Source organism: Oncorhynchus nerka, linkage group LG28, assembly GCF_034236695.1.
Source record: "Oncorhynchus nerka isolate Pitt River linkage group LG28, Oner_Uvic_2.0, whole genome shotgun sequence".
Lineage (NCBI taxonomy): Eukaryota > Metazoa > Chordata > Actinopteri > Salmoniformes > Salmonidae > Oncorhynchus > Oncorhynchus nerka.
In genome coordinates this window covers 45,799,190-45,871,041 of record NC_088423.1, presented here as the reverse complement: position 1 = coordinate 45,871,041, position 71,852 = coordinate 45,799,190, and the positions used below count along the sequence as shown (strand labels likewise).

General features: G+C 42.6%; 2 protein-coding genes across 4 annotated transcripts; one reads left to right on the top strand and one right to left on the bottom strand.

Annotated features, from left to right (window-relative positions):
- Window positions 1-1,524: 1,524 nt before the first annotated feature.
- LOC115113296 (ectonucleoside triphosphate diphosphohydrolase 6-like) lies at window positions 1,525-12,770 on the top strand. The gene is made up of 14 exons (XM_029640807.2): window positions 1,525-1,712; window positions 2,109-2,436; window positions 3,216-3,292; window positions 3,423-3,566; window positions 5,897-5,972; window positions 7,737-7,772; window positions 8,268-8,356; window positions 8,934-9,013; window positions 10,659-10,723; window positions 11,290-11,394; window positions 11,534-11,674; window positions 11,788-11,844; window positions 12,068-12,180; window positions 12,316-12,770. Exons 2-14 carry the CDS (start codon window positions 2,169-2,171, stop codon window positions 12,397-12,399), a joined length of 1,335 nt encoding a protein of 444 aa, XP_029496667.1. The 5' UTR covers window positions 1,525-1,712; window positions 2,109-2,168; the 3' UTR covers window positions 12,400-12,770.
- A 14,756-nt stretch (window positions 12,771-27,526) lies between these two features.
- LOC115113294 (ninein-like protein) lies at window positions 27,527-69,916 on the bottom strand. Of its 3 annotated transcripts, XM_029640805.2 has the most exons (28): window positions 69,588-69,916; window positions 59,184-59,392; window positions 53,812-53,908; window positions 49,033-49,232; window positions 45,597-45,663; window positions 45,219-45,409; window positions 44,765-44,920; window positions 43,365-43,532; window positions 42,600-42,736; window positions 40,974-41,114; window positions 40,617-40,791; window positions 39,991-40,101; window positions 39,777-39,866; window positions 39,032-39,176; window positions 38,179-38,247; window positions 37,954-38,078; window positions 37,360-37,727; window positions 35,653-37,092; window positions 34,563-34,667; window positions 34,363-34,432; window positions 33,904-34,188; window positions 32,613-32,726; window positions 32,356-32,502; window positions 32,072-32,221; window positions 30,446-30,559; window positions 29,922-30,131; window positions 29,733-29,846; window positions 27,527-29,639 (listed from the first exon to the last, which is right to left on the bottom strand). In XM_029640805.2, the coding sequence occupies exons 2-28, from the start codon at window positions 59,364-59,366 to the stop codon at window positions 29,448-29,450; spliced, it is 5,364 nt and encodes a 1,787-aa protein (XP_029496665.2). In that variant the 5' UTR covers window positions 59,367-59,392; window positions 69,588-69,916; the 3' UTR covers window positions 27,527-29,447. The 3 variants fall into 3 exon arrangements, with proteins under 3 accessions (XP_029496665.2, XP_029496666.2, XP_064868925.1); XM_029640806.2 differs by lacking the exon at window positions 35,653-37,092 and having other exon boundaries at window positions 69,588-69,902; XM_065012853.1 differs by lacking the exons at window positions 53,812-53,908; window positions 59,184-59,392; window positions 69,588-69,916 and adding an exon at window positions 49,553-49,616.
- Window positions 69,917-71,852: the final 1,936 nt, after the last annotated feature.

Below are 71,852 nucleotides of genomic sequence, written 5' to 3'. Positions count from 1 at the left end.
ATTGTTGCATGTTGCATTTATATTTTTGTTCAGCATACTTATATGCATGAGTGTGTGTGGTTGTGTTGGGGGGTATGTTCAGAGTGTTACATGTGTGCATAAGAAAGCACACCAAAAGATTGGCCCATACATCAATGTCTAATGATTGATTATTGAGGTAATGAATAGAGTAGCAAGGGGGGCCTATTGCCACAAACTGGTAAACTTTAACAAAACGATTAATTGTTGGAGAGCGAGGTGAAGTGCTTTTGACACAAGCTGGTCCCTGGTTCAAGCCCGGGTATGGGCGAGGGGATGGACTAAAGTTATACTGTTACATTGGTGCCGTAACCCGGATCAATGGTTGCTGCGGAAAAGGAGGAGGTCAAAAGGGGGGTGAGTGTAACCGATGTGAAATGGCTAGCTAGTTAGCGGTGGTGTGCGCTAATAGCGTTTCAATCGGTGATGTCACTCGCTTTGAGGCCTTGAAGTAGTGGTTCCCCTTGCTCTGGTTCCCCTTGCTTTTGTGGAGCGATGGGTAACGATGCTTCGTGGGTGTCAGTTGTTGATGTGTGCAGAGGGACCCTGGTTCGAGCCCGGGTATGGGCGAGGGGACGGACTAAAGTTATACTGTTACACTAGGTTAGGGGTTAAGGTTAGGGTTCAGGTTAAGGTTGGGGATAGGAGAAGGGTTGGCTAATATGCTAATTAGTTGCAAAGTAGCTAAAAAGTACTAAATAGTTGCAAAGTTGTTAATTGCTAAAAATGCTAAATGATTCACTTTGGGATATGGGTAACAGTGAATGAGATAGAGATCAAATTGAAAGAGAGCATGTGAATCTGCTAAAATCAACAAAATAGAAATCAAACAGTGGATTACACAACCAAATCATATAAACTCTCTTCTGAACTAAAATATTATTTTGAATTGTACAGGTAGAATGAGAGGTCACATCAAACGTGTAACTGTACATCATCCTAGTGCAGTTATAGCACCCCTATACTTTGATATAAGAAATTCCAACCTTTCAAAAAACAAAAAATGAGTTGTGATGCAATGTTGTGCAGTCATAGGATATATTTGTCTGATTATTGTTTGTCATACTGTTTAATCGATTCTAACAATGGATAAGAGTTGTTTTTGTTTTCTCACATACAAATTATTTACTTTCCATAATAAATTTGCCTACTTCTGAAGTTGTGTGGCTTCACTAGGTAGGTAGGTAGGTAGTTTAACAAAATCTGGACTAAATAATTGTCAGAATTATGGTCACAGTGTATTTGGGTAGTGCCAACCTTCAGTACTGGAAATAATCTTGACACTTTTAATTTGCCAGATAATGTACAAACCACTTTTGAGCCTATATAGAAGCTATTTGGTATTTTGCCGGGTTAATCTGCTAGTCGGAACAAGGAAACTCGAAAATGTCAGACTTGTTAAATGGATGCAGTTATACACTTACCGCGTTCAACCAGTCAGCAAGTCGGACATTTTTTAGTTTTCTAATTCCGACTAGTTTGTGAACGCGGCATTTTCTTCACACGTCATCACTAAAACACACTGATGTAATCAAACAGAGACTTGGATTGGATAGAGGTCCGCGCACCAAGCTAATTAATTATTGGACATGAGTTTTCAAACTATCGTCCCAGATAGGAACACCGAAAATGCGAATGGAATCAGAATAAGTAGCTAGCTAGCTATTTATGCTACACGCATAGGATTTGCTCTCGTAAGTTGTCTTCAATATAAGCAAGCCAGGAACAAAGCCAGTTAGCTATTTGCTACACTAGCTAACGTTAGTAAATGTTGTTTGTCTCTTACTGTACTACAATACAGTGACATCTAGCCTGCCAGTATTTACACTATCCTACATAAGATTTCATGCTAGCAATTCAAAAGGGAGAACATTACAGTACATAGTAGTGTACGTTAGTTAGTCACTAAAGCAATTAGCTAGCTTATTTAGCTAGTACTAAAACGATGTTTATAGCTAGTAGCGCTGGTGTTGAAAAGCTTGAAATGATGTATACAAGTAGCTAGCTAAACTTTGGTGACCCCCCGTGATGTCACCTTTCTAACAGCCCTCTATCAGATCGCTAACTGCTGTATGTGTTTCATTTTTTAGGACGGACGGCCTTCAGTTCTGTATGGAACTGCAGAATGTGCCTTACACACACCAGTCACCATGAGATTACCAAAGTTGGCCAGTGTTTTTGTCTTCTTGGGCTGCCTGGCAGCTTACCTGATGTTTGTTAAGCGCCACTATGATGGTGTAAGGCCAGCCATCTCCAAAATACCACCTCACTTCCCACACAGATTGGGCTTGTCGGGCAGTCCCAACAGACCAACATCCTCAGAAGTGGTCAGCGGACGTTTCCAGTATGGCGTTATGTTTGATGCTGGGAGCACAGGGACAAGGATCCATGTCTTCAAGTTTCAACTGGAGGACAACGGTACAGTACATGTGTGCATTGTTGAAAACAAATATATTACACTGGGAGAGATAGAAATGTTACCTCCATACCTCTGAACCCAAAATTAAAACGTTGTCTCTCTCTTCCATCCATTAATGGACTTGTTTTGGTGAATGGTATTATGAATAGCATCTGCATATGTAGTTGACCAAAATGGATCAATTAAATGTAGCTCTCTGCATTGCTTTTAGAATTTGTAATCTATGTGCGGCAGCAAAAGTATTAATTACAGATTTGAATCCATGTGAGACATGTAAGGCTTTCAGGCTTAATTTGTATTATGTGCCTCATATTAGGCTTACGCTACCCCATACCAGGAATCTACCCCAAAAGTTACTGTAAAGCATCGCCAAATGGCTTAGTTACCGAATTATTTCAACATTAAGCTAAATAATTTAAGTGCTGTTTTGGCTTTATTATTAAACCAATGATTGTTATATTCTGATGGCTACCAAGCACCTGTTATTTATGTTGAAACAGCCCTCATTGTTTTTCACAAACACGCAACACGTCAAGTAGAGGTTCACAGAAACAATGTAGAAATTCTGAGAAGATAGAACATGTCAATTTTTATGGCAGTGTTATATAGGCTACTTTATAATATCACACCGCTTGCCATGGGTTTTCTGCTTTGGTGGTAACTATTAGCATTACTCAAATCTACATTAGCACCCTACAATTCTTTCAATTGTGAATTAAATGTCAACTGTATTTCACTGTAATGGGCTTCATGCTATTTGTTATGTCTTTTTCTACAGAGGCTCCTAAATTGGCACATGAAACATTCAGAGCAATAAAACCAGGTCTATCTGCATATGCCGATGACCCAGAAAAGGTTACCAACTTCATATATCTATTTGAAAAGAACAGTCAAGATACTCCTAAACGTAGACCATCTCTTGTTATTGCACTGATGTTATCTTTGGAAATCTAATCTCTTGGTTCCACTGTGGTTTGTTTCTTAGTGTAAAGAAGGGATCCTGGAGCTGTTGGCTGTGGCCCAAGGCAGCATTCCCTCCTCCGTATGGAGCAGCACTCCTCTGGTCCTCAAGGCCACTGCAGGCCTCCGTCTTTTGCCTGGGGAGAAGGCCACACACTTACTGGACAGGGTGAGCCTTTCACCACTGGCCAATGTCTGTGGACTCACTACGTAGATAGATTGCCATACCACAAACACTGCACAGTTCCCACTCTCTCACCTTGTGGGGTTAGCATTTCCGTTAGCTGTTTTGTTACATTTCACCCCGATTTCAGATTTTCCATAGGAAAAAGACAAGAGTTGTGCTGGGAAAAGCATGGAGGTTGGCAGCGGTCAAATAAAGAGTTGCCCACTTACAAATGAGCTAGGCTATGTAATTGCATAACTTGTCTAAATTTACCCCATGCTGTTGGTGGTCCTCCTGGTACAGTAATACCATCAGCTGAAAGCAATTAATGACATGAATGAATTGCATAAGTGACCTCTTTGTTTGATCACCTGTCAGTGTTCCAGGTCCTCCACGCCTTTCACAGATCCTCCTCTGCGCCTCTTTTTTTTTTTCTCTCTCTCTCTCCATTTAATAGCCTATGACAGCTTCACCTAAGGACTACACACCCTAAACCTGTTTAGTTTGTAGTTGAACTATTACGTGGCCAAGTGTTAACACACCCAACTCCTTTTTACAACAATGAGGGGTGTGAATTGACTGCACGTCATCCTTGTTCTAAAGATGCATAAATGTGCTATCTATACAGCTCGTGAATAGTAGTATTTATATATTGCAAAGTTGATTTCATGTAGATAATACCTTATAGAAAGAATTGTGTCATGTACAGTTGAAGTTGGAAGTTTACATACACCTTAGCGAAATACATTTAAACTCAGTTTTTTACCATTTCTGACATTTAATCCTAGTGAAAATGACCAGTCTTAGGTCAGTTAGGATCACCACTTAATTTTAAGAATGTGAAATGTCAGAATAATAGTTGAGAGTGATTTATTTCAGCTTTTATTTCTTTCATCACTCAATTTGTATTTGGTAACATTGCCTTTAAATTGTTTAACTTGGGTCAAACGTTTTGGGTAGCCTTCCACAAGCTTCCCACAATAAGTTGGGTGAATTTTGGCCCATTCCTTCTGACAGAGCTGGTGTAACTGTGTCAGGTTTGTAGCCCTCCGTGCTCGCACAAGCTTTTTCAGTTCTGCCCACAAATGTTCTACAGGATTGAGGTCAGGGCTTTGTAATGGCCACTCCAATAACTTGACTTTGTTGTCCTTAAGCCAATTTGCCACAACTTTGGAAGAATGCTTGGGGTCATTATCCATTTGGAAGACCCATTTGCCACCAAGTTTTAAATTCCTGACTCATGTCTTGAGATGCTGCTTCAATATATCCAAATAAATTTTCCTTCCCCATGAAGCCATCTATTTTGTGAAGTGCACCAGTCCCTCCTGCAGCAAAGCAACCCCACAACATGATGCTGCCATCCCAGTGCTTCACGGTTGGGATGGTGTTCTTTGGCTGCAAACCTCCCCTTTTTCCTCCAAACATAACGATAGTCATTATGACCAAACAGTTCTATTTTTATTTCATCAGACCAGAGGACATTTCTCCAAAAAGTACGATCTTTGTCCCCATGTGCAGTTGCAAACCGTAGTCTGGTTTTTCTATGCCGATTTTGCAGCAGTGGCTTCTTCCTGGCTGAGCGGCCTTTCAGGTTATGTCGATATCGGACTCGTTTTACTGTGGCTATAGATACTTTTGTACCTGTTTCCTCCAGCATCTTCACAAGGTCCTTTGTTGTTCTGGGATCGATTTGCACTTTTCGCACCAAAATACGTTCATCTCTAGGAGACAGAATGCGTCTCCTTCCTGGGTGATATGACAGCTGCGTGGTCCCATGGTGTTTATACTTGTGTACTATTGTTCGTACAGATGAACGTGATACTTTCAGGCTTTTGGAAATTGCTCCCAAGGATGAACCAGACTTGTGGAGGTCTACACTTTTTTTTTTTCCCATTTCCCATGATGTCAAGCAAAGAGGCACTGAGTTTGAAGGTAGGCCTTGAACTACATCCACAAATACACCTCCAATTGACTCAAATTATGTCAATTAGCCTATCAGAAGCTTCTAAAGCCATGACATCAATTTCTGGACTTTTCCAAGCTGTTTAAAGTCACAGTCAACTTAGTGTATGTGAACTTCCTACCCACTGGAATTATAAGTGAAATAATCTGTCTAAACAATTGTTGGAAAAATGACTTGTGTCATGCACAAAGTAGATGTCCTAACCGACTTACCAAAACCATAGTTTGTTAACAAGAGATTTGTGGAGTGGTTGAAAAACGAGTTTGAATGTCTCCAACCAAAGTGGATGTAAACTTCCAACTTCAACTGTATGTGGAAAACAGCTTCCAAACAGGGTTGAGGAAGAACTGACCTTAAGCTTTCTATCTAGGTGAGGGAGGTGTTTGGGGAGTCTCCATTCTTGTCCAGGGGGGACAGTGTGTCCATAATGGATGGCACTGATGAAGGTATGTCTGGCCCTCACCCACTTGTAGTTTCACAAAACACGTCATACCCTTGCAGGTGTTTCTAGTGTCATGTACTGTGGGACTCACATTTTTGTATACAATAAAACCTTTACTTTTTAAATGTTTTTGTTATAGATGCAAGATTCCCCCTTAATCCAATTAGAATTCAATGTTTTTACACTGCACCCGTTTGGGTCTTAGTGAAGCAATATTTCCATGGCCTTGCCAATTTATGGACATTTCCTTTTTTTAAATCCTGTGTACATCCTGTAACAACAGTATGACTTTTTGATGTAGAACATTTTTTTCTCATTTGATAGTTCTTCTAATTCATAACCATTTCTAGATGTTCTTTCGTCTTGCATGATGAATTGGAGGTAACAGAAGTTATCACAGGACTGGATCCTTGGGATCACTGATTAGGATGTTTCTGCACAGTGTTGCATTGATTCTGAGAGAGGTCACTCAGTTTGACCCTGCCCTGAATTACCCAATGCATACAGAGGCACTTAACGGGTTATGGGGGGGAAAAAAGCTAGTTAAATGTGTCAATATCCGCTTTAACCTCCATGACTAATTACAGCAAAACTTTTGACAGGAATGCAGAATTAATACAATTTGTAAATAATTGAGTTGGCACTGGACTGGAGCCCTCTGTGTCCAGTGGAGCGGCCTAGATGGTAGAGGCCCACTCTGGTCCATTACTGGCTTGTTTGAGCAACATCAAGCCTGTCACCAAACAGCTATGTTTCTGTGGCTACTAGGTTCTGGTCCTTTGGCCTGGTATTGACCATTCAATTCTCTGCAATTATTGTGGGCATTAACGCTTTAATAGGATTGTTATATTGCAATAAGATATACATTGGTGTTTTGTGTTGAAAGCCATGTTTGATATAGGCACAAAAGCAGTACATAAAATATTTTAAATCCAATCCTTTTTAAAGTAGTTTATACAAGCAATTATGGGCATGTAGGATAATGTTTTGTTTAATCTCTGCAAACCGAATATCCTCCATTTGATTTCTGAGGCTGAAAATGATGTCGTCTTACCCAAGTCTATCAGCTTGTTACAGTGGAGGTGACCTGACCCTTGGAAAATACCTTTTATGATTACTGAATTAACTTTGAAGTTCACGTTTTTGTGCCTAATGGACAAATTCCTCTGGCGTCATTGCTGAGCTGTAATGCTAAACTCTCACTCGATCCATAACCGGATTTCACTGCCTTATTATCAGTTCGATTTTTGCCGCTCTTGCCCCAGACGCTAATCCTAGTGGAGATTACACATGCTTCTCTGAATCGAACAGACTTATAAAAAAATATAAGTGGTATTTGAGGGAGGACGGAGGGATAAAGTGGGCAAAGTGTATGGTATCTAAGCGACAGTGTTTTGGTCATAATGACTACTAGCAGCACTCTTTTTAAAGTTGTTTGTTTGTAAATGTCAGTTGCTTCTTGACATCTTACTGTAAGAGTTTTATCCTAAAGCTCCTATGATATAGTTCTGAGTCCATAAACTAGGAAAGGGTTGTTAAAGGCACTAATGCACACAATGGTGTCCTACTCACTGAGTGCAAATGTATATAGCATAATCTCCTCATTTGACCTAAATAGTTGACCCCTAAGCACTGTTGCATGACTAACTGTTAAAGGTTAGACATTTCTATTTTTTGTTTTTTTTTGTTTAAAGGATTTCGGTACAAACTATGTAAGAGGGATGAGGTAATCACCATCTCTTTTTTTTCTTTTTTCTTTCCCTCACAGGGATCTCTGCTTGGATCACTGTCAACTTCCTCATAGGTGAGATGCTTTCAAACTTTGTTTACTGTCAGTTGCTAATGGCATAGATAGCATTGGTAAGGATCGATATGGAGTTAACTCCGAGATTAAAGGTGTACTAGATGTAATAGATAATATATTCCAGTGGGAATGTGACCATCTACTAGGGATGTGCATCTTTCCCTTTCAAGACGATTTGATACGTATCTAGATGCATGGGATACGATACTGGAGCGATATGTTTTAGTTTGGAACGATTCGGTGAACTAAAGGCCAAGACGTCCTGTACTGACCCCACCACCCTCAGGGGCCCTGGCCCCAAGCTCAATGTTCAGAACAGGCTTTATTCTGGTACATAAACAGAACACCAGCTAAATAGATTAATCTGGACAAGAAATGTTGATTACCTGTTATTGGATTAGCCTAGCGCTGCATCCCCAGTTCCTCCTTGGTGACCACACTGGCACGCCCCCCCCCCCCCCCGCTCTTTCTCCCCTTCTCTCGCTCTCTCTGCAGGGGGTCTCCACGGCTCTGACACACCCACTGTGGGGATGCTGGATCTGGGAGGGGGGTCCACCCAGATCACCTTCTCCCCCCAGGATGAGGTACAATAAGGCGACTACTGTGTTTGATAGGGGATGTGCATGCCCGTACACACACACACACACAGTAGATAATGAAACCAGATCTCTTCTCTAAAGCAACACAAACTACCGGGATGTCCTCTCATCTTAGGGCTTAATCAGCAAATGCCACGCTAATCCGAAAGGGCTGGTAAATAAACGTTGTTGGACATTAGGTTGGAGGGGGATTTCTTGTTCCTTAACTAGGTCAGGCCTTGTACGCGAGGGATTGAGGACCAATTTACCATGTCATTACACTGCTTTTCAAAGAGTTTAAACTCTCCCGGCAAGCCGTTCACGCCGTAGGGGTGAAATTGGTTTTGCAGATTGCAGCAGGTTTTTTTTTCTCTCTCTTCTTATTTAGTAGATCCTCCTTGTCTGTCTGATGTCAAACAGCACAGTGTGATGTTTGTTGTATAAGCTCTAGCTGGTCACCCAGGAATTGGGGTTCATATAAGAAAGCATGTACCATTCTGATGTTTTTAAATGTAGAAATGTTTTGTTTGCAAATGTATAAAGCCACACAATTTTATGTGTTGCATCTTCTCTTTCTCTCCAGAAAACCATCCAGACCTCACCCATCAACTACATTACATCATTTCAGATGTTCAACAGCACCCACACACTCTACTCACACAGGTACTATCGTGCACTATGTTTCGACAGATAATTGGGCTTTTTGGAAAGCCCTCCTCCCTCTTCATGTTAAACCTACGGTGTGGTGCATCCAGCTGCAAACGGCTATATTATTGCAGCTGTCAATATATATTTTTATTGAAATGATGCCTACCATTTTATTTTTTGTTTGCATGGAGTTTTAAGAGGGAATCTGTAGCACAAATGTATATGGCTGTGTGTGTACACTCTAGCTTAATAATATCTTATACAAAGGCTAAGTGCTAAAGCAGCTTTGGTGGGACATTTACAGTGGGTATCATAAGTATTAACCCTCCTCGGATTTTTTTCATATTTTTGTGTGTGTGTGTTTGGGATCATGGCTTGACAGCAATTTTTGTCATAGATTTTCAAATGGATTTATGTCAAAACTGTGACTTGCCGTTATTGTCCTGCTGAAAGGTGAATTCCTCTCCCAGTGTCTGGTGTAAAGCAGGTTTTCTAGGATTTTGCCTGTGCTTAGCTCTGTCCCGTTTATTTTTATCCTGAAGAACTCTTTGCCGATTATCAAGCACACCCATATCATGCAGCCACCACCATGCTTGAAAAGGAGACAGTTACTCAGTGACGTGTTGTTGGATTTGCCCCAGAAGGTTTTGCATTTTGGCCAGAACGTGTATGCCTTTGCTGTGTTCTTTTTTATTCAGTATTACTTTAGTGCCTTGTTGCATACATATGCATGTTTTGGAATATTTGTGTTCTTTTTACACTCATTTAAGTCATTATTGTGGAGTCTCTCTACAATGTTGATCCATCCTCCGTTTTCTCCCATCACAGCCATTGAACTCCGTAGCTGTTTTAAAATCACCAATGACCTCACGGTGACATCCCTGAGCAGTGTCCTTTCTGTCCTGCAGTTCAGAAGGACGACTGTCTTTGATGTCTGGTTGGTTTATTACAACATCCACAGCGTAATTAACTTGACCGTGCTTCAAGAGATATTCGATGTCTGATGTGTTATTGTTACCAATCACTGCCCTTCTTTAAGGCTTTTGAAAAGCTCCCTGGTCTTTGTAGTTGAATCTGTAGTTGAATTTCAATACTTGACCGAGGGATGTTATGGGTGTTATATGTATGGGAGACGAAGGAAGGGCTAGTCATAAAGTTATGTCAACTCATATTATTTCAGAGTGAGTCCATGTAACTTGTGTTTCTTTTTATACCATATTTGACTCCTTAACTCATTTAGACTTGTCTAAACAAAGGGGTGAATACTTACACAACGACTATTTTTATTCATTTGTAGAATTTTTTTTTTTTCTTACTTTGACAGTAATAGAGTTGTGTAGATCAATCACAATGAAATCTATTTCAATCCCAACAACAAAATGTGAGAAACTCCAATGGGGTAAATAGTTATGGTACATACTGTAGTTTAATATTATGGCACTGTGGAGGGCTCTACCTGCTTTCCTGAAATGCAGCCCTCTCTGTGCTGTTGTTCAGAGAGTGAAACACGTGTATTCTTTCTGTCCTCAGGTTAGTGTATGACCCTGCTACGTTTTTTGGCATGTTGCACAAACTGTATGACTACACACAATTCTGACACCTCTCTCACGCTCTTATTTCTGTGTATCACAGACTGAATCTGCTTCTCTTTTTTTCACAGCTACCTTGGTCTAGGCTTGATGTCGGCAAGACTAGCCATCTTGGGAGGAATCGAGGGACAGCCTTGTATGTGGTTTTTCAATTTGCTTTCATCGTTGACTTTTAAAGACTCTCCCCGTCCCGATAAATAAGCCATTATCTAATCTTTTAATAACATGGACCAAGATTAATTCCTTGCATGCCAGCTGTTGCTGTGATGTAGTTGATGCCTGGCTTTAAGAACTGCCATCAGTCGAATGCCCCGGATGCAGTTCTCCATGGGGATTTTCATTTTATACACTTGAATTTTAATCAGATTTCTTTGATACATTTGTTTGTTGTATAATCTATTTATTCTCAATGTTCCCTCAATTTATTTTTGGTTATAGGGTTGCTTTAGTGTGCCACCAGATGTCGGCCAATAGTCATAAAACCTGTTGGAGCACAGCAATTTCAGATGCTCTGTCCCCTTACGGCTTTATACTTATTGTGGAAATTGTTGGCCGAACTACAACACCACGTTAGTTCGATGTTTATTTTTGTAAAATGTAGCCTTCTCCAGCCATAGCTTTCATATATATCCCGCCTGTGTACCAAAACATGACTTATGCTGGTCAGGTCAAAATTCAATGTGCATTCTCTCTGTTCAACAGTAGAGGGCAGCAGCACAGAGCTAGTAAGCCCCTGCTTGGCCCCGGAATACTCTGGCCAATGGGAACATGCAGAAGTTCTGTATACTGTGAAGGGCCAGAAGGCAGGTACGGTAAAAAGAGATTAATAACGAACTTAAAATTAAGTACCAATTGTTACGCCAGTTAATGAACAATTAATTGCCTGTCGGATCGTGACTGATCTGACCCATTTTCGTGTGTATAAACAGTTTTGATTCTGTTTCAGGAGAGCCCATGTATGAGTCATGCCTTAGGAAAGTGGAGAAGATGCTGTATAGAAAGGTGAAGAAGGCAGGGGAAGCCAAAGATATGGAATTCTATGCCTTTTCCTACTACTATGACAGAGCTGTGGATCTGGGTGCTATTGGTAGGAACCCTACCTGCCTTTTGCCACAAATGAATATGCTGCCCAGTTTTCTATAATGATATCTTGATTTAGTAACTGAATGTAGTTCTATTCTAATCACCCCACTAACTCAGATGAGAAAACAGGAGGGACTATAAAAGTCAGCGACTACATTGATGCTGCCAAGAGAGGTAAGACGGCGCCCTCATGCGGCAGTTTTGTGTACTGTATATGGTTCACTGCTACCAAACTGAATTTTGAGTAGAAACATGACTTATCCCTTATTCATCAACGTTTGAGCATTCACACATTTTTAATAAATAAGTAATCCAAGTTCTATTGGAATTGAGTGAATACTTGCAAGAAATCAGCATCTAGTGTGCTAATTTACAAGCATGTCTTGCTTTCTCGCAGTGTGCAACGGAATGGCGGTTACTTCAGGAGAGAATCCTTTCCTTTGTCTGGATCTAACCTACATCTCTGGGATGCTGCAAGAGCTTGGTTTCCCCAAAGATAAAGTATTTAAGGTAAGAACCAAATGCAAATAAAAGCCATTTATCATTCATTCGAAATCAACTGTCATGGTGTCGCACTGAGGCTGTGCATTTCCATGGGTCTGCATCGGACGGCCAAAGAGAACTGTGATTGGTGTGTGTTTTCAGCTGGCGAGGAAGATTGACGAAGTGGAGACTAGCTGGGCTCTGGGGGCTACTTTCCACTACATTGAGTCCCTCCGCAGTCAGTGAGCTGCCAGTCTCTCCCCTCACTTGTCACTGCCATGACGTGCCAGTGATTCTGTGCTGCAAAGTATGGTCTGGGAAAATGATGATTGTACCTGTTAAGTTTTATCAAAATGTGAGTTTATATTACCAGTCGCCTTTGGATGTTGGACTTATCTTTTGGCAGGTGTGATTGTTTTGTACTTATAAAGGAATGTTAGTTGTATAGTAATCAAGCACATGGTGTATTTTGAAGGAGCATGACCTATTACATATTTGGTATTTTTAAATATAAAGTTGCTAAAATTTTAATGTCTGTACAATTGTATACGGTTCAGAATCATGAACAAAAATATTGAAGGCATATGTATTTTGAATGATAAAACAATTTGAAACAATTTACAGATTCAACACCTTTATTAGCATATTCTGCTCAGACAAGCCATAGCCTATACCACTGACATATTTTCACTATAAAACAGAATTGATTTTCAACATGACATTGGGGAGCAGCATATCCCCAGTCTCATAGGAATGCATCACACCACTCGTTCAGGCACTGGGAGCAGGATGCAGCATTCCTGATGTTGGCTCCACTAGTGACCTTCAGCCACTCCGTGAACAGCTCCGTGAACAGCTCCTCGTCCTTCCACAGCAGCAGGAACTGACCCAGGACCACAAAATAAGAGATTCAGCAGTTATCCTAAAGGAGGAAATATTACTTTGTTGCAGTGGGCCTGTTCTGACTGCAGGTCAGCGATGTGGGGCTACTGTCCATGGTGGAAGATCAAAACAATCCTGGTCCTGGGCACTCAGTGGTGCTCTTCTTTTTGTTCTTGCCCAGCACTAATACCTGATTAGCAAATTAGGGGCTTGATTAGTTGAATCAGGTGTGTTGGTGCTACAGGGATAGAACAAACATGTGCATGTAGGATCAGGATTGAGACACCCAAAAATCCATAAACTGAAAACACTTACCCTTTTACAATGGGGCCTAAAAGTCCCCATTTGCCAAGGCAAACTCAATGCGAACTTCAGAGAGCTGCCCATTTCTGAAAAAACAAAATTTGGCAAATGTAGCCATCTAGTCTTGAATGTATGGGATGTGAAGTGCTGGGTCATCCACAGTATGCTAGTAAAAAGGAACAAATTTACTCACTTTGTCAAAACCTTGATCCTCCAGTATCTTTCAGAAAACTTCTCCAATTCCCGACAGGGAGTCAGTGCAGTTTATCACCCATCGGTTCAGCAACAAAGTCCCCTGAGAAGCGGTCAACATTTCACAAAAGAGACAGCTGTGCAATGATAGACTAGTAGTCAAACAACTAGGTTGTCTACCCTCACTCACCCTAGTAACAGATCTAGTTGTGTCTATGAGCCATAGGCCTAAATCTTGCACTTAATATTCCAGTAGGTCTTAACATGTTGAAATAACTAGCAGAGATGTTCACAAGTCTTTTAGGGCCAAGTCTAAGTCGAGTTTCAAGTCCCTTTTGGCAATGGCTTTCTGCCTGCTGTTGGTTAGGTCTATAAACCTTGTAAATTATTTGAAGACTCCCTTTTTGGCAGGTGGTGGTGGTTGTTCTTCTCCCACTACTGCTCTCTGTAACGGTGATGCATTGTATCTACCAATCACACTCTCCTTCAATTCAGCTTGATCTTCATATGGTATGAGGAGGGCATCATGATCAAGCCAGAACAGGCAGAAAGAAAGGTCCAGCAGTGCAGCCATTATGTATACATTGTCACCAAATGGAAGTTTTGTTGCCTGTTCATCCGAGTGCTCCATTCTGACATTCACAAACAACCCCTGGAATCGGCGTTTGAGTGACTGCTGCAGTGCTTTTACTAGACTGACTAGGTGACAACTTGTGCTCAGTATACTTTGCAGATGATAGTTGAAGGGCAGCACTGAGTCACCACTTTCTCCCCCTGAGTAAGGGTGGTGGCCTGGACAAAAGGGTCCAAAATGTCCACTAGCTCCAATAGCTGGCTCCATTCCCCTGGTGATAAGCAGAGCTCAGCTTCAAAATGCTTCTTTCAGACCACAGGTAGTATGTAGTATGCTGCAAAGTTTAGTTACTGTTGGAGGATGATAGGGCGGCAGGTAGCCTAGGTGTTGGAGCATTGGGCCAGTAACCAAAAGCTTGCCAGCTGACAAGGTAAAAATGTGTCGTTCTGAACAAGGCAGTTAACCCACTGTTCCTAGGACGTCATTTTAAATAAGAATTTGTTCTTTAACTGACTTGTTGTCCTTTTAGTGGTCTGTGAGGTGCCGTCGATCCTCAACTTCAACCTGGGCAAACGTCCCACCATAAAGAATGAAGTTACAAGGAAAGAGCTGGAAATCAGAATTGAGGGCCCTGAAAAGTTCTTGAAATGCTGTCCAGCATACACAGAACAGAAATATAAATGCAACATGTAAAGTGTTGGTCCCATGTTTCATGAGCTAAAATAAAAGATCCCTGAAATTTTCCATACACAAAGAAGCTTATTTCTCTCAAATGTTGTGCACAAATGTGTTTATATCCCTGTCAGTGAGCGTTTCTCCTTTACCAAGATAATACATCCACTGTCCAGGTGTGGTATATCAAGAAGCTGATTAAACAGCATGATCATTATACAGGTGCACTTTGTGCTGGGGACAATAAAAGGCCACTCTAAAATGTGCAGTTTTGTCACAAAACACAATGCCACAGATGTCTGAAGTTTTCTTTTTACCCCTTTTTGTGATATCCAATTGGTAGTTAGTCTTGTTCCATCCCTATGGACTCGGGAGAGGTGAAGGTTGAGAGCCATGCACCCTCCAAAACACGACCCTGCAAGCAGCACTGCTTCTTGACACACAGGTCGCTTAACCCAGAAGCCAGCCGCACCAACGTGTCGGAGGAAACACCGTCCAGCTGGCGACCGGGGGCAGCTTGCAGGCGCCCGGCCCGCCATAAGGAGTCACTAGAGCGCGATGGGACAAGGAAGTCCCGGCTGGCCAAACCCTCCCCTAACTGCGATGCAGTGCCTTAGACCGCTGCTCCACTTGGGAGGCCCGATGTCTCAAGTTGAGGGAGTATGCAATTGGCATGCTGACTGCAGTAATGTCCACCAGAGCGGTTACCAGCGGTTACCAGAGATGTGAATGTTCATAAGCCAACGTCATTTTAAAGAATTTGGCAGTATGTTCAACCAGCCTCACAACCGCAGACCACGTGTAACCACGCCAGCCCAGGACCTCCACATCCGACTTCTTCACCTGCGGGTTCGTCTGAGACCAGCCTCACAACCGCAGACCACGTGTAACCATGCCAGCCCAGGACCTCCACATCCGACTTCTTCACCTGCGGGTTCGTCTGAGACCAGCCTCCCGGACTGCTGATGAAACTGAGGAATATTTCTGTCTGTAATAAAGCTCTTTTGTGGGATGAGCGGGTGTTAAGTGTGGCTTGTCCTATGAGGAACAAACAAAAATATTCCTCACAGTATGGAAATCACCCACCCCCCTTGCTTCTGTAGAAATGACTAACACCATTCATTTGGATTTGGATTTTTTTCAGGACTAACTCCTCCAGCAGATTTCTCAAGATTTGGGGTCCGTTTCTGGCAGTGTTGTAAAAATACTTTAAAGTACTACTTAAGTCATTTTTTGGGGTATCTGTCCTCTACTATTTATGTTTTTGACTACTTTTACTTTACTACATTCCTTAAGAAAATATTGTACTTTTTGTTCCATACATTTTCCTTGACACCCAAAAGTACTCATTACAATTTGAATGCTTAGCAGGACAGGAAAATAGTCCAATTCAAGCACTTATCAACTGAACATCCCTGGTCATCCCTACTGCCTCTGATCTGGCAGACTCACTAAACACACATGCTTCGTTTGTAAATTATGTCAATGTTGGAGTGTGCCCTGTGGCTTTCCGTAAATTAAAAAAAGGAAAATGGTGCCATCTGGTTTGCTTAATATAAGGAATTTTAAATGATTTATACTTTTACTACTTAAGTATATTTTAAACCAAATCGTTTTAGACATTTACTCTAGTAGAATTTTACTGGGGGACTTACTTGAGTCACCCAGTAAAGGTATTTTTTTACTTTTACTCAAGTATGGCAGTTGGGTACTTTTTCCACCACTGGTTTCTGGACAATCTGGACAGAGACTGACTGTGAACACGGACTAGGAACGCTTATTGTTGTAGCTGTCATTGTTGCACTTTTCTTGTCCCATGTCTTGCTTAAGCAATACTTAATTTCATGTCTGGCAGCTGTGTTTTTTTGGTATTTTTTTGTGTGCTTTTGTTCTGTACTAAATTGCAAAAGAAAATCCTTTAAAATAAAATGTTTTTTGTTTTTTTAAAGAAGCGTGGCTTGGCGGGTCATGTTTCGGAGGATGCATGACTCAACCTTCACCAACTCGCCCGTTAGGGAGTTGCAGCGATGAGACAAGATCGTATCACGAAATTGGGGAGAAAAAGGTGGTCAAAATTACACACAAAAAAAGCCATTTTGGGGAAAAAGCATTCTGATTGGCTAGTTATGGGCATTCTGCCTGCCCAGTTATGTGAAATCCATAGATTTGGGCCTAATGAATGTATTTCAATTTACTGATTTCCTTCTGAACTGTAACTCAGTAAAATCATTGAAATTATTGCAGAAATGGTTCATATTTTTGATCAGTATACATGTAGGGTTGCATTCCATTACAATGAGCTCTCAAAACCTGCCCCAAAGGCCTGAAAACTAGCCCAAATGTATTTTTCACAGCAAGAGTGGAGTTACCATATTTATACACTAAACCTTTTATTTCCAATCTAATGCATTCATACAACTGATCGGCAATTGTGATAGAGCTGAGCGAATTTATGTAATGCGTTAATGCGCCCAAAGTCGTTTTCCAGGGCGTTGTCTGCATTATTTCTTGATGTGCATCAGTTCTAGCGTATTAATATGTTTTACAAAAAAGGGGTTGGAAATAGGCGTCTCCATAATGACAATCTACAGTTTAATTTGGAAGTTTACATACACTTAGGTTGGAGTCATTAAAACTCGTTTTTCAACCACTCCACAAATTTCTTGTTAACTATAGTTTTGGCAAGTCGGTTAGGACATCTACTTTGTGCATGACAAAAGTAATTTTTCCAACAATTGTTTACAGACAGATTATTTCACTGTATCACAATTCCAGTGGGTCAGAGGTTTTGATTTGATTGGATTTGGATCTCTTTTAGTCCCCATTTGGACTAATCTTCCAAGAGTCCTTAAACATTAAAATACAATTTATAATACAAACACACTTTCACATATAACACACTATTACAAACATACATAATATACTAGCATAATGACCCAATAAATACTCAATCTAAAAAATATAGATTCTTCATCTACTATAGTCTCACAACATTTCTATATACTATATTTAAATTGTTTTAAAATCATATTTAAATGTATATATTGAAAGGTTTCTAGTTTGCGCAGTTAATTTATTCCATTTCTTTATTGCTCTAAATCGAAATGTTCTTTTGCCTATTTCTCTTTTCTGTCTGGATAACGCATAGATGGTGGACAATCTATTCCTAGTATTTACAGAATGTCTATCTCTTACCAACTGAATACCGTTGTGAATAGAACTTGGCCGTTTTAAATTATGTATATTATAAAATAAGCATGTTTTTTTCAATTATCTTGTCAATTGATGACCAACCAAGAACATTGAGCATGACTGCAACAGAAGAACCATATCTCCACCTTAAAACAGTCCTTGCAGCTTTATTCTGTGCATTCTGCAGCCTCCTAACTTTACTTGATGATGCATTTCCCCAGACCACCGAACAGTAGTTCACCTGACTCTCAATTAATGGTTGTGTTATTTGCTGAATAATTTTTCCTGGTAAATATTTAGCTATCCTTCTGATTATGCATGCTGTTTAAATATATATATTTTTTTACATAGATTAGTTATTTGAGACGACCATGATAAGCAGTTGTCTAGCTGCACTCCCAATAGTTTGGTTTCTGCCACTTCTTCAATTTGTACTCCTCCCATACTTAATTGTATCCCATGCTGTTTTGGCCTTTTCCTAGTTGAACAGACCAACATAACTTTGGTTTTCTTGGTGTTTAAAACAAGTTTGTTTTGGCAAACCCACTTCCTGATATTCTCCAAATCTCCTTGTAAAGCCTGCTGTACCTGTTGAACTGATTGTCTTGCTGCATACATTGTAGTATCATCTGCAAATATAGTAGCTTGAGTTTCAACCAAGGCATAGGGAAGGTCGTTGGTATATATTAAGTAAAGAAGTGGCCCAAGGCAGCTGCCCTGCGGTATTCCACAGTTTTACACATTAAGGGAAGAAAATGAACCATTGATATAGGTGGAATGTTTCCTGTCAGTTAGATATGACTGTACCCAATTCAATGCTACCTCCTTAAAATCAGAATTATTTCATTATCCACTAAATCAAATGCTGCACTGAAATCTAAAAATAGTACACCTACAAATGTGCCATTATCCATAGCATTGAGCCACTGGTCAGTCATGTCAAACAATGCAGTGGTAGTGGAATGGTTTACATACACTAAGTTGACTCTGCCTTTAAACAATTCCAGAAATTGATGTTATGGCTTTAGAATCTTCTGAGGCTAATTGACATAATTTGAGTCAATTGGAGGTGTACATGTGGATGTATTTCAAAGCCTACCTTCAAACTCAGTGCCTATTTGCTTGACATCATGGGAAAATCTTTAAAAAATCAGCCAAAACCTCAGAGAAAAAATTGTAGACCTCCACAAGTTGTTCATCCATGGGTGCAATTTCCAAATGCCTGAAGGTACCATGTCCATCTGTACAAACAATAGTACACAAGTATAAACACCATGGGACCACGTCGCCGTCATACCGCTCAGGAAGGAGATGTGTTCTTTTTCCTAGAGATGAACGTACTTTGGGTCTTCTAAATGGACAATGAGCCCAAGCATACAATAAAAGTTGTGGTTTAAGGACAACAAAGCCAAGGTATTGGAGTGGCCATCACAAAGCCCTGACCTCAATCCTATAGAAATTTGTAGGCAGAACTGAAAAAGCATGTGCGAACAAGGAGGCCTTGCCTGGTCCACAGAATCATAATGGACTCAGCCCCCAGGTACCTATCCACCTATTTTTCATTTGTTAGATTAGTCTGAGACTCTAATATACACTGTTTTAAATATGAGTCGAAGAAATTGTTTTTATATACCGGCGCTGTTGAGTGGAACCATCTACCAGAGCAACTCATAACAACCACAACCACTTTTTAGAAGATTGTATCTGAATCTCTGTAATGTGTCTGTATCTACAGTGCATTCGGAAAGTATTAAGACCGCTTGATTTTTTCAACATGTTACGTTACAGCCTTATTCCCGAAATTACATTATTTTACACAATACCCCATGATGAAAAAGCGAAAACAGGTTTTTAGAAATGTTTGCAAATGTATAAAAAAAACAGAAATACCTTATTTACGTATTCAGGCCCTTTGCTATGAGACTCGACATTGAGCTCAGCTGCATCCTGTTGCCATTGATCATCCTTGAAGTGTTTCTACAACTTGGAGTCCACCTGTGGTAAATTCATGTGATTGGACATGATTTGGAAAGGCACACTCGTGTCTATATATGGTCCCACAGTTGACAGTGCATGTCAGAGCAAAAACCAAGCCATGAGGTCAAAGGAATTGTCCGTAGAGCTCCGAGGCAGGATTGTGTCGAGGCACAGATCTGGGGAAGGGTACCACAAATGTCTGCAGCATTGAAGGTCCCAAAGAACACAGTGGCCTCCATCATTCTTAAATGGAAGAAGTTTGGACCCACCAAGACTCTTCCTAGAGCCTGCAGCCAAACTGAACAATCGGAGGAGAAGGGCCTTCTGAGTTCTGACGGAACTTCCTCTATGGAGATGGGAGAACCTTCCAGAAGGACAACCATCTCTGCAGCACTCCACCAAATCAGGCCTTTATGGTAGAGTGGCCAGACGGAAGCCACTCCTTAGTAAAAGGCACATGACAGCCCGTTTGGAGTTGCCAAAAGGCACCTAAAGACTCAGACCATGAGAAACAAGATTCTCTGGTCTGATGAAACCAAGATTGAACTCTTTGACCTGAATGCCAAGCGTCACGTCTGGAGGAAACCTTGCACCATCCCTATGCTGAATCATGGTGGTGGCAGCATCATGCTGTGAGGATGTTTTTCGGGGGCAGGGACTGGGAGACAAATCAGGATCGAGGGAAAGATGAACAGAGCAAAGAACAGAGAGATCCTTGATGAAAACCTGCTCCAGAGCGCTCAGCTCTCCAGAAATGTTCAATCTGTTTCAGGTCCAGGCGCTGGCTTGGCCTCTCAAGGACATTCAGGGACTTGTCCCGAAGCCACTCCTGCGTTGTCTTGGCTGCGTGCTTAGGGTCATTGTCCTGTTGGAAGGTAAAACCTTCGCACCAGTCTGAGGTCAGACCTGAAAATAGCTGTGCAGCAATGTTCCCGATCCAACCTGACAAAGCTTGAGAGGATCTGCAGAGAAGAATGGGAGAAACTCCCCAAATACAGGTGTGCCAAGCTTATAGGAAAGCAAATGTAATTCCGCTACCCAAAAATAGTAAAGCCCCCTTTACTGGCTCAAATAGCCGACCAATCAGCCTGTTAACAACACTTAGTAAACTTTTGGAACAAATTGCATTGGGCCATAGACAATGCTATTTTACAGTAAATAAATTGACAGACTTTCAGCACTATTTTAGGGAAGGACATTCAACAAGCACAGCACTTACCCAAATGACTGATGATTGGGCTGAGAGAAATTGATGATAAAAAGATTGTGGGAGCTGTTTTGTTAGTCTTCAGTGCGGCTTTTGACATTATCGATCATCGTCTGCTGATGGAAAAACTTATGCGTCATGGTTTTACACCCCCTGCTATATTGTGGATAAATAGTTACCTGTCTAACAGAACACAGAGGGTGTTCTTTAAAGGAACTCTCTCCAACATAATCTAGGTAGAATCAGGAATTCCCCAGGGCAGCTGTCTAGGCTCCTTACTTTTTTCAATCTTTACTTCTGACATTCCACTGGCCTTGAGTAAAGCCAGTGTGGCTATGTATGCGGACGAATCAACACTACACACGTCAGCTCTAGAGCTCCGTCAGAGTGAACATCAGGTTCTTAGTTACCTCCCTGTCCAAGGCCCTTCTCCCCCGATTGCTCAGTTTGGCCAGCTCTAGGAAGAGTCTTGGTGGTTCCAAACTTCTTCCATTTAACAATGATGGAGGCCACCGTGTTCTTGGACTTTCAATGCTGTATAATTTTGATACCCTTCCCCACAATCCTGTCTTGGCGCTCTACGGACAACTCCTTCAACCTCATAGCTCAGTTTTTGCTCTGACATGCACTGTCAACTGTGGGACCTTATATAGACAGGTGTGTGCCTTTTCAAATCATGTCCAATCAACTCAATTTACCACTGGTGGACTCCAATCAAGTTGTAGAAACAAGGATGATCAATGGAAACAGGATGCACCTGAGCTCAATTTTGAGTCTCATACTGTAGCAAGGGGTCTGACTATTTATGTAAATAAGGTATCTGTTTTTTAAAATCTTTAATACAAAACATTTGCTAAAATGTCTTAACTGTTTTTGCTTTGTCATTGTGGGGTATTGTGTGTAGATTGCAGAGGACATTTTTTAAGTTAATCCATTTTTTGAATAAGGCTGTAACATAGGTAAATGTGGAAAATGTCAAGGGGTCTGAATACTTTCCGAAGGCACGGTATGTAGGTCCGAATCTGCTGACTTAATGTATGCGCTTTAGAATGGTTAAATCTCAGTTCAATTTTACAATTTGTGTAGCATGTTAATTAGCCACTATCGGGAACCACCGTCAGTAACCCACATACCTTTATAACTGTCACTTTAGTGTTAGTTTATTTTCATTTGTAGCCTACATTTTGCATCAGTCCATTCAATTCCATTTACCTTTCTTTCCTCGGTCACATCCATGTAGTAGTTCCCGAGGGTCGCTAGCATTAGTGGATCATATTAGGCTAACATCATTTTGGGACATGTAGCCTATTTTGAATCATTATGGAACTCATAGTCTCATAGAGCTCATAGTCCACACATAGCAGTTTAAACCTGGAGCCTGGCGCACGGTTCACAATGACTGGACCGCTGTCATACAGTTCCATGATTAGTGAGGATTAGAATAGATTAGTAGGACTATTGTTCAACCCCTATTTTACACTTTTCCCCCACGGGTTGAACTTGAATGTCAACTTTCAGGATGAACCAAACCACTATTTTGATTTCTCAATATATTGTGTGCGTAAAGGCTCTCCAAACCTGTTTTTATGATTCATACATACTTTCCTAACCCTAATATTTGCTTAAATAATCTACAAGATGTAAAAAAAAAAAAAGATTGACTAATTAGTGCTGAAATGGAGACGAAAATGTTTACATTTAAATGGATTTCTTTCATTGCTCACTATATTCTGAACCCATTTTCTATACGTATTCTAGCGAATCTGTCGACAAAATTTGAATTAAAGGTATACCGTATTTAAAGGGATGGCTTAAAAATAAATGTACTGAAAACCCTGTTGAATGAAAACTCCACAAATCTGTTGGACAGCTAGTGGGAGGGTTTTCAGAGGTTGAAATACATTTATTCAGTGCTTGCAAGGTAGACACACCTATAGAGCGCATTACGCGCCAGCATTTGGTAAGTCTGAATAGCAACTACTGAGAAGTGCCTAGAAAATGCGTACATTTCCTAAATCTGAATCGGGCCCTTCGTCCTTATATGTATCAATCTATTCAAACTATAGCACACACACACACTTGATCAACATAGATGATTTTCCTTGCTAGTTGTAGGTATTGGAATCTTCTATCGTTTTTACCCTCTTGCCATTTAGGTTGTTGATCACCAAATGTATTTCTCTCCATAGGTGCGCTGTTTAAAAGATCATGGTCGAGTTTGAAATAGATGACGGGGCTGTCATTCTTTTGAAGAAAAACAGTCAGGTATGTGCAAAACCCATAACCTTACAAGACATGTGAAAACCATCAGTATATACATTGAACAAAAATATAAATGCAGCAATTTCAGAGTTCCAGTTCATATTAGGAAATCAGTCAATTGAAATAAATTCATTAGGTCCTAGTCTATGGATTTCACAACTGGAAATCTGTTGGTCACAGATGCCTTAAAAAGGGTAGGGTCGTGGATCAGAAAACCAGTCAGTATCTGGTGTGACCACCACTTGCCTAATGTAGCTCGACACATCTCCTTCGCATATAGTTGATCAGGCTGTTGATTGTGGTCTAAGGAATGTTGTCCCATTCCTCTTCAATGGATGTGCTAAGTATCTGGATTTTGCAGAGAATTGGAACATGCTGTCGTACATGTCGAAACAGAGCATCCCAAACATACTCAATGGGTGACATGTCTGGTGAGTATTGCAGGCCATGGAAGAACTGGGACATTGTCATCTTCCAGGAATTGTGTACAGATCCTTGTCATTATCATTCTGAAATATGAGGTGATGGCAGCGGATGAATGGCACTACAATGGGCCTCAGGAACTCGTCACGGTATTTCTGTGCAATGAAATTGCCATCGATAATAAATGCAATTGTGTTTGTTGTCCATAGTTTATGCCTGCTCATACCATAACCCCACTGCCACCATTAGGCTCTCTGTTCACAACATTGACATTAGCCAGTGGTGGGAAATGTACCCAATTGTCATACCAGAGTAAAATTAAAGTTAGGGGGAGTTCACCCATTGAGCATGTTTGGGATGCGCTGTATCGACGTGTACGACAGCATTTTCCAATTCCCTGCAAAATCCTATTTAGCAATCTCACTAGGATAAAGACCTCCTCCATTCCTGCCAGTATTGAAAGAGATCGTGATACCTCACATCTCAAAATAGGGCTACTTAATGTTAGATCCTTCACTTCAAAGGCAGTTATAGTCAATGAACCAATCACTAATCATAATCTTGATGTGATTGGCCTGACTGAAACATGGCTTAAGCCTGATGAATTTGCTGTGTTAAATGAGGCCTTACCTCCTGGTTACACTAGTGACCATATCCCCCGTGCATCCCGCAAAGGCGTAGGTGTTGCTAACATTTACAAATTTTAATTTACAAACAGAATAATGACGTTTTTGTTTTTTGAGCTTCTAGTCATGAAATCTATGCAGCCTACTCAATCACTTTTTATAGCTACTGTTTACAGGCCTCCTGGGCCATATACAGCATTCCTTACTGAGTTCCCTGAATTCCTATCGGACCTTGTAGTCATAGCAGATAATATTCACATTTTTGGTGATTTTAATATTCACATGGAAAAGTCCACAGACCCACTCCAAAAGGCTTTCGGAGCCATCATTGACTCCAACATGTCTCTGGACCTACTCACTGTCACAGTCATACTCTGGACCCTCAAGTGTTTTAGTACTATATCTCTTGACACAATGATGAAAATAATCATGGCCTCTAAACCTTCAAGCTGCATACTGGACCCTATTCCAACTAAACTACCGAAAGAGCTGCTTCCTGTGCTTGGCCCTCCTATGTTGAACATAATAAACGGCTCTCTATCCACCGGATGTGTACCAAATTCACTAAAAGTGGCAGTAATAAAGCCTCTCTTGAAAAAGCCAAACCTTGACCCAGAAAATGTAAAAAAAACTATCGGCCTATGTCGAATCTTCCATTCTTCTCAAAATTTCTGAAAAACATGTTGTGCAGCAACTCACAGCCTTCCTGAAGACAAACAATGTATGCTTCAGTCTGGTTTTAGACCCCATCATAGCACTGAGACTGCACTTGTGAAGGTGGTAAATTACCTTTTAATGGCGTCAGACCGAGGCTCTGCATCTGTCGTCGTGCTCCTAGACTTTAGTGTTGCTTTTGATACCATCGTTCATCATTCTTTTGGAGAGATTGGAAACCCAAATTGTTCTACACGGACAAGTTCTGGCCTGGTTTAGACCTTATCTGTCGGAAAGATATCAATCTGTCTCTGTGAATGGTTTGTCCTCTGACAAATCAACTTTAAATTACGGTGTTCCTCAAGGTTCCGTTTTAGGACCACTATTGCTTTCACTATATATTTTACCTCTTGGGGATGTCATTCGAAAACATAATGTTAACTTTCACTGCTATGCGGATGACACACAGCTGTACATTTCAATGAAACATGGTGAAGCCCCAAAATTGACCTCGCTAGAAGCCTGTGTTTCAGACATATGGAAGTGGATGGCTGCAAACTTTCTACTTTTAAACTCGGACAAAACAGAGATGCTTGTTCTAGGTCCCAAGAAACAAAGAGATATTCTGTTGAATCAATTAATTAATTAATCTTGATGGTTGTACAGTCGTCTCAAATAAAACTGTGAAGCACCTTGGCGTTACTCTGGCATTAGACTGTTTCAAGGACAGCTTTTTTTCCATCTCCGTAACATTGCAAAAATCAGAAACATTGTCCAAAAATGATGCAGAAAAATGTATCCATGCTTTTGTTACTTCTAGGTTAAACTACTGCAATGCTCTACTTTCCAGCTACCTGGATAAAGCACTAAATAATCTTCAGTTAGTGCTAAATACAGCTGCTAGAATCCTGACTAGAACCAAATAATTTGAGCATATTACTCCAGTACTAGCCTCCCTACACTGGCTTCCTGTTAAGGCATGGGCTGATTTCAAGGTTTTACTGCTACCCTACAAAGCATTACATGGGGTTGCTCCTACCTATCTTTCCGATTTGGTCCTGCCGTACATACAGTACCTACACGTACGCTACGGGCACAAGACTCAGGCCTCCTAATTGTCCCTAGAATTTCTATGCGAACAGCTGGAGGCAGGGCTTTCTCCTATAGAGCTAAATTTTTATGGAATGGTCTGCCTACCCATGTGAGAGACGCAGATTCAGTCTCAACCTTTAAGTCTTTACTGAAGACTCATCTCTTCAGTGGGTCATATGATTGAGTGTAGTCTGGCCCAGGAGTGTGAAGGTGAACGGAAAGGCTCTGGAGCAATGAACCGCCCTTGTTGTCTCTGCCTGGCCAGTTCCCCTCTCTCCACTGGGATTCTCTGCCTCTAACCCTACTACTGGTGCTCTTCCATGCCGTCCCTAGGAGGGGTGCGTCACTTGAGTAGGTTGAGTCACTGACGTGATCTTCCTGTCTGGGTTGTGCCCTGGAGGAGATCTTTGTGGGCTATACTCGGCCTTGTCTCAGGATGGTAAGTTGGTGGTTGAAGACATCCCTCCAGTGGTGTGGGCGCTGTGCTTTGGCAAAGTGGGTGGGGTTATATCCTGCCTGTTTGGGGGTATCATCAGATGGGGCCAGTGTCTCAGCCTCCAGTATTTATGCTGCAGTAGTTTGTTGGGGGGCTCGGGTCAGTCTGTTATATCTGGAGTACTTCTGTCTTATCCGGTGTCCTGTGTGAATTTAAGTATGCTCTCTCTAATTCTCTTTCTTTCTCTCAGGACTACCTGGCATGATGACTCCTTGCTGTCCCCAGTCCACCTGGCCGTGCTGCTGCTCCAGTTTCAACTGTTCTGCCTGCGGCTATGGAACCCTGACCTGTCCCAGACTTGCTGTTTTCAACTCTCTAGAGAATGCAGGAGCGGTAGAAATACTCTTAATGATCGGCTATAAAAAGCCAACTGACATTTACTCCTGAAGGTGCTGACTTGCTGCACCCTCGACAACTACTGTGATTATTATTTCACCATGCTGGTCATTTATGAACATTTTGTCCATGTTCTGTCATAATCTCCACCTGGGTCCTCTCTAGGTTTCGGCCTTTCTAGGGAGTTGTTCATAGCCACCGTGCCTCTACACCTGCATTGCTTGCGGTTTGGGGTTTTAGGCTGGGTTTCTGTACAGTACTTTGAGATATCAGCTGATGTAAGAAGGGCTATATAAATCAATTTGATTTGAAGTTAACTTAGAAAGTGAAAGTTACCCAGTAAAATCCTACTAGAGTCAAAGTCTAAAAAGTATTTGGTTTTAAATATACTTAAGTATCAAAAGTAAATGTAATTGCTAAAATATTCTTAAGTATCAAAAGCAAAAGTATAAAAATGTCAAATTCCTTAAATTAAGCAAACCAGACGGCACCATTTGTTTTTTATTGACGGATAGCCAGGAGCATGCTCCAACACTCAAGACATTTACAAACCAAAGCATGTGTGTTTAGTGAGTCTGCCAGATCAGAGGCAGTAAGGGATATTCTCTTGATAAGTGTGTGAATTAGACCATTTTCCTGTCCTGCTAAGCATTCAAAATGTAACGAGTACTTTTGGGTGCAAGGGAAAATGTATGGAGTAAAAAGTACATAATTTTCTTGATAAATGTAGTGAAGTAAAAGTTGTCAAAAATATAAATAGTAAAGTACAGACACCCCCCAAAACTACATCAGTAAAAATGCTTAAAAGTACTTTATACCAATGACATTAGCAAACCCACACGACATACACACTGTCTGCCTTCTGCCCAGTACAGTTGAAATCGGGATTCATCCGTGAAGAGCACACTTTTCCACCGTATCAGTGGCCATCGAAGGTGTGCATTTGCACACTGAAGTCAGTTACAATGCTGAACTGCAGTCAGGTCAAGACCCTGACGAGGACAACATGCACGAAGATGACCTTCCCTGAGATGGTTTCTGACAGTAGAAATTCTTCAGTTGTGCAATCCCAGAGTTTCATCAGCTGTCCGGGTGGCTGGTCTCAGGCGTAATGATCATGCTGTTTAACCAGCTTCTTAATATGTGACACCTGTCAAGTGGATGGATTATCTTGGCAAAGGAGAAATGCTCACTAACAGGAATGTAAACAAACTTGTGCACAACATTGGAAATACACTTTGTGCATGAAGCTTTTTCAGCTCATGAAAAATGTGTTCATGTTGCATTTATATTTTTGTTCTGTGTATGTGTTTTGTAAGGCAATGAACATGATTAACACTCAAACTCAACTTCTCAGTCTCCACAGCACTTTGCCAAAATGGAAGTGTGAGCAGTTGATTCGCCAGGGAGTCTTGGAGCATATCACATCTTGGATCAAATACCATACCTTTGTTTCGGCAGAGAGGATTACACATTGAGTGATACAATTGCTTCAGGTCATGCCATTTTGAAAAAGTGCTTTAAAAACAAGAATTAATACATACTTAGCTCGAGGACATGTATTACTTGGTCAGTTTTGTTTTACATTGATTGTGTAGTGCATGACAAATCCACAGCTGGCATGTTAGTGTTTTTACAATAATTACCTAAATACATTGTCCCAACAACCTTTTGTACAGCAGTGCATCAGGGTTGAACATTTTTGTAAAATTTTATAAAAGGGCATGTGTATCAAAACTTTACATTTGTAAATACTGTACTGCGCTTTTGGTTGATACTTTAAAAATACCATAAATAATTTTATTAAACAAGTAGCTAAACCATTTCTGTGATTCATGTTGTGTGACTAAGAGAGGTTTCAGCTTTACGCGTACAGTACCATTCATCGCAGACAGACCAAAACGTAAAGTTAAGTACTTTAATGGAGTGTGTTTGGTGATCAAACTGGAATGTTATTTATACATTAAAACATATAAGTGACGCTCAGACCTACCAACACAGCATGATGCTGGAGGGTAACGAACAGACTAACAGACTACCTGCCTCTACAGAGAGAATACTTCATAGAAACTTCCGATCGACCATCACAAAAAAAGGGTCTCGCGTTAATCTCAATATAATAAAAATAAATATTTTATATACACACAAAAACGAGTCATGCATATTACCCTAGTAGCTGAAAACAGTTAACGTTCTGTTCCACTTACCCACAACCTGTCAAACCCACCATCCCAAGAGGAAGGTGTAGCACAGTGATTTTTGTTATAGAGTGTACAAAATCATATTGTGGACCACTTGCCACATTAAGCATGGACAGTCATCCCTATACTAAGGTTAAGGGAAGGAAACTTTCACAAATGTCAACGTAGTTTGGGGAGTAGCATTGTTCTGAGTAGTAGGGAACTCCTACGCCGAGAGGGAGGCAGGGGCGATCTTACGAAGGAGCTTGTTGAGGGCTGTAATCTTCTCCTCTAAGATGAAGTTATTTTTCTCAGCAGTCTTCTGCCGCTGCTCAGTGACCTGCAGTGCCTTCATCAGCTGGGAGTTCTCCACATACAGGTCCTTCAGCATGATGTCCGACTTGGCATTCTTCGCCAGCTGTGGGAGGGAAAGGGACACAATTAAATAGTCAGATTTTCAGGACATGTTTCTCTGACTCTGCTGTTTGTCTCATATGAACAGTAAACTGACCTGCTCCTTCAGCTGGTTGACCTTCTCCTGCAGAATCATGCGCACACTCCTCAGCTTGGTCTCCACCTCCTCCATCCTCTCCTGCATGTCCCCCATCACCTTTTCATATTGCTCCTGAGCACCAACAGAGAGAGAGAGCATTTAGACCATGTCAACATCATACACATTTCCTGTGGTGCAGTAAAGTACCTGCTGCAGGCCCATCTGGGCACTGGCTTGCTGGGCCTGTGTGCGGAGGGTCTCCTCCAGCTGCTGCCCCCTGTGCCGCTCCTCTGCCAGCTGGGCCTGGAGGTGTGCCAGCTGCTCCCTAGACCCCAGTCCTGCCTGCTCCCTGAACTGCTGCAGCTGCTGGGCATGCTGGACCTGGGCCAGGGTCAAGGCTGTCTCTGCTCGCAGTGCCTGCACAAAAACTGTGCTTGAGCATCGACTACATTGTAGTCAGATTTGCATCCCAAACTATTCTTGCTCAAACGGATCCCCTCAAACATGCTGATAGACTCAATAGGACATAAGAATGGAGTTTGGACATTTTCATGAAAGGAATTAGCCTAAACTTTCACAAGCCTGAGGGGGAGGATTAGTGCAAACTTTGACCATGGTGTTAATTGCTTAATTTGAGTTTAAATTTGCAAACCTGCTTTCAGTTTAGAGATTTGGTGCCTCAGCAAAAGTAAATTGATAAATGATTTGACCAAAATGTGTGGCGTAATCACCTGGTCCTGTGCCTCCGCCCAAGCAGCCTCCAGTTGTGCCTGTTTGCTCTTCATAGTCAGGCACTCCTGGGTCAGACTCTGTACCTCGAAGTCTTGGCCCTGCAGCTGACACACCTGAAGGAAACAAAGCATAACCGTGAACTTCAACCTAGATTTCAGAAAGACTACCAAAGACACTGGTCACCAATGTTCCCATTTCACATTTTTTGGGGCACTGAGCAACTTTTAGGTCTTGTTAGCGGAAACTTGAACGTGGTGAGAATTTGGTGCAACTTCCGGCGTGCATTTATAGTGAACACTGAGGCTGTACCCTTACGGTTTTAGACAATAGGCATAATGTAGGCCTACCAACAACACAAAAGAGCAAATCCCATAACATTTTCACATAGAAATAGGCTTCTATGATATAGGTCAGTAGCCTAAATGTGGTGTTCAATGCAAGCCTATATTGCATGAGACTTAAAAAAGTACATTACGAAGGACTTGACATTAATTCATGATTTTTTTTACTTGGGTCTTCAACACCATGGGCCAAATAGGTGACTGTAAATTGCATTGTGTTATATGACGCAAGAAACCACTTTACAAAATCAAAAGTATTATTATTACTATACAGAGAATTAGACAATGCAGAGGGCTAGCCTCCATATTGGCTTATTGCCCCTTTTTATTACGACATACGCTTCTTACCGGACTGGCTTTTCAAAGACAGCTTGAAATGTAGCCGACATGTTTTGCCCTCTTGTAGGAAGCAGTATCCCCATTGCTGATCTATACTCATCTATAACTGGGCTAATAACTCGCTAACTAGCAAAGAATATCAACAAATGTGCACGTCTGAACTGAACGTGCATTCACTCGCAGGGGATTGAAAGACAGCTCGTGGGCTACCCCGTAGTGTTCTGCCTCTGCCTACAAAAATCAGACTCATTTGCTTTGATTTGTTGCATTAAAAAACTGATATAATGTTGATTCGTCTGCGGGGGCCCGGCATTTCTTCTGCACGGCAGTCCTAGGAGGCGCGTGGCCGCGCGCAGCTTTGAGGGAACATCACTGGTGATCCAAGATACACCTCCGGTGTTTCCAATCGAGAGCAAGCGAAGCATAATGGGCTGAAAAAGCAAGGAGGTAGAGAGCCAAGCACGAGCCAGCAAGATCTCATTGGTGCGTAAAAAGCATGAATTTGCATAGTGTCATTAGGGAAAAGCCTACTCTGAAGTGTGCGTGTGCAATAACTCAATTCGCCCTTGCACTCCTAAACAATGCCATTTTTAAAAACTTTTAGAAATGGTCAAGTCTACAAAACTTGGCCCCCTCTTATTAACAGATTCTAGTTTTGGGAGCAGAAATGAATTGAGATCGAATGTTTCATCAATGAGAACATTTGCAGAATGTTGGCCAAGTCCCATCTAACGCAGTCTTCTCCCACTGGACTTCCTCTCAATCTCCAGATTTGGTGGCGAGAAGAAGTGCTAAACCGATGCTTCAGATTTATACAGCCGGTGAGACATCTGTCTCCTATCTGTGCTACTATGTTAACTTACTGCCCATCACATCAACTGCCTCAGTGTTATATGTTGTTGAACAAGGAAGAATAGCTTCAGGAGCAAGTGACGCAAGTCCTACCTCGTGGAGCAGCTCCTGGTTTCGAAGGCGCAGGCTCTGGCACTCCTCCTGTAGGGCCATGGTGGCCTCCTCCTCATGATGTTTCTGGGCCAGACGCAGCTGCTCCTTCTCCCTATTCAGCCTGCCCATGCTGGCCTCCAGCTCCTTTACCTGATGATCAGCACACAACAATGAAGTCCGTCAAAGAGCTGTTGTATCAATACTCTATATTAAAGAGCAAATTCAGGAGCAGCAAAAAGTGAGGCGATATTTCTAAGCGTTTTCATCGTCAGGATGTCACCCACCTTGTCCTGGGCCTCCTGCAGCATCCTCTGGTGGTTGGCAACTTCCTGGTCCTGATCAGTCTTCACCTGACCCACAGCCTGGAGTTTGGAACGAAGCAGCTCTGTCTGGGAGTCCACGGAGCGAAGAGAATCCTGGAGCATCTCAACCTGTAAACAAAACATTCATACATAGTCAGAGGAAACCTAGCATTTAGTACTTGGAAGATGACAAGCCTCCCCCAACAGAGATGCTATAGCCAAGTAGATCCTTCTCTCACTTTATGGGTCCTCTCCTCTGCCTCCCTCAGAAGCCTCTCCTTATCCTGCTCCAGCCACTGGTGCTTCAGGGTCAGGCTGGTCAGCGAGGACTCCACCTCTGACAAACGTTGGAGCTAAGAACAAACAAAACATTCAAGAACCAAGGTTCATTAATCAGACCCGTTAGCTAGACGATCAAAATGTGTTTAAAAAAAATGCTGAACAAGAAATTGGCTTACATTCTTCACAATTTAGACCAAACTTTGTATCAAGACCAGGGATGGTCAACTTTGATAGGAGAAACTCAAACGGAACACATCAGCAGTTCACCTTCCAACAGAAGGTTCACCAACAACCCTAAACACAAAGCCAAGACAACACAGGAGTGGCTTCGGGACAAGTCTCAATGCTCGAGTGGCTCAGACTAGAGGTCGACAGATTATGATTTTTCAATGCCGGTACCAATTATTAAAGTGCAATATGTGCCATGTAAGAAAGCTAACGTTTCAGTTCCTTGCTCAGAACATGAGAAAGCTGGTGGTTCCTTTTAAAATGAGTCTTCAATATTCTCAAGTAAGAAGTTTTAGGTTGTAGTTATTATAGGAATTATAGGACTATTTCTCTATACCATTTGTATGTCATATACCTTTGACTATTGGATGTTCTTATAGGCACTTTAGTATTGCCAGTGTAACAGTATAGCTTCCATCCCTCTCCTCGCTCCTACCTGGGCTCGAACCAGGAACACATCGACAACAGCCAACCTCGAAGCAGCGTTACCCATGCAGAGCAAGAGGAACAACTACTCCAAATCTCAGAGCGAGTGACATTTGAAATGCTATTAGCGCGCACCCCGCTAACTAGCTAGCCATTTCACATCGGTTACACAAGCCTAATCTTGGGAGTTGATAGGCTTGAAGTCATAAACAGCGCAATGCTTGAAGCACAAAGAAGAGCTGCTGGCAAAACGCACGAAAGTGCTGTTTGAATGAATGCTTACGAGCCTGCTGGTGCCTACCATCGCTCAGTCAGACTGCTCTATCAAATCATAGACTTAGTTATAACATAACACACAGAAATACGAGCCTTAGGTCATTAATATGGTCGAATCCGGAAACTATCAACTCGAAAACAAGACATTTATTATTTCATGATGTCTTCACTATTATTCTACAACGTAGAAAATAGTACAAATAAAGAAGAAACCCTTGACTGAGTAGATGTGTCCAAACTTTTGACTGGTACTGTGTGTGTGTGTGTGTGATAAATATATAGAATTATTGTTCTGTCCCAAAGGTCACCCATATATACCTTTTCCTTGGTGGTGTTGAGCTCTCTCTCCAGCAGCTCCTTGTCATGCTGCCAGGCTGCCTGCAGGTGGAACCTCTCACGCTCCTGCTGGGTGGAGGTCTCCTGGAGCTGCCTGGCTGCGGCCGCCCCCTCCTCCTGCTCCTGGGATACCTGCGCCAGCCGCTCTGTCAGCATCTGGACTGCCCCCTGGTCGCCACGGAGACGGGAGCTCAACTCCGCGTTTTCGTTGCTCAGCTGCAGGTTCCGGGCGCTCATGTCCAGGAGCTCCTCACGGTATTTGGCGTTCTGAGCGGGAGGGGAGCGAGGAAGGGCTCATCAGACTGGGTCTTGGGTCATTGAGAATGTTCATGTGTCCATTGATCAAATGTAGGCTATGAAAATCTATAAGGCTGAAAGGGTCAGTTGAACTAAGCAGGGTGATTATGGTAAAATGGAAACAAAAAACTTTTGAAAACAAACCTCTTTGCAATGCCTCTCCTGCTCCTCCCTGTTCTTCTCATGTTCCTGCTCCACTTTGTCCAGTTTCTTTCTGATGGAATCAAAGATGGAAAGGAATGATTCAATGCTGTGTAGACAGGATAAAGCTTAAATATGACATTTGTAAGCCCTATCTGAATTGAGCATTTTCTCACAGCAACATTACTGACGGATCAACTTACTTCTTCTGGATAATCTCCACCTCAAGTCTCTGGACATCCTGCTGTAATATGGCCAATCTGTCCTTCAGTGCACTGTTCTCACAGTTGACCTTGTCTAGCTGAGATCTAGCGTTGAAATAGTTGAGATATGAGTTTCTCCTCAAATGCATTTTTCTGAGTAATAATTTCGGGGAAGAATTTACAATTTGACGCTAACATTTCAGTTCCAAATAAAACTGGGTGAAATCAATGCACTTCTGTGGTGAAGTAAAATGGACACGGTATTAGACAGGTAAACATTCAAATGATACAAATGTTATTCACACAAATGAAATCTACTAGCATGCACACCTAGGTGAAAACCATTCCGTTTGAGATAGTAAATTGTTAATGCATTCCAGACAGTTTGATGTTGGAGGTGTAGAAATGGTTGAAGTCAGTTTTTTATTATTATTATTATTTTTTAAATGTACTTTTTTACCCCTTTTTTCTCCCCAATTTTATGGTATCCAATTGGTACGGTCTTGTCCCATTGCTGCAACTCCTGTACGGACTCGGGAGAGGCGAAGGTCGAGAGCCATGCGTCCTCCGAAACACGACCCGCCAAGCCGCACTGCTTCTTGACACACTGCTCCCGGAAGCCAGCCGCACCAATGTGTCGGAGGAAACACTGTTCAGCTGGCAACCTGAAGTCAGCGTGCATGCACCCAGCCGCCACAAGGAGTCGCTAGAGCGTGATGGGACAAGGACATCTCAGCCGGCCAAACCCTCCCCTAACCCGGACGATGCTGGGCCAATTGTGCGCCGCCTCAGGGGTCTCCCAGCCGCGGCCGACTGCGACACAGCCCAGGATCAAACCCGGATCTGTAGTGACGCCTCTAGCACTGCGACGCAATGCCTTAGACCACTGCGCCACTCGGGAGGCCCAAGACAGAAGGTTTCTGAAGAGAAAAAGGTGAGGATCTCTTTCAGATGAGAGCTGGTCGGTTGCAATTAGTCATTCAAATTTCAGCCTCCATATTTGGGGAAGAAAACATTGCAATCAGGCAGGTGAAGGTTAGTCGTTCGAAGGTTGGTTTGATTTCTGGTGACCGGCCTGCACGTCACAAACCTGTGTGGACTGGCAGGGTCCATCACCATCTCCAGAGCCATGACCAGCTTCTCCATCTCCACCAGCTGCTCCTTCATCTTGCCTTTCTCCTTCTCAAAGGCCTCCTCCAACCCGTGGACCTCTGCCCGAGAGGATAGCAGCGCCTGCTGGAGCTGGACAATTCTGCCAGCTTTTCCTCTGAGGGAGTGCAGCTCACTCTCCTTGGTCTCCAGCTGGGCGTTCCGCAGCTCCTTTTCCCTATAGTGCTTATTAGACAGGGCTTCCGCCATCTCTAACAGACCTGCCATCTGCTTCATATCTGACACAAGGTGGTGTACCTCTGTGGATTTGGCCTCTCGCTGGGCCCTTAGATTAGAAACCAGGTTGAACGTTTCACTCAGTTGGGCTTTCAGCTCTTGGATGTGGTCTCGGAGTTTGGATGATTCCGTTTCCATTTCTACGATCTGGTTGGAGAGTTGGTCTGCCAGGCGGATGTAGTGGACGTTCTCCTGGCTCAAACTGTCCGTCTCTTCCCTCTCCAGGTCCAGGGTGGATTGGACCTGTGTGACCTTGGTTCGTTCCTGCCTCAAGGCTTCCTGTAGATTCTCCTCTGCCCTCTTCCATTGGTCTAACTCCTCAGTGACACAGTCAAGACCTGACTGCAGACGGTCAATGGTTGTCGTGCGTTTTCTCAGCTCCTCCTTCAGCTTTGCTCGGTCCATCTTCAGGGAGACCATCTCAGCAGACTGCCTTGAGCATTGCGCAACTTCGTTTCTCAGAGCCACCCGTGCCTTCTCCAACTCCCCCCTCAGGGTCGCCGTGTCTTCCTCTTTGGCCCTCAGTTGAACTTGCTGTTGTATGAAAGCACTGGACAGACGGCTGCAATTCTCTGCCAACATTTCTTTGTCCTGAAGAAGTGTCTCAGATTCAGACCGTAGAATACGCAGCTCCTCGCTTAGCTGAGACACCTCACTGAAGAGCGCTCTCTCTCTATCCCTCACCAACCCCAGCTCCTCTACAACTTGCTGTTCAGAGGTCAGGCGCTCGGTCAAAGTCTCATGAAACGCCAGAGACACAGTGCTTTCCTCTAGCTGGGCACAAACCAAATCCAGTCTGGCCTGCAGTTGCCTGCACTGACCGCAAGTCTCTTCCAGTTTAGCCTCTGACTGACTGTGCTGTATATGTGACTCAGAGGCCAGATCAGCCTGCTTTTGCAGACTGGCTGTGTGCTTCTTCAGCTGCAGAACCTCCTCCTGATGCTCCTCCTCCAGCCTCTTCCTTTCCACAGCGGCCCGGCTGCAGATCCTGGCCTGCTCCTCACTCACCCTCTCTGTGCTGTGGAGCCTCTCCCTGTGCCTCTCCTGCTCCGGTTCTTGCAGGCACTCACAGCGTAGCTGGTGCATGAGGCTGTGCTGGGCCTGCTGTGTCTTCATCTGAGACACCTGCTGCTCTGCCTCTTTCCTGATTACATAGCAGACTGTTCACTTAGGCACACACACACAAACTGCACACCATTCCCAGTTCACATACACACCATTGTTTTGTAAGTCCAGTGTATGTGTTATGACTTAAAGGGATGAAGTTGTAGGGACTACGGTTGGCACAAAAAATTACAATTTTTTGAATGAGAAACAGGTAGCCAACCTATACAACAATGTGAACTTGAAATGAATTGAGTTGAATGACAAAATACAGGCCAAGGGAGTAAGATAAGTTGGCTACACCCACCTTACGAGCAGCACTTCCTGGTCCATTCTGAGCTTCAGCTCAGCCTCCAGCTGGTCCTTCTCTGAGGTCAGCCTCTGGACCAGGTTACTGATCTCCCGGGCATAGTTCTGCTCCAGCTCTGCCTGTTCACGCTGGGCCCTTCTCTCCTGGTCAGTGCCCCAGCCTGGCCCTCCCAGGCCCCCGGAGCTGCGCTGTAGCTGGGCCTGCAGCTTCTCCACTTCCTCCCTGAGCTTCTTAACCTGCTCCTCCACCTGGGCCTTCTGCTCCTCCAGATCACTGATCTCCACCTTGAAGCCCTGAGAGATGTCCTTCCTCTCCACCTCCATGTTCTGCCGCATCAGCTCCAGGCTGCGCTCGTAGAAGTTCACCTTTGAGGCGAGAATGATGAGGGGTCAGAGATATCCCAGAATTTGAAAAATGCACCTCCCATGTACTGACCTTCCTTTTTAATTGTATTTTTTTTTTTTTACATCTAGTTTCACTCAAATTACCTACAATTTTGGACCTCTTAATTTCACAACAAAAAAATAGGAGACGATAATCAAAACAATACAAAAATGCGTGAGCCTGTCTGTCACAACGCCTCCTCTCTACCTTGGTCTCTAACTCAATCTTCAGGTCCTGCACCTCCTGGCTGTGTCTCTCCTTAAGCTGTCCCATGGCCATCTCAGTCTCAATGCTCACAACAAGACCTGGCAGACTCTCCAGAGAACCCAGACCTGAGGGAACAGAAACAAAATAACCAAGGTTGTGCGAGTCACACCCAACGGGCTTTTACGGAGAGAAAAAAATAAAAAGTTGGACATTTCCAATTCTTACCATTCTTATCGGCCACTTGAAGCTTTTTCCTCGCCATGGGAGATATGCCTCTCTTCATCTCCGGGTTATCTGAAGCACAATGGACAGGATTACAGTAAAGAGTAGTTAAGTGACTTAAGCTAAACTGTGTAACTGGAGAGCTACGCAGTGGAGGAATGAGAAGGTGTGTGTATGTGCATTAGAGAACCACATTTTATAAAATGTTCAGTTAACACTTTAGTATACAGTAGGTCTAAATAAATACACTGAACAAAAATATAAACGCAACATGTAAAGTATTCGTCCCGTGTTTCATGGGCGGAAAGAAAAAAATCCAGACATTTTCCATACGCACAAAGTGTATTTCTCTCAAATTTTGTGCACAAATGTGTTTACATCCCAGATAGTGAGCGTTTCTCTTTTGCGAAGATAATCCATCTACTTGACCGGTATGGCATATCAAGAAGCTGATAATGATCATTACACATGTGCACCTTGTGCTGGGGACAAAAGGCCACTTTAAAAATGTGCAGTTGTGTCACCCACAATGCCACAGATGTCAAGTTGAGGGAGTAACCACGCCAGCTCAGGACCTCCAAATCCAGCTCCTTCACCTCGTGTGGGGGGCCCTCCAAGGACCACCCATGGCTGCACCCCTGCCCAGTCGTGAAATCCATAGATTAGGGCCTAATGAATTTATTTCAATTAACTGATTTCCTTATATGAACTAACTGAAATTGTTGCATGTTGCGTTTATATTTTTGTTCAGTATACATTTCAAAGTAAAGACTGAAAAAGAGAAAAACAATATTTAATTATGTTCTTAACACAAATAGATTCTAGAGACAAAAATCAGGAGAAAACAGGGATATACCTGAGTCTGACTCAGTAGTCGGTGATCGTCGGCTGGACCAGGCGTGTGTGGATGTGTCCCTTTCCTGTCTGGATCTCCTCCCCATCCCCTGACTCTTTAAAAAATCCACCTCCGAGTTCAACTCGTCATTCCGGTCTCGCAGCGCCTGTGACACACAAACTTGTGATTTAGCAGAGTGGTGACACTTCAGACAAACATAAATAACACATCCAGCAAAACACAGCAGACTTACTATAGAGATAGCGCAGCACCAGTCAACTGTGTCCTCACTAACTGCCACGTGCACATGCTAGTAAAGCCACATAGCAACACTCATTCTGTGAACCCAGAATAACACGCGCTCACCTTCACTTTCTAGGTTCCCAAAAATGGGAGGCATTTGGATAAATCAAGAGGCTTGTCATGATACACTCAAACTGATCTCAACTCTGTACAGGCAAGTGAGCAAAAAAAAAATCTGTTTGCCATGAATCATGAATGTTATGCATGCCGTGTACAACAAATTATTATGCTTTGGAAAATTGTGAAAGGTAAACCAGGTCAAGCCTAGTCTTGGTAACAGTCTTTGTAGCTTACAATCCACTCCTTACCAGTCCTGTCAATTGACAAATTAGTGGAATGTTAGCTAAAAAGAATGGTAGCCAGGCTAAGTCAGGCCCCCTCGGGGCTTCCACGCAAGGCATGATTCTTTAAACACAGACGCGAGCACACATACACACTTTCTCTGGCTCCTTCTCTCGCTTACCCGGCACTGCAGCTCGAACTCTTTGATGATCTCAGAGAAGCGCTCCTCCTGGTTAAGCAGTCCTGTGTTGTTCGGATCCAGGCTCCCAAACTGCGTCAGCCAACCAAAACGGAAACTGTCATCAATCATTCATAGGGAGTGAGCTATGCAGTATTACCAGAGGGATGAGTCACCACAGAATGGCATCACGCCCATCCTCATAGCTCCCACTCACCTTGTCTAGTAGAAGCTGGTCCAGGTCTCTCTGCAGTTTAGAGATGGTTCTCTCGGTCTCTGACAGCTTCCCCTTCAGAACACTGCCCTCCTCCTCCAAACGGCCTTTCTCCTGTTAGCCCAGAGGGAGGGTTACTTAGTGATACGATAACGCTTTAAGATATCCAACACAGTATAATCACGCCACAATAGGGGGTACTAACAACAGGCGGATTGTTAAGAAGCTAAGCAGCAGTCTGCCATTGGTTGGTTGTCCGTGAACGGGTGGGTCTAGTTGGAGTGTGAATAGAGCGTGTCTGAAGGTGGATGTTGAAAGCAGGAAGGCCAAGACAAAACCCTTTTTAAAAATTTTTTTATCACATGGGCTAATCTAATCCTCTCCTTTGAGTTCTCTAGTCTAGAGAAGAGACTGGGAGGGAGATGAAAAATTCCTTGCAGAACGTTAACCAGTTTATACTCACACAAAAAGTCTATTCAAAAGCTTAAGGAGCCTAAAGCAATGAGATCAAAAATAGGAGGTTAAGCTCGAGGAATCTTGTAGGAGGGATGGTCAAACAATTGCCTGTCTTATTAGCATGCTTTTCTCATTGTAAAAACCTCATGGGGCATCTCTATAGGGCCAGGCACCTGGGTGGCATTGCAGACTTCCTCGTGCAGACTGGCATCGTGTGCCTGTAGGACCTCCACTTCCTCTTTGAGCTTGGCCCGCTCATGCTCCACCTGCTGCAGCAGGACCTCGTTCTCCTGCGCATATTCACTACGCAGGGCCGTAAGCCTATCCCGGAACTCCTGCTCCAGACCCCTGCCAGTCAGAGAGAAGTTTGACTAAATTGCCTCTCCTCCATTCAACAGGAGTTACTTTACAGTACATTCAACAAGGTCAACAGCTCACACTCAGATCATGAAAATTCAACCATTCAAGCAAGATTTTCCAACCACAAGATCAGTCTGTAATCTATAACGAGAAGGAAGAACAGGTCTTACTTGATTTTGGTTTCATTCAGTGACTCAATGGCGGCGTGTCTTTCATCCACCTCGCTGACCAGCTGGAGGTTCCTCCGGTCGGCCCACTCCAGGTCGGCCTTTACCTTGTCCCTCTCCCGACACGCCTGGTCTGCTAGGACCCTGAGGGACAGCCAGTGGACAAACATTTCAGCATGGACCTTACCACATCACTCACCAGAATGACCCGATAGCTCAGGACATCATGGAGGACTAATTTTAACAGCAGATGTTTTTATATATATATATATATATATATATATACACACTCAGCAAAAAAAGAAACGTCCTCTCACTGTTGATTTTCAGCAAACTTAACATGTGTAAATATTTGTATGAACATAAGGTACAACAACTGAGACAAACTGAACAAGTTCCACAGACATGTGACTAACAGAAATTGAATAATGTGTCCCTGAACGGGGGGTTCAAATCAAAAGTGACAGTCAGTATCTGGTGCAATAAGTACTGCAGTGCATCTCCTCCTCATGGACTGCACCAGATTTGCCAGTTCTTGCTGTGAGATGTTACCCCACTCTTCCACCAAGGCACCTGCAAGTTCCTGGACATTTCTGGGGCGGTGGGGGGCCCTAGCCCTCCTACCCAACAGGTCCCAGACGTGCTCAATGCGATTGAGATATGGGCTCTTCGCTGGCCATGGCAGAACACTGACATCCCTGAAGTTATTTGGATTTTTACTAATTATCTTTGAAAGACAGGGTCCTGAAAAAGGGTTGTTTCTTTTTTTGCTGAGTTGATATTATATCTACATTACGCATATAGAATCCAAATAGGCTTACCACGGCAGCAGAATACTGGCACATTAATACTTAATGAAAGAGTGCTGTATTTTGGTTCCAAAGTTGGGTCATTAAATTGACAAAGCAATGACTTTTACAATCAACAATATAAAAGCAACATCTCGTCGGAGCCGTAGTAAAATCAGTCAGAACCAAAATCCATTATGTAGGCTACAGTTTCTCTGCACATTAGTGAAGTTGAACCAATGATTCCCCTTAAAGCAATGCCTGACCATGAAATCAATAAACAGTCGATGTAAATTCATTTAAGGGTCACTGGCTCATACAGGACATTAACCCTGGGGATGCAACAGAGCTCGCCAGCTTGTAGTCCTAAAAAAAGAAATGGAAATGAGTTACCAATGGTTCGTTCAGCCATTCCTATGGGGGGGGATGAATGGGGTTTTGGGATGAGCGCAGAATTTAAGCCTGTGTTAACTTCAGACCGTAGGAAATATTACACGGTTTGTTCTAGGAGATAATATCAGTCAGTTAAACATGACCTTTATGAATTATAAAAGCCTTTATGTGCTCGTTTTGCTTACATAAATGCTTCAAAATGCTTTGAACAAAACGTATAAGAAAGTCCTAAGCCTTTGTTTACCACTGACCTTATTTATTTTGATCCAAAAACCCATTAATTTCCCCATTATGCTTAAACCAATGAGCCAGGGCGGCGTTAGTGCCTACAAAAAGGACACCATTACTATTGCTCTCTATGGACTCTCTTTGGCCCATGATCTTCATTCTAGAATCCAATGGAAGCGTGTGCAGTACCAAAGTATACAGTATCAAACCAAAGACCCACTGGAGGAACTGGATCTCGTTCTTGTAGGAGATGAGGGCTGCCTGGTGGATGCCGTTGCCGCTGACCAGCAGCTCATTGTCCAGGGCCAGGGTGAGCTCCGACAGACTGACCCGCTCTTCCAGGGGGAAGTCCAGAGTCTGGCGGGGACCAAACAGCATGGGTCAATTTATGAACGCATGGCAGTGGTAACTTAATCACCACCAACCCCGGTCCTGGTGTTTTAGAGCCAACCTCCATCCCTGAAGCTCTCATGGACCAGGTGTTTTGACAAGTGGTGTATGGTATATATATAAATTCAGGTCAAAGTTCAGCTCATCCTCATGTTTACATTCTACGGTACTAAAAATGTGGCAGATTACACCATTATTATCTCGGTAACACTTCATATAAAAATTAGAGCGTGTCTAGCTAGGGGCTTTTGTAGGCTGCGTTACATAGATTAGAGTTCCACACTAAAGCATCTAATCGAAAGCAAAAGAGCATCAGCTACATGGAACTGGCAACACTTTTCACACACAGGAAGGAGACGCCCCTAGAAACCCTGCAGCTTTCTTTATCCCGTACAAACCAACTAACACCAAGGCTCTTCAACAACATATCAATTCAAGCAGCTGTAAAAGGCAGAGCACTCAACATTTCAAGGCTACTTCTGAAAATAACTGGCACAAGCAATGAACATGTGTATCTGTGACAGCAGGAGATAAAATAAAAAAAACAGTAGTTGCATGAACACGTGCATTGGTTCAAAACTAGTCCGGGACTAACCTGTAGGATGTCCCTGCTGTTCCGTATGCCCTCGCCGGTCCAGAGGGCGATGACCTTCTCTGGACTGGTGCAGCCCGACCCTTCGTCCAGCCTGGTCAGCAGCCTCTGACCCACGGTGGCAGACAGGAGAGAGGGAGAGGTGGAGCGCACCGTCCGCTCCTCGAAGGCCTGGGAGAAAACAGAGGAAGACATGAGAGCTACAGGAACAGGCTAGCGGATGGCCCAATTCAGTTCCTCCGCCGCAGAACACCGCTGCAGACCACTGTGCAGTGCGGACGTGCTTGTGTAGCCTCACTGCTGTTCCCACAATGCCATAGAAACACAAAGAAGTCCTTGAGAGGCATGGCATTGTCGCAGGAACACCTCCATCGGTCATGCTGCTCTCGCCAAGAATAACCTGACGTCCCCCACTGTGCATTGTTTAATCCAGGCTCCCACAGACAAAAGAGCCTCAGTGCCATACACACACACACACACACACACACACGTGTGTTTCACACGGCGCTAATAAACACCCTTTTGGTGTCGTAACACTTAATCTGGTTTAGCCCATTTTCCATTCCCTATTTGCACATGACATACTGTACATCTACCACTACACCCACCAGTTTAGGATATGGAGGAGTGGCAGTAGTTTTCAGGCTGAGAAACACACTGGGGGTCTCGGTGCTGGTTCATGTAGCTATCAAAACAACTTGCAAGTTGTTCCTAATACCTGAGAGGCATCAACATGCTCAGCTTTGAAAGAACGGATGAGGTTTTTCATAGCCCATGTTAACAAACCGCAGGCAGATTTCAGGCCTGAAATGCAATACATGATTTCTGGCGGACTTTCTCCTTGTGTGGATATGGTTATTCGGCAAAGGAATGCAGGAAGGGCAGACTGAGCTCTGCCCTCAACAGTCAATGACTTTATCGGCAGCTGCCTAAAGTTCCTTAATTGACCAGCAGGAAATTGGTCTGAGTGACAGACGGCAAACTTACACACAGAAACTGTACCAGTATAATTAGTAGGCTTTGTATGTCGGATACTGAAGGGATAATGTATAAATCAATAGATCATATAATTTTGAATACTTTATCACGCCTATATCTTAATAATAAACTATGAGCCACAGAGAATATCTCAATAGGCTCTTTTAAAAACAGAGCCACCCATTTAAAGTAAAGTGACAGTGTATTTCTTATAAATAGAATGAATCTCAAACTCCCTTCAGATCGAGCCAGATGGAGGTCCCACGTGCCAATATATTGTCATTTGTATTATCCACGGATCATTGTTCTGGCCTAATTACATACATTTACTCTCCTGACCCAGACCCACTCACATACGTTTCCATAGAAATCAATTACTGTTAAAACATGTACGCATGCCCTAAAAAGGGTGTCTGTCTGCTCACCTGCTGGAGTGAGTGCTGGGGGTTGGGACGTATGGGGGTGGAGGAAGAGGTGGGAGCTGGGACACTCCCCTCTCTGAAGAGACCCTTCTGGAACTCCCTGAGGCTGACCCTCCCATCCAGGTCAGTGTCCAAATTTCTGAAGAGGGCATCCAACTCCTGTGTGATAACACGTAGAGTCAGTGGTTAAAAACACAGTCAAATTCACACAGAAATCATTGGCTTGTAACCACTGACTGCAGTCTGACTACCTTAGTCTCCTTGGTGTGCACCCATGGATTAAAAAGGAATGGACGGAACGTACCTACTGATAGACGAAACGGTGAAAACTCCCTTTAGCCCAAGTTTACACTAATCCAATACTTATGATCCCTTGAGGGGGAGTGAGCAAGTGCACACTTCCGGGAATTAGAGAATTAAAACACAACCACTGGCTGGAATGTTGGGCTGGCCATACCTCTGGATTCAGGTCCTGCAGGCCAAGGTGGTCACAGACCAGGGACAGCTCCTGCCTGTTCAGAAAGCCACCTACTCCTACCCCCAGCTCCCCCCACACCGCCCTCATCCGGCTGTCTGTCACCTCGGCCCGCGGCCCAGGGGAGTGGAGCGTGCTCTCCGAACTGTCCCGCTTCCATCGCTTCTGCTGCCCTGAGAGACACACACACACGTCAGAATGAAAGTCCCTCAGAGGGTATAGCAGTAGACTATGAAAAGGGCCAGGAGTTTTTCCTGATCACACGACTGAACCAGGAAAAACTCCAGTCTTGAAAAATGAATGTACAATGAAGTACACCTAAAATGTTTAAATCCTCTTTAAATAGAAATATTGAAGTACCTTGTGCCTCAAAAGTCTGATGGATGGCGTCCTTATGGCTCCCGGTGTCCTCATCCGACTTGAGACTCTGGAAGTAAGACATTGACGAGTGTCACCAAGTGTTCACAACTGAAAAACTACACGGCCTAAAATGCTGACCCGTATGCCTGTCCACATACAGTATCATAATCTGGCCTCGTTGTTTAGTCAGTGTGTAGGTCTGTGTGTGAACTGTGTGTTGTGAGAGAGTGTACAGAAGATGAGGTGTGTTTGTGTAAGTGTGCCTTCTGAGTGTGAAAGAGAGACATCTGTAAGCGAGTGCTAGCCTGTTTAGCGATGAGCAATGACAACAGAGAGAGACCAATTAACTGACCATAAGGAATTCCAACCCCTTCTCAACATTATTTCTGCTACAGTGCGCAAGAACCAGCAAATTGTGATTCCAGCAGGCTCAATAGTAGACTGGACTCCCCAGCAGCATATGGGGCCGTTGGCTCTCACGCAGACAAACTAATTATGGTCTTACATAATAAAGTTTAACTGAAGCTAGTAATGGAAGTCAGTTATTGAGTACTGTATACTGAGGCAAGTTCCAAAGCACTTTGTAGAATTAAATGCATAAGTTTATTATGTAATCAGTTTATTATGTAATACAAACTTCCCTAATCTAACCAAATTAATCCTGGCAACATCTTAAACAGAGAATATATTTGTGGAAGGATTGGCTGCTACCGTCTTGGTGCCAAGGTCACATTTTCCCCCTCAAAAATCTTTGAAATTTATCATTTTAAATCAATCCCATGTGGAAGACTGGTCTATTGATTTCATGGCTTCTTTATAAGGAATCAATCTGGGCACGGCACCAAGCTGCAGAGCCACATCAGAAACAGGCCACTTATCATGGGACAACAAGACGCTATCAATTTTTTATCAGCTGGAATTCTTGAACAACCTTTAACTCATCCATGAAAGGCTTTTCAAAATGGGAACACTGTGCTGGTTTCAGGATTGTCTAATCCCCCCCCCCCCCCCCCTTTTCTCGCTAACAAATCCATTTGGTTCTCTCCAACACATGGCAGGCTACGCCTGGTCAGTGAGTTTATTATTGTTGTCATAGGCACCACTTCAGGGTCACAGAACACCATTGTGCTCCTTACTACAGTGGACCGTGGCTTAAATGTAAACAAACACTGTAACAACACAAAATGGTGGGCAGTGATGTAGTCAGCTGAAAATGTAAAGACATGACTAATCCTCAACATATCAAAGGATAAAAACAATCATTTCAGCTGGATGATGAAATCCTAACATTCATGTCCGCAAGTCAACAACAGATTGACGATGGTTGACTACCCGCTGTAACCAGACAAAAAGGAATACTCCGTCTGAACAGGGAGAATGTTACAGAACTCTCAACAAATAGAATGTGAATGAAAGGTGAATGGAAACAGATGCTAGCTTAAGCATGGCAGCTAAATGGGACACCAACATGTCCTTGAGAATGCTTCTTCGGGCACTTAACCCGGACGACACGCTGCATTGTAGAAGGATGTGTAGACACAATGTAGGTTGCGTATGATAACTTAAGACATATGAAGTGATGTGAAGAGGGATTAACCTCGTGTGAAGTATTTAACAGGACCAGTTCAATTATTTACATAATAAGGGGTAGCCGACGGCAACATTCCACCACCAAAATTCCACAAAGAAACCGTGTTTCAGCCCAAAAGTGGTAAACGACCCATCAACTCCCCAGCCCCATGAATCCCACCCTCCTCCATTCCAATCACATCGTTCACCCAGATAACTATGTCCCTGTTACCAAGGAGTTGACTGTTACTACACTCTACCTGGGTAAACTGCTGTGACCCATCCACTGTAACCAACAATACGACAGGGATGCAATGCAGTAGTTCAACTCTCTATCCTCCAGTAGCAAGGAATCCACCAAGGCTTAAAGCTGCTTACATAATGCCTTAACTGCTGGAAATGTTAACTATTTAAAAAGAGATTATTGGTGGAGAGCTTAATGAGAAACATGACACAGGGATCTATCTGGCACTATGGCCTGACGAGGGAGAGAGGGGCTTTGGAAAGACGTAATCTCACGAGTTATCAGAGATAGTCAGTGCAGCGTTACATAAAAGCTCTAAATATTTCAAAGTGAAAAAAGAGAGAGAATCTGGGATAACAGGATGGGTTTCTAAAATGAGCACTTTGTTCACAGGCAGCGGCCGACAGAGGTCAACCATTGCTTTTCGATGATTATGTCGGCTAGGTTTATGTATGCATACTCATAGATAAAATGTGAGAAGTGTATAGCCTCATTATCAAAATCTCTATCCAGGCCATTTATGCAACTCTTACTTCAACTAACCTACTCATTCCAGACTCAGAACACACACAGGTCAATTGCAAAGGGCGCCAAACTTTTCACTCACAGCTGTGTTTCACGCCGAGTCTTTAACACAGACAGATACCCGTCAGCCACCACGATGACCTTTCCTTCACTAGTTGTCTTCTACGGTTATACAATTTAGAGCCCAAAACATGATGTTGGGAGATAAGCAAACAACCCCCCCCCCAACTATGACTTTTCCTGGGCCTCGTTACCGTCATTTCACACCTAATAATACTGTAATAAAATGCAATGAGACCAATGAAAGACAAAGCCATGGTAGATCAGATCCCTTAAGTACCTGGAATATGCACCAAGCCAGCAGCATAACAGAGGATTCCACTCAATCCAATATTATCAGACTGAGTCAGCAGATTCAAAATCACAAAATACAGTATAATCAGATGGTCCAAAGCTCTCCTCCGTAAGGTAGAGGTTCTGACTAGTAGAGAGCTTATTATTTTATTACAATGTATATCACATACATTGACACTTTGGCAATATTTACACAATGTTTTTCCAAGCCAATAAAGCAATGAGAGAGAGCGAGAGAGTCAAAGCTAAAAACTGGGGGAATGGCTGTTGTGGGGCAGGAGCGGGGAGCAGCCATGAGCGCTGCCAGTAGCACATTCCATATAATCCCACTTCCTGGGTGTGGAGTGGAGCGGTCTGCTCAAAACCCCAAGTACCTCTGAGACTCAACTCTCTCACTCAGTTATACAGTGGTCTGAAGAGAAGTATGGTGTGGAATCCTAGAAAATGTGTGGTTGCCAACAAATTGAAGGTTATAGAGATATTTGATTCAGACCTCACCCAGCACAACACACCATTCAAGGGATGTGAAGGAAATTGAAGTGAAGCACTGACTTGCCTAGTTAAAAAATACATTCCAATGGGAATCTCACTCCAAACAGTCAGATCTAGATTAGGGCCCTGAGCCAAGCTTGAGAAGTCAAAAGTCAGCCATCTTTGTCAGCGACTCTCAAATTAGGGCACAGCAACAGCATAAAACACAGCAGACAAAAGGTGAGAGGGGTGGAGAAGGAGCACGTCTCTTACCTCCACACTCTCTAGAGAAGTAGAGCGTCTGAGTTTTATCCTCCTCACGCCAGCGGGAGAGGACTCCTTCTGCTCCGTCCTGAAAGGACGAGAGCCCTCCGAGTCAGCTGTGAGCTCAGAGTCGGGCCTGTCCGGCTGGGACCGCCGGCCGTAGCGCTTCGTTCCCTTCACAAACTTGGGCTTCACTTCCTCAGGAACAACTGGGAGGGCCGGGAGAGGAGAGGAAAGAGATGGTGATTGGGAAGGACAGCGAGAGATTACAGTGAAATGCCTTTCTTGAAAGCGCTTTCCCAACGATGCAGTAATCAATATCAGTAGTACCATAAAATAAAGAAAAATAAATAAGAATAACATAAGTAAGCTACATGTACAGTACAGGTCAAAAGTGTTTTTATTTTTTCTATTCTCTACATTGTAGAATAATAATAATCAAAACTATGAAATAACACATATGGAATCATGTAGTAACCAAAAGTGTTAAACTAATCAAAATATATTTCAGATTCTTCAAAGTAGTCACCCTTTGCCTTGATGAAAGCTTTGCACACTCTTGGCATTCTCTCAACCAGCTTCATGAGGTAGTCACCTGGAATACATTTCAATTAAGAGGTATGCCTTGTTAAATTGTGGAATTTCTTTCATCCTTAATGCGTTTGAGCCAATCACTTGTGTTGTGACAAGGTAGGGGTGGTATACAGAAGATAGGGCTATTTGGTAAAGGATCAAGTCCATATTATGGCAAGAACAGCTCAAATAAGCAAGACATGAAGTTCAGCCAATCAGCAACATTTCAAGAACTTTGAAAGTTTCTTCAAGTGCAGTCGCAAATACCATCAAGCTTTATGATGAAACTGGCTCTCATGAGGACCGCCACAGGAAAGGAAGACCCAGAGTTACCTCTGCTGCAGAGGATCATTTCATTAGTTAACTGCACCTCAGATTGCAGTCCAAATAAATGCTTTACAGATTTCAAGTAACAGACACATCAACAGTTCAGAGGAGACTGCGTGAAATCAGGCCTTCATGGTCAAATTGCTGCAAAGAAACCACTACTAAAAAGGACAACAATATGAAGAAAGACTTGCTTGTGCCAAGAAACAAGATCAATGGAAATTAGACCGGTGGAAATCTTTCCATTGGTCTGATGAGTCCAAATGTTGGTTCCAACCACCATGTCTTTGTGAGACACAGAGTAGCTGAACGGATGATCTCTGCAAGTGTGGTTCCCACTGTGAATCATGGAGGAGGTGTGATGGGTCTTTGTTGGTGACACTGTCTGATTTATTTAGAATTCAAGGCACACTTAACCAGCATGGCTACCACAGCATTCTGCAGCGATACGCCATCCTATCTGGTTTGAGCTTAGTGGGACTATAATTTGTTTTTCAACAGACAATGACCCAACACACCTCCAGGCTGTGTACGAGCTATTTGACCAAGAAAGAGAGCGATGAGTGCTGCATCAGATGACCTGGCCTCCACAATCCCCCAACCTTAACCTAATTGAGATGGTTTGGGATGAGTTGGACCACAGTGTGAAGGAAAAGCAGCCAACAAGTGCTCAGCACATGTGGGAACTCTTTCAAGACTGTTGGAAAAGCATTCCAGGTGAGGCTGGTTGAGAGAATTCCAAGAGTGTGCAAAGCTGTCAATGCAAAGGGTGGCTACTTTGAAGAAGCTCAAACACACACACACATACATATATATATATATATATATACACACATACACACACACACACTTTTTTGGTTACTACATATTTCCATGTGTTATTTCATAGTTTTGATGTCTTCAGTATTATTCTACAATGTAGAAAATAGTCAAAATAAAGAAAATCCCTTGAATGAGCAGGTATGTCCAAACTTTTGAATGGTACTGTATGGGAGTGAGTGTGTAGAGTCCTTTGAGTGTGCATAGTCAGTGCAAAGATAAAAAATGTAATACAGAAAAAAAGAAAGAGTCAATGCAGATAGTCCAGGAAGCCATTTTGTTCGAACTTTTAGCAGTCTTATGGCTTGGGGATAGAAGCTGTTCATGAGCCTGTTGGTGTCAGACTTGTTGCTCCGGTACCACGGTAAAGCAGAGAGAACAGCCTATGGCTTGGGTGACTGGTCTTAAACAATTTTCCCAGCCTTCCTTTATCAAACATGTTGGCTCACTATTTAAAAAGACAGAACAAGCTATAGGATGAAAAATATGTCCTTGTCTATAACTGTTCTGTACTATTTGTATGTTTTATGTGGACACCAGGAAGAGTAGCTGCTGCACGTGCAGTAGCTAAGGGAGATACTAATAAACTAAACTTAAAACAGTAGACTAGCTAGCACTACCTAGAAGGAAAAAAAAGTATACATTTTTTTACAAATTGATAAACTTGGAGTCAAAGTATCGATATAATATTTTCCACATAAAACATCATCCAAAGATAAAAATCACAATATGTAACTATCACTAAAGAAAAAAAACATTTTAGACCAGCTGGGCATTTTGTCTGCCCACAATTACTACTATAAACATATTCTCACAAAAGCTTGTTAATGTTTAGTTACAAAGAAACAAGGGAGAAACTGTACAGTAGACTTAGTAGTAGCCAAATCTCTGGTCATACAAAAAACATTGTCAAACACACCCTTTAAAAAAAGGGCATTTCAAAAGGACAGTGGTCATCAGTTCCCAGAAACGAACTTGGCAATAAACTTAAATCATACTGTAACATTCTGGGAAGGAGGGAAACTCTGGTGCCCTCCTCCTAGATCCTCTTACTGCAATACCCTAAAACTCAAGAAACACATTTCAAAATAAAAAGAACACACCAATGTATGGCCAACTAAAGTTCACAAATCATATAAAGTGAATGGCTGTACAATACATATTATCTTAACTGAGTTTGGGTTTGTTAAAAAGGTACAGGAAGTTTAAAACACAGTTGAATCAGTATTTGTTTCAGAATCAAATCCATCCTGGAACTAAATCAGGACAGAGATTATTAACTGGATCAACTGCATTTCCGTAGGGAGGGAAGATACTAAATATAGCCTATCCCTTTGATGTCTCCAATAGTACGGTCGTCATTTACTGTAGGAGTCCTCATTCAGGTGATCTCACGGTCAATCCACCCTGTGCAACAAACCAGAATATCCTAAATGAAGTACGAGTCTAAAAAATGATTTTAATTGCTTTCGATGAGGTCATACTAAAGCAGACTATCTCATATAAAAGCAGACGTTTATCCACAAGGATACAATGTTTACTTAAAACAATCCATCTTAGAGTACAAATTATACTATGACATTCAGGTGGAGGGTGGGTCTCCTTTGTGCTACGCAATTGCGCAGCACAATTTAATTTTCATGGGCCTAACAATAATAAAGATGTCATTTAAAATGCTAAAAATGAATTGCCTTTTAATGTGGTATGAACACAACCACTCATATTTTCATCGGATTGTCAAACAGATCATATGAAAAAAGTAGGCTACCTGTAGGCTACCTGTAGGCTACCTGTAGGCTACCTGTAGGCTACCTGTAGGCTACCTGTGCATGTTTGGTCCACTCCAAAATAAATCCAGCATCCAAACTGCATGTATACTCACGCCATTTTATGAATGGAAATAGACATCGGTTACAAAACACCAAACAGTGTAACCAATGACATTCAGTGATTGCCATTGATTCGGGCTACACGTCTTGCTGACAAATTGTAATTGTTTTGTAGCCTGAAAAGCTGGGACAACTGTAATGGGGCTGAAACTGAATGGTCACCCTAACATACTAGACTCGGCTACTATGTTTATTACCATGAACTTGAAATAGGTATGACGGTAGCCAGTGATGTAGTGGAATAAAAAAAAAAGGATATATTTTAGGTAAACTGATTGCCTGTCGCGGTAAATAAAATGTAAAGTATCGTTCCCTATACTTTCAATGCATTTTTCTGAAAAGGGTGGGTAAACTGTGCTCACCCTGCACTAGGCCTACACCATTGCCGGTAGCCTATCCTCTCGGCTGAAGCAATTTTACACACACAGAACAGGTAGCCTACATTCAATATAACACATGAGTTGAATCAAAACATGTTTTCTACCCTAGTTCATGAGTTGTCCATAATTCATGAGTTAATGGGTGGAGTCTTCACAACTCGTGTGACAAACATTTCTTTCTTTACCTGAAATTACATTTATGACAGTGTATTTGTCACTATTAAGCATTTAACAATTTAATTAGAACATTTACCTTAAATCCTGTACGAATCGTGGATCTTGGAGATCACAGAAAGTGCACTTTAAGTGGAACTATGTCTACTTAACACTTCATTATGCATCGCTGAGAAAACAGTTAAAGTACAGTTAATGTAGGCCTATGCCACTGCAAAATCAAATTCTTCTAACCGAAAGAGTCACCTTGCTGGATGGATTGGATGCGTATTAGTGTCTAGCTGTAGGCTAGATGTCTAGTGAGATTGTTGGCCATCATCAGCTGATCCAGGAAAGAAAACAAATATTGATAGAAAATACTCAAGCTAAATACACCGAGTACACAAAACATAAAAAGGAACTCCTTCCCCATATCGAGTTGTTTTTAGGGGAGCTAACGGCTCATTAAAAAGGAGAGCTGAGCCGCATTCGCACCTCGAATCTGATCAATAAACCCATCTTCTTCACACATGGGTCAGTGGACATGGAAAAACAGCTATCTGAACTGATTAGGTACATAAACAAATCAGTGTGTTTGCGCAGACATCTAAATGTAAAGCCCCACCTCCCCAGCATGCGTGTTTTACCTGGCTCCAGGTAACTGCTCTCCTCTTCAGAGGTGCTGAAGTCCAGAGAGCGTGATAGCACAGCTACAAAGCCTTCTTTGAACTCCTCAAAATTCACCTGCATAACAAAAGGGAAAGTGAATTAATTGTGTACACTATTAGCAACGCACATGCCCCGCCCACATGAGGATCTGTTCTTTTTAGCCATCCATTTCCTGTGTTTGAGGGGTGCAAAATCCACTTGTCACTTAAATCTCGCAGCACTGATTGTGTTCATACTCTGGCGGCTCTTCCCAATCTTGCTTGTGCCATTCGTTTTCTCAGTTAACAAAAACAGTGGAAATGTTTGTAATGACCTGTCAAACACTCTGGTTATGGCTGAAGAAGCCTCAATGGAATACATTGGCTTAACGATGGATCTATAAGAAAGCTAAAACGCTTCATCAGTGATTTTTTGTGCAATTGAAAAATACAGTTGAAATGTTTACAAATGAGATGCGCTGAAATTAAAAGCAACTTACGCAAATGAACACTGATTGTATGGACCAGTCTGATCTCGCAAACAATACAATGCATTTGGAAAGTATTCAAACCCCTTGACATGTTACAGCCATATTCTAAAATATACTCAATAAAAATCGATCGACACACAATGAAAAATGTACATTTTTCACATTTACTACATATAAAAAACAAGAATACTTTATTCACCTAAGTATTCAGAACCTTCGCTATGAGACTCAAAATTGAGCTCAGGTGAGATGTTTCTACAACTGGAGTCCACCTGTGGCATATTCAATTGATTGGACATGATTTGGAAAAGCACACACCTGACTATAGAAGGTTCCTCAGTTGACAGTGCATTTCAGAGCAAAAACCAAGCCATGAGGTCGAAGGAATTGTCCGTAGCGCTACGAGACAGGCACAGATCTGGGGAAGGGTACCAAACATTTCTGCAGCATTGAAGGTCCAAGAATACACTTGCCTCCATTCTTAAATGGAAGTAGTTTGGAACCACCAAGACTCTTCCTAGAGCCGGCCACACTGAGCAATCAGGGAGGTGACCAAGAACCCGATCGTCACTGACAGAGCTCCAGAGTTCATCTGTGGAGATCGGTTGTCCTTCTAAAAGGTTCTCCTATCACTCCACCAATCAGGACTTTATAATAGAGAGTGGCCACACGGAAGCCACTCCTCAGTAAAAAAGGCACATGACAGTCCGCTTGGAGTTTGCCAAAAGGCACCAAAAGGATTCGCAGACCATGAGAAACAAGATTCTCTGTTCTGATGAAACCAAGATTAAACTTTTGACCTGAATGCCAAGCATCACGTCTGGAGGAAATCTGGCACAATCCCTAGTGAAGCATTGTGGTGGCAGCATCATGTTGTGAGGATGTTTTTCAGCGGCAGGGACTGGGAGACTAGTCAGGATCGAGGGAATGATGAACGGAGCAGAGAGATCCTTGATGAAAACCTGCTCCTGAGCGCTCCGGACCTCAGACTGGAGGAGAAGGTTCCCCTTCCAACAGGACAACGACCCTAAGCACACAGCCAAGACCATGCTGGAGTGGCTTCGGAACAAGTCTCAATGTCCTTGCGCCGGGACTTGAACATGGTCAAACATTTCTGGAGAGACCTGACTGTGCGGCAACGCTCCCCATCCAACCTGACAGAGCTTGGGCTCATGTTTGATTCGATTTTCAAATACCTTTGCATTCATGTCAGAGTGATTCGGGACAAAAGAGTGCTGAGTAGCAGGCAGTTAGCAAGTTTGGTTGGCTACTAATGACCATCAGAGCATGGAGAAGCCTATTTATAGTGACTAAACGGTCACACCTCGTAACCGACAGTGTGGCACTAATACAGTCACCGAAACAGTCCAATATTTATTTACATTTTTAATAGGAGTGCATTATAAGAAAAGTGAAATTTTACAATAGATTTGAATACCTGAATTCCCACCAAAATGCCTTTACTCCATTCATTATTTGTTTTAGGTGGTATAATTCAGTCAATATCTGATCGATTTGAAAAAAAATCATTGGTCCAACTAGTGCATTTATAAGAATAATTTCAATGACCGTTGCGTACCATTGTGAGACATGACTACAAAGGGAAACCCAGCCGCAAGCTGCCCAGTGATGCAAGCCTACCAGATGGGCAAAATGGTTTTTATGCTCGATTTGAGGCAAGCAGCACTGAAGCATGCATGAGAGCACCAACTGATCCGGATGACTGTGTGATCACGCTCTCCATAGCTGATGTGAGCAAGACCTTAAAACAGGTCACATTCACAGATTGCCAGGACGTGTACACAGAGCACGCACAGACCAACTGGCAAGTGTCTTCACTGACCTTTTCAACCTCTCCCTGACTGAGTTTGTAATACCTACAGTTGAAATAGGAAGGTTAAATACACCTTAGCCAAATACATTTAAACTCAGTTTTTCACAATTCCTGAGATTTAATCAGAGTAAAAATTCCCTGTCTTAGGTCAGTTAGGATGACCACTTTATTTTAAGAATGTAAAATGTCAGAATAATAGAAAGAATGATTGATTTCAGCTTTTATTTCTTCCATCACATCCCAGTGGGTCAGAAGTTTACATACCAAATACTAATTGAGTGTAGCATTGCCTTTAAATTATTTAACTTGGGTCAAACTTTCCACAAGCTTCCCACAATAAGTTGGGTGAATTTTGGCCCATTCCTCCTGATAGAACTGGTGTAACGGAGTCAGGTTTGTAGGATCCTTGCACGCACACGCTTATTCAGTTCTGCCCAAAAATGTTCAACATGATTAAGGTCAGGGCTTTGTGATGGCCACTCCAATACCTTGGCTTTGTTGTCCTTAAGCCTTTTTGCTACAACTTTGGAAGTATGCTTGGGGTCATTGTCCATTTGGAAGACCCATTTGCGACCAAGCTTTAACTTCCTGACAGATGTCTTGAGAGGTTGCTTCAATATATCCATGTAATTTTCCTACCTCATGATGCCATTTATTTTGTGAAGTGCACCAGTCCCTCCAGCATCAAAGCACCCCCACAACATGATGTTTCCAACCCGTGCTTCACGGTTGGGATGGTGTTCCTCGGCTTGCAAACATCCCCCCTTTTCCTCCAAACACAACGATGGCCATTATGGCCAAACAGTTCTATTTTTGTTTCATCAGACCAGAGGACATTTCTCCAAAAAGTATGATCTTTGTCCCCATGTGCAGTAGCAAACTGTAGTCTGGCTTTTTAGTGGAGGTTTTGGAGCAGTGGCTTCTTCCTTGCGGAGTGGCCTTTCAGGTAATGTTGACATACGACTCGTTTTACCGTGACTATAGATACTTTTGTACATGTTTCCTCCAGCATCTTCACAAGATCCTTTGCTGTTGTTCTGGGACTGATTTGCACTTTTCGCAGAACATGTCTCCTTCCTGAGCGGTATGACGCTTGCGTGGTCCCATGGTGTTCATACTTGCATACTATCGTCTGTACAGATGAACGTGGTACCTTGAGGTGTTTGGAAATTGCTCCCAAGGATGAACCAGCCTTGTGGAGGTCTACAATTTTTTTATGAGGTCTTGGCTGATTTATTTTTATTTTCCCATAATGTCAAGCAAAGAGTTTGAAGGTAGGTCTTGAAATACATCCACAGATACACCTCCAATTGACTCAAATGATGTCAATTAGCCCATCAGAAGCTTCTAAAGCCATGCCAGTTTCTGGAATTTTCCAAGCGGTTTAAAGGCACAGTCAACTTAGTGTACGTAAACCTCTGACCCACTGGAATTGTGATACAGTGAATTATAAGTGAAATAATCTGTAAACAATTGTTGGAAAAATTACTTGTGTCATGCACAAACTAGATGTCCTAACTGACTTGCCAAAACTATAGTTTGTTAACAAGAAATGCATGGAGTGGTTGAAAAACTAGTTTTAATGCACCAAACTAAGTGTATGTAAACTTCCGACTTCAACTGTACATTTCAAGCAGACCACCTTAGTCCCTGTGACCAAGAAAGGGAAGGTAACCTGCCTAAATGACTACAGTCCCGTAGCACTCACGTCGGTAGCCATGAAGTGCTTTGAAAGGCTGGTCATAGCTCACATTAATCTAGAAACCCTAGTCCCACTCCAATTTGCATACTGCCCCAGCAGTTCCACAGATGACGCAATCTCAAATCGCACTCCACAATGCCCTTTCCCACCTGGACAAAAGAAACATCAATGTGAGAATGCTGTTCAGTGACTACTGCTTAGCGTACAACACCATAGTGCCCACAATGCTCATTACTAAGCTAAACACCTACCTCTGCAACTGGATCCTAAAGGGCCGCCCCCAGGTGGTAAGGGTAGGCAACAACACATATGCTACACTGATCCTCAACACAGGGCCCCCCTCAGGGATGCATGCTTAGTCCCCTCCTATACTCCCTGTTCACCCAGAACTGCTCCAACACCATCATTAAGTTTTCAGACGACACAAGTGGTAAGCCTGATTAGCGACAACGATGAGACAGCCTATAGGGAGGTCAGAAACCTGGCAGTGTGGTGCCAGGACAACAACCTCTCCCTCAAAGTGAGCAAGACAAAGGAGCTGATCATGGACTACAGGAAAAGGAGGGCCGAATACATCCCCATTCACACCGATGGGGCTGCAGTGGAGCAGGTCAAGAGTTTCAAATTCCTTGGTGTCCACATCACCAACGAACTAACATGGTCCAAACACAGCAAGACAGTCATGAAGAGGGCACAACACCACCTCTTCCCCTCAGGAGACTGAAAAAATGTTGGCATTGGTCTCTAGATCCTCAAAAAGTTCTACAGCTGCACCATCGAGAGCATCCTGACCGTTGCATCACTGCCTGGAATGGCAACTGCTCCACATCCAACCGTAAGGCGCCACAGAGGGTAGTGCGCGTATGGCCCAGTATATCACTGGGGCCAAGCTTCCTGACATCCAGAACGTATATACTAGCCGGTGTCATAGACTCCAGTCACCCCATAATTGTCATAGACTCCAGTCAGTCATAGATTGTTCTCTGTTACTGCATGGCAAGCGGGCCTGGAGCACCAAGTCTAGGTCTAAAAGGCTCCTCAACAGCTTCTTCCCCCAAGCCATACGACTGCTAGTTACTTTACCCCTACTTGCATGTACAAATGACCTCGATTAACCAATACCCCCGCACATTGACTCAGTACCGTTACCCCCTGTATATACTGTAGCCTTGTTATTTTCTTGTGTTACTTTTCAATTTGACTACTGAATAAAAAGGTAGGAAAGTGTCATAACACAGCTATTACACAACTATGCATGTCAGAACTTAACATGTTTTAAAGTAAGAGGAATTTAAGGTAAATCCACAACAGAGAGAGAAGTTACTAAAGTGGTCTGGTCTCATACCCGAGCATAGTGGTGTGGTCCTAGCAAGGTGTCCAACAGTAGGGGAAGGTGAGCATCCAGGGATAGCTTGTGGCAAAGGGCTGACAACTCTTCCTTGTCCAGGTAACCAGTGCCTGTGGTGTCACAGCTGTGAAACTCCTCCTTCAGCTGGGCCACATAGCGATTCTGCTCTTCCTCATCCATCCCAGTACATATTGCAAGGCTTGCACCTACAGTGAAGTGGGATGGCGGACAGGAAGAGACTGTGGTAAGCACAATAAACATTCAATCACATATGTCTACATCTGCACTCTTGCATAATACACACACACAATGCAACTTCAATTAGTCTTACATCCAGGCAACTCTATACATTGCAATAGACTACTAGGCCTGAACTACGTACTGTGGTAAAATGTTTTAGTGAGACGGACCATCTAAATATATTTGCTGCCCTGACAGGCTGACTACACCACTCGCGTCACTAAATAAATTTAGAAATTGTTAAATTATTGCGCCAACAAGATTTGTTGCCAAGGACTAAAAGAGAAGTCAGTTCTATTTGTGACGCAGATCGCGCTGCAAGTCCTGCCTCTCCCATCTCCTCACTGGTTTATAGAAGCAGGTACCCACGTGCCATCTCCTCATTGGTTATACCCACGTGGGTGACTGAAAGACGAACGAGGTCAGTGGCGGTAATACACCTAATTTATGAAAGTTGCCAATTGCAATATAAAGTCAAGAGAAGAAAAAGCCTGGAAGGAAGAGAGATGGCTAGAAACAATTTGGTTAACCGTTTTGTGTGGATTAATTTGCGGAGTAGAGGAACTTGTGCATTTGAGGTAAAATAACAACTCAATGTTTATATCCCAGGACAAATTAGCTAGCAACAGCAAGCTAGCTAAAGAGGACAAATTAGCTAGCAAGTGCAAATTAACTAGCTAAATTGCCATAAATGTTTAATGCTTTTCAACATGTCCCCAAAATAATATAATTGGCTCAGAGTTTGTTTTGATATTTTAACCTACGTATCGTGATTGTGTTTGGTGTGGCGGGACAAAATACGTTTATGCACGATTTTTCCCCCCATGGCCTTGGATTACAGCACAGGCCCACAACATCTGCCTCAGTGGTTGCAATGACCTGCACTGAATTCTGGAGTTGGTCTTGATTGGCATCAATTATGTAAGGCGGTGAGTTCTGTCATTGTTATCACCTTAAAGGCTAATAATTTTTTTGGGCCCCTATACATACCATTGCAAAAAAAAAAAAAGTAACTTGCTATATATGACCGCCTACGACCTTCGGGTTTAGTAGCACAAGTAACAGCAGTTCATAAATACCAGCATATTCAGCAATTAATGTCCAATTATGTCACTTTGAATAAACTCTGGCACAAGTTGTAAAGGATTGAGGTTGGGTCAACATTTGGCAATGAAGAGAATAGGCTAGAAGAGAATGCTGTTCAAAGACTACAGCTCATCGTTCAACAGTCCCCTCCAAGCTCGGTCCCCTGGGACTGAACACCTCCCTCTGCAACTGGATCCTGGACTTCCTGACGGGCCGCCCCTAGGTGGTGAGGTTAGGCAACAACACTTATGCCACACTGACCCTCAACACGGGGGGCCCCTCAGGGGTGTGTGCCTAGTCCCCTCCTGTACACCCACAACCGCGACCACGCACGACTCAATCATTAAGTTCACTGACAACATAAGAGCATTGGGCCAGTAACCGAAAGTCCACTAGTTGGAATCACTGAGCCGGCAAGTTGGAATTTTTTTTTACCATTCTGCCCTTGAGCAAGGCAGTTAACCCCCAACAACAACTGCTCCCCAGTCACCGGTGACGTTGATAGAGGCAGCCCCCCGCACCTCTGATTAAGAGAGGGTTGGGTTAAATGCGGAAGACACATTTAGGTTGAATGCATTCAGTTAGTGACTAGGTATCCACTTTCCTTTTGGCAGGCTTGATCACCGGACGGTGATGAGACAGCATACAGGGAGGAGGTCTGGCAGTGTGGTGCCAGGACAACAACCTCTCACTCAATGTCAGTAAGACCAAGGAGCTCATTGTGGACTACAGGAAATATGGGGGACAGCACACCCCCTTCCACATCGACGGGGCTGTACTGGAAAGGATCGAGAGTAGAGGCCGACCGATAATGATTTTTCAGCGACAATACCGATTATTGGAGGACCAAAAAAACGACGATACCAAATATATATATATATTTTTTTTAAATACATAAAACACACAGTTGAAGTCAGAAGTTTTACATACACCTTTGCGACCAAGCTTTAATTTCCTGACTGATGTCTTGAGATGTTGCTTCAACATATCCACATAATCTTCCTACCACATGATGCCATCTATTTTGTGAAGTGCACCAGTCCCTCCTGCAGCAAAGCACCCCCACAACATGATGCTGCCACCCCCGTGATTCACGGTTGAGATGGTGTTCTTCGGCTTGGAAGCCTCCCCCTTTTTACTCCAAACTTAACATTACGGCCAAACAGTTCTATTTTGTTTCCTCAGACCAGAGGACATTTCTCCAAAAAGTACGATCTTTGTCCCAATGTGCAGTTGCAAACCGTAGTCTGGCTTTTTTATGGCGGGTTTGGAGCAGTGGCTTCTTCCTTGCTGAGCGGCCTTTCAGATTACGTCTATATAAAAGACTCGTTATACTGTGGCTTTTGCTACGTTTGTACTCTTCACAAGGTCCTTTGCTGTTGTTCTGGGATTGATTTGCAGTTTTTGCACCAAAGTACGTTCACCTCTAGGAGACAGAACGCGTCTCCTTCCTGAGTGGTATGACGGCTGCATGGTCCCATGGTGTTTATACTTGCATACCATTGTTTGTACAGATGAACGTGGTACCTTCAGGTGTTTGGAAATTGCTCCCAAGGATGGACCAGACTTGTGGAGGTCTACAATTATTTTTCTGAGGTCTTGGCTGATTTCTTTGGATTTTCCATGATGTCATTTACATTTACATTTAAGTCATTTAGCAGACGCTCTTATCCAGAGCGACTTACAAATTGGTGCGTTCACCTTAAGACATCCAGTGGAACAGCCACTTTACAATAGTGCATCTAAATCTTTTAAGGGGGGGTGGGTGAGAAGGATTACTTTATCCTATCCTAGGTATTCCTGAAAGAGGTGGGGTTTCAGGTGTCTCCGGAAGGTGATTGACTCTGCTGTCCTGGCATCGTGAGGGAGTTTGTTCCACCATTGGGGGGCCAGAGCAGCGAACAGTTTTGACTGGGCTGCGCGGGAACTGTACTTCCTCAGTGGTAGGGAGGCGAGCAGGCCAGAGGTGGATGAACGCAGTGCCCTTGTTTGGGTGTAGGGCCTGATCAGAGCCTGGAGGTACTGAGGTGCCGTTCCCCTCACAGCTCCGTAGGCAAGCACCATGGTCTTGTAGCGGATGCGAGCTTCAACTGGAAGCCAGTGGAGAGAGCGGAGGAGCGGGGTGACGTGAGAGAACTTGGGAAGGTTGAACACCAGACGGGCTGCGGCGTTCTGGATGAGTTGTAGGGGTTTAATGGCACAGGCAGGGAGCCCAGCCAACAGCGAGTTGCAGTAATCCAGACGGGAGATGACAAGTGCCTGGATTAGGACCTGCGCCGCTTCCTGTGTGAGGCAGGGTCGTACTCTGCGGATGTTGTAGAGCATGAACCTACAAGAACGGGCCACCGCCTTGATGTTAGTTGAGAACGACAGGGTGTTGTCCAGGATCACGCCAAGGTTCTTAGCGCTCTGGGAGGAGGACACAATGGAGTTGTCAACCGTGATGGCGAGATCATGGAATGGGCAGTCCTTCCCCGGGAGGAAGAGCAGCTCCGTCTTGCCGAGGTTCAGCTTGAGGTGGTGATCCGTCATCCACACTGATATGTCTGCCAGACATGCAGAGATGCGTTTCGCCACCTGGTCATCAGAATGTCAAGCAAAGAGGGACTGAGTTTGAAGGTAGGCCTTGAAATACATCCTCAGTTACACCTCCAATTGACTCAAATGAGGTCAACTAGCCTATCAGAAGCTTCTAAAGCTATGACATCATTTTCTGGAATTTTCCAAGCTGTTTAGAGGCACAGTCAAGTTAGTGGATGTCAAGGTATTGGAGTGGCCCTCACAAAGCCCTGACCTCCATCCTATCGAAAATGTGTGGGCATAACTGAATAAGCACGTGCAAACTAGGAGGCCTACAAACGTGACTCAGTTACACCAGCTCTGTCAGGAGGAATGGGCCAAAATTCGCCCAACTTATTGTGGGGAAGCTTGTGGAAGGCTACCCAAAATGTTTGACCCAAGTTAAACAATTTAAAAGGCAATACTACCAAATACTAATTGAGTGCATGTAAACTTCTGACCCACTGGGAATGTGATGAAAGAAAGAAATCACTATTATTATTCTGACATTTCACATTTTTAAAATAAAGTGGTGATTCTAACTGACATAAGACTGGGAATTTTTACTAGGATTAAATGTCAGGAATTGTGGAAAAACTGAGTTTAAATGTATTTGGCTAAGGTGTATGTAAACTTCCGACTTCAACTGTACATTTGTGCTTTTGTTAAATCATCAATTGTTTGGCGTAGTAGGCTGTGATTCGATGATAAACTAACAGGCACCGCATTGATTATATGCAATGCAGGACAAGCTAGTTAACATAGTAATATCATCAATCATGTGTAACTAGTGATTGTGTGAAGATTGATTGCTTTTTATAAGATCGGTTCAATGCTAGCTAGCAACTTACCTCCATGCTAGCTAGCAACTTACCTCCATGCAGACACAAGGTCCTTTTGACACTGCACTCGCTAACAGGTGGTCAGCCGCCAATCTGTTTCCCCGTGGAATGTAATTGGCGTCCAAAAAATGGCGTTTACCGATTGTTATGAAAACTTGAAATCGGCCCTAATTTAATCGGTCGACCTCTAGTCGAGAGCTTCAAGTTCCTTAGCATCCACATCACTAAGGAGTTAACATGGTCCACACACTCTTTACGAGGGAACGACAGCACCTCTTTCCCCTCAAGAGGTTGAAAAGATTTGTCAAAGGCCTTCAGATCCTCAAAAAGTTCTACAGCTGCACAATTGAGAGAAAGTATTCAGACCCCTTGACTTTATCCACATTGTTACATTACAGCCTTATTCTAAAATTGCAAAAAAAAAAAAAAAAAATCCACCTCTCAATCCCCACACACACCCATAATGACAAAGCAAAAACTATTTAAACATTTTTACAAAACTATATATATATATATATATATATATATATATAAAAAAATATTCTTATGTAAATGTGATTTTGTTGAAGCACCTTTGGTAGAGATTACAGCCTCGAGTATGACGCTACAAGCCTGGCACAGGTGTATTTGGGGAATTTATCCCATTCTTCTCTGCATACCCCCTCAAGTTCTGTCAGGTTGGACAGGAGCGTCGCTGCACAGCTATTTTCAGGGATGGTGCCAGGTTTCCTCCAGATCTGACCCATGGCATTCATGCCAAAGAGTTCAGTCTTGGTTTCATCAGACCAGAGAATCTTGTTTCTCATGGTCAGAGTCCTTTAGGTGCCATTTAGCAAATACCAAGCGGCCGGTCATGCGCACAGACTTTAACACTTACACTGTATACTGCTGCTACTCATTTTTCAAATGTAATTGGTACATTTTCAAAAAGTACAAAACTTTAAACTGATAACACAAAGTAATGTGCCCCATCTTATTTTCAGAACATTTGATTGTGCATTCATTGGGGTTTCACATATCTTTTTACCTCCAAGTCATTCAAGCAACAACAAAGAATGATGAAATACTGAGAACATTTTGTTTATTCACTATTAAGTCATTTAAAATAGCATTTAAAGCTGCAATGTGTTACTTTTGGGCAACCTGACCAAATTGACTGGAAATGTGAGTTACAGATCTTTCGTTCTCATTGAAAGCAAGTTTAAGAAGCTGTAGATCTGTTCTGTGTGCGCCATTTCTATGCTTTCCATTCTTAAAATGTTGTTTTACTTTCAGTTTTGTACACCAACTTCAAACAGCTAAAAATACAATATTATTGGTTATGGAAGATATATTTCACAGCGGTTTTGATGGTACAATGATTCTCCACATGCTTGTTTTGTCACAAACTGAAATTAGGCAAAATATTAGAATTTTAGCAACCTGGAAATGGCGGAGTGATTTCTGCATATTGCATCTTTAATCCAATAGCAAAAAATACAAGATACAAATTTCAAAACTGTTCTTTGAAGTGCTGAAGAGAAAGCATAGTAGATGGTAAATATTATTTTCTATACAGTATTTGACTAGAACTTGACATACATTTATTTTTATAATTTGTATCTAATGGCAGGTTGTGAGCATGTTGATAAATACAGCTTCAGCTTCATTATCCTTATACAGTACATACAAAGGACAAATCATCAGAAATAGGGGTATTGTTAGCTAATGTTAACATGCATCACAGTGTTGTATGCCATTTCTGCCCCATGCAACATTGTACCAGATCACATTTTCTACGTGACTTGTCAACTGATACATTATCGCCTGTCTCTCTGTTTGAAAGTGTTTCAATGGAACTCACATAATGAGTGGAATATATTGTTATATAAAACCCAGCTATTTCAGCAGTGCATTGTACACTACACTATAATTCCTAATGGTAGTACATAAGAGTGACTCTTTCCAGTATGTGCAATTGAAGCACACTGGCTGATGGAGAATGCAGTATGAGTAGGCAGCCCTTGTCCTGGAATGATTTAGATTTACATTTGGTTCAGTTGTCAACTAACGTGAATTCAATGTGAACATTGGCATTGACAAATCCAATGACATTTCACTATGTCAGTGGATTTAGGTTTAAAGTTACAAAATGCCCTTGTGTTGATGACTCTTTGCAAATCAAATTAGTTTTACAGTACGTTAACTAGGCACTACATCATTTTGGTTCAGTAGTTATCCGTTTCGAGCAGTTTGATTGATAGTCGTTATCATAATTGTACATTAGTGTATACACACACACACCATACTTTATATGTTTCTACTTTACAGACATACATTTTCATTATGTAGTTCTCAAAGTCTGTAGTAGACAAACCAGTTACAAATCTATAGGTTTATCAAACAGTTAAGTGATTATCAATTAAGAAAGTCAGATTAAAGATGCACTATGCACTTCGCCATTTCCTGGTTGCTAAAAATCGAACATGCTTACCACACCGCTTGCGTTACGTGTGTGAGCATTGCAAAATAAATGTACACATACATGTTATTCAATCATTTAATCCAAACTGCTCGTGAACATCTGCGTAGCCAGGCACTAATATAGAACTTAGTTCAATTTGACACCTGATGCGCTGCAAGTCCCACCTCTCCCATCTCCTCATTGGGTTTTAGGAGCATATACCCACGTGGCTGATTGAAAGATGAACTGATGTCCACACTCCAGTCGGTAGTGGTAACGCACCTTAAAGTGTGTTGCTAACTGCCATATAAAGTCCAAAGAAGACCGAAGGAGGAGAGATTATTAGAAACAAACTAGTTTACCCTTATATCTGTAGATTCAATTGTCAGAGTGGAGGACCTTGTGCATTTCAGGTAAAATAACAACCTAGTGTTTATATTCCAGGACAAATTAGCTAGCAACAGCAAGATAACTAGCCAAATGCCCATGAATGTTTCGACCTGTCCCCAAATTAATATAGTTTGTTCATTGTTCGTTTTGATAGTTCAACATGTGTGTCATGATTGCGTCTGGTGTGGATGGACAAAATCAACATGCGTGCGATGGCGCATGCCCGGTCTAGTCAGCATGTAATAGTTTGTCTAATTTCAGTTTGTGGCGCAAAACAAGCAATTATAGTGTAGAGAATCATTGTACCATCTAAACCGCTTCTAAATACATTTTCCATAACCAAAAATATTTATTTTTCAGCTGGTGTACATAACCGAAAGAAAGAGACACAAAAACAAAATGTAATAACGGGAAGCATAGAACAGATGTACTGCTTCTTAGACTTGCTTTCAATGAGTGACAGATCTATAACACTCATTTCTATGCACATTTGGTCAGGTCACCCAAAAAGTTACATATTGCAGCTTTAAGTAATAGTAAACTGTATTTTAACAAAAGAGAGAATTATCTAATGGATAATCAACCTTCCACTGAGTTGCATTATTTTCCAGAGAACGCATAGAGCCCCTCATTGATTATCCCTTTTAAACTAAGGCTATAATTTAACACATTTTCCACTAGAAATGTGTTGATTTGCAGGTAGAAATGTGTTCAACATCCACTGAAGTAGCTAGCAAGTTTACTACATAGCTACAGTAGTTGCTGTTGTAACCAAACAAACAGACTTGCTATTTAGCTATCCAAACCATCAGTCCTACTTTGCGATTATGAAAATCGAATTCAACAAAACCAAATAGGCCTACTGTTTTATATTCGAATTCTGCTTTCAAAAGCGGTTCAAACTAAACATGTAAAAATGAACTACAGCCATTGCATTCTATCACACAAATAACTGTGCGTTATTGGGAAACAATGCATGCTCTAGAATGCCCTTCAAGACAATCAGAAAGGACTATTCAACAATGCCATTGTAGATATACAAAATAATGTGAGCATTATATTGTAAAAGGCAATTACTTTATATGAACATGTATTGCCATCTGAAAGATGAAACACTGATTGAGTTTAGTGAAAAAGTGGCTGATTTAATTGAAAATGTGCTTAGAGTTATGAAACTTCTGCCCTTTTGATAATCTGTTAAGTTTTGTAGTAAGAGTTGTGGAAATGTACTACATGGGCCTACTTGTGAAAACTGCACCAAAGCTATTAAAAAAAAAGTATTTTAGCTCTGCATTGTAAGGAAGGGATCGTAACTAAGCATTTCATGATCAAATCTACACCTGTTGTATTAAGGGCATGTGACAATTTGTTTTTATTTGATTTTCTTTATAAGTAGGAATAAACAAATTCATATAAATCATTAGATGCATGTGTCTTTTTCCAATCACCCCATTGAATAAATAAAGTTGCCCATAATTGCACACTGTGCAAAGAAAAATATAGCCTGTCTAATGTCATGCATTAACAGACTAGTCATAGTTTGTTCTAGTCCAGCATTGGACTAAAGGATCCTAACGTTACTCCTTAGTCCAAGGACCTTACATGGGCTCCCGAGTTGCACAGCGGTCTAAGGCATTGCATCTCAGTGCTAGAGGCGTCACTACAGACCCTGGTTCGATTCCAGGCTGTATCACAATCGGCCATGATTGGAAGTCCCATAAGGCGGTGCAAAATTGGCCCAGCGTCTTTCGGGATGTAAATAACAATTTGTTCTTGCCTAGTTAAATAAAGATACAATTTAAAAAATAAACTTTCTGTTTAAAAAAGGGCTAATTGGCTCTGGAAGACAAAATAGCCAAATACTCCATCTAACATGAATCATGCTGTATGGTCCTAGAAACATAAATCCCTCTACTTTCATATCACGTCAAAATCATTTCACAAACGCAAAACACACTTCCCCTACACACCACCCTTAATTGGGTAGGAAGGGCTCATAGTGGGCCTTAAGGCTGGAACAGTATAAATGGAATGGTAAGGAACACATTAAACACATGGTTTCCATGTGTTTGATACCATTCCATACACTCCATTCCAGACATTATTATGAGCCGTCCTCCCATATGTAGCCTCGTACGCTGTTGAAATCGGTTAACACAGTTGCGGCCTACAGTCTTTTTTAGTGACAACACATTTGTGGCATCAGTATTCCCTTTACACACGTGTTGAGAGACGCATAAAGCCTATTACCACTGGTAGTCCACTCGGTCTTCCATCCGTTTTCCGTAAACAAGCACTGGAACATGGAAATTAGACCGTGTGGGAACCCTAACCCATAGGTGTGTATCGATTTAACACACATTTGTTTGCATTATTATTTCTTGCCAATATAAATTAACCTCCTTATGCTTCCAAAACCGTACCGCAAGTAATGCATAATTTTCAGGCAGAACACACGGCTCATAACAAAAAACTCCCCCCCTACAGAAGACGCCATCCAATGACTTGTGTAATGTAATAGAACAGAGGCGTGATCAAGGGCCACATTCATTCTATCACAGATTGATCAATATTAGGCAGCAGGCTTCTTGGCTTGAAGTCGCAAGCGTGAGTCGGCTATGCTTCACCATGGGAACGGGAAACCAGCCATGACGAAACAAAGATAAGGTAAAAATAGAAGACAAAAAGGATACAAAGTAGCCTATCCAAACTATCCACTTTTCGCGCACTCTATGAACTAAAACCGTTACCAAGTAGCATCATCCTTTCCATTTGTAAACAATAATTAACGCTATTTTCTGACAGAGTAGGCTAGCCTAATAATAATTAAATTGTTCTTACAGTTTTAACAGTAGCCTATACCGAAGCCTCGAAGAATAGTCACAGCTGGTCCAACATGAGCATCGGATTGTGTTTTCTTTTTGAAAATATGAAGATGGGTTCCGTCTGTCTCGGTGTTCTTTTATGGAAAACGGGTCATGTTTGCATAGCTCTTGTCTATGAAGTGACCACAAGTAGATATGTGCGTGGCGGGTGGAAATCTCACTCCTTAAATAAGGCTACAGAGGGAAGATCTCTCTCAATATCCTCCTAGCGTCCACTGGAGGCTGGCACTCAGAAGTACCGAAAGCTAGGCTACGCTGTGCTTTGAGGCGTTTGAAGAAAACGTGCGCGTTATTTTGCACAGGCGTTGCTGACGCATGCCAGATCTTACAACGCATGGATAAGTATTTTAAGTATCAGCTAACCATATCGTAATTTATAGCAACCTGTCAGTCGATGACGTGGCACGCAACCATTGGTTGATGCATGCAACGTCTGAGCAGGGGAATGGAACCATTTTCATGCTGGAGGCTCAAGCTCGCAGCCCCTACTGGTCAAACAGTTGTCTATGTATTTATTTAGAATCAGAGAGCTGGGGCTTGAACGAGTGCAGGCAACTGCCGACTGACTGATCAACAAATCACCTTGGCTTGCATCATAAAAAACGACTCATTATTATTTGCAGATCAGTCAATCATTCATAATTACAAAAGATACCTATCCCACTTACATATACTACAGCATTATGTGCTAAATCTATTTTTTATTTATTTCACCTTTATTTAATCAGGTAGGCCAGTTGAGAACAAGTTCTCATTTACAACTGCGACCTGGCCAAGACAAAGCAAAGTAAGTGCGACAAAAACAACACAGAGTTACACATGGGATAAACAAATGTACAGTCAATAACACAATAGAAAATCTGTATACAGTGTGTGTAAATGAAGTAAGGAGGTAAGGCAATAAATAGGCCAAAATGGTGAAGTAATTACAATTTAGCAATTAACACTGGAGTGATAGATGTGCAAGTATAAATACTGGTGTGCAAAAGAGCAGAAAATAAAAATATGGGGATGAGGTAAGTAGTTGGTTGGATGGGCTATTTACAGATGGGCTGTGAACAGCTGCAGCGATCGGTAAGCTGCTCTGACAGCCGATGCTTGAGGGAGATATGAGTCTCCAACTTCAGTGATTTTTGCAATTCGTTCCAGTCATTGGCAGCAGAGAACTGGAAGGAAAGGCAGCCAACGGAGGTGTTGGCTTTGGGGATGACCAGTGAAATATACCTGCTGGAGTGTGTGCTACGGGTGGGTGTTGCTATGGTGACCAGTGAGCTGAGATAAGGCGGAGCTTTACCTAGCAAAGACTTATTGATGACCTGGAGCCAGTGGGTTTGGCGATGAATATGTAGCGAGGACCAGCCAACGAGAGCATACAGGTCGCAATGGTGGGTAGTATATGGGGCATTGGTGACCAAACAGTAGCTGCGGGGGGTGCAGAGCGGTTGGCTGGGGCTGGAATTGGGGTAGCCAGGTGGAAAGCGTGGCCAGCCGCAGAAAAATGCTTATTGAAATTCCCGGTTATCGTGGATTTATCGGTGGTGACAGTGTTTCCTAGCCTCAGTGCACTGGGCAGCTGAGAGGAGGTGCTCTTATTCTCCATGGACATTAGTGTCCCAAAACTTTTTGGAGTTAGTGCTGCAGGATGCAAATTTCTGTTTGAAAAAGTTAGCCTTTGCTTTCCTAACTGCCTGTGTATATTGTAGTATGACTTTCCTGAAAAGTTGCATATCGCGGGGACTATTCAAAGCTAGTGCAGTGAGCCACAGGATGTTTTTGTGCTAGTCAAGGGCTGTCAAGTCTGGAGTGAACCAAGGGCTATAGCTGTTCTTAGTTCTACATTTTTGGAAAGGGGCATGCTTATTTAAGATGGTGGGGAAGGTACTTTTGAAGAACGTTGAACGTCGTGCCAGGTCGATTAGAAAGGCCTGCTCGCAGAAGCGTTTTAGGGAGCATTTGACAGTGATAAGGGGTGGTCGTTTGGCCGCGGACCCATAAGACGCAGGCAATGAGGCAGTGATCGCTGAGATCCTGGTTGAAAACAGCAGAGGTGTATTTAGAGGGCAAGTTGGTCAGGATGATATCTATGAGGGTGCCCATGTTGTACCTGGTAGGTTCCTTGATAATTTGTGTGATATTGAGGGCATCCAGCTTAGATTGTAGGACGGCCGGGGTGTTAAGCATATCCCAGTTTAGGTCACCTACCTGTACGAACTCTGAAGAT

What these genes read in the sequence shown, in the direction of transcription:
- LOC115113294 (XM_029640805.2), bottom strand. Translation starts at nt 59,366, where the DNA reads ATGGATGAGGAAGAGCAGAATCGCTATGTGGCCCAGCTGAAGGAGGAG. An exon ending in GACTACTGAGTCAGACTCAG is followed by an intron (nt 38,248 to 39,031) that starts GTATATCCCTGT and finishes ATTGTGCTTCAG; the next exon opens with ATAACCCGGAGATGAAGAGA. An exon ending in CAGGAAGTGCTGCTCGTAAG is followed by an intron (nt 37,093 to 37,359) that starts GTGGGTGTAGCC and finishes CTATGTAATCAG; the next exon opens with GAAAGAGGCAGAGCAGCAGG.
- LOC115113296 (XM_029640807.2), top strand. Translation starts at nt 2,169, where the DNA reads ATGAGATTACCAAAGTTGGCCAGTGTTTTTGTCTTCTTGGGCTGCCTG. An exon ending in CCACACACTTACTGGACAGG is followed by an intron (nt 3,567 to 5,896) that starts GTGAGCCTTTCA and finishes CTTTCTATCTAG; the next exon opens with GTGAGGGAGGTGTTTGGGGA. An exon ending in AGGAATCGAGGGACAGCCTT is followed by an intron (nt 10,724 to 11,289) that starts GTATGTGGTTTT and finishes TCTGTTCAACAG; the next exon opens with TAGAGGGCAGCAGCACAGAG.